The sequence below is a fragment of the Manacus vitellinus genome, unplaced genomic scaffold (genome assembly GCF_001715985.3).
Source record: "Manacus vitellinus isolate BGI_N305 unplaced genomic scaffold, ASM171598v3 scaffold_24_pilon, whole genome shotgun sequence".
In the NCBI taxonomy this organism is placed as follows: Eukaryota; Metazoa; Chordata; class Aves; order Passeriformes; family Pipridae; genus Manacus; species Manacus vitellinus.
Window position 1 is genome coordinate 10,121,404 of NW_021939798.1, and position 68,337 is coordinate 10,189,740.

The 68,337-nt window shown below is 53.6% G+C and overlaps 3 protein-coding genes across 4 annotated transcripts; 1 reads left to right on the forward strand and 2 right to left on the reverse strand.

The window, feature by feature from the left end:
* Positions 1-7,927: 7,927 nt before the first annotated feature.
* Positions 7,928-16,170, reverse strand: SLC16A6 (solute carrier family 16 member 6). Its single transcript, XM_029960060.1, has 6 exons — positions 16,039-16,170; positions 13,759-14,000; positions 13,030-13,173; positions 12,178-12,306; positions 10,388-11,209; positions 7,928-9,772 (listed from the first exon to the last, which is right to left on the reverse strand). The coding sequence occupies exons 2-6, from the start codon at positions 13,991-13,993 to the stop codon at positions 9,513-9,515; spliced, it is 1,590 nt and encodes a 529-aa protein (XP_029815920.1). The 5' UTR covers positions 13,994-14,000; positions 16,039-16,170; the 3' UTR covers positions 7,928-9,512.
* Positions 16,171-20,413: 4,243 nt separating this feature from the next.
* ARSG (arylsulfatase G) lies at positions 20,414-40,116 on the forward strand. The gene is made up of 12 exons (XM_008921875.4): positions 20,414-20,633; positions 22,956-23,703; positions 24,004-24,191; positions 25,042-25,089; positions 25,169-25,280; positions 25,525-25,662; positions 27,883-28,076; positions 28,704-28,784; positions 31,871-31,979; positions 36,253-36,373; positions 38,887-38,977; positions 39,233-40,116. The coding sequence occupies exons 2-12, from the start codon at positions 23,507-23,509 to the stop codon at positions 39,559-39,561; spliced, it is 1,608 nt and encodes a 535-aa protein (XP_008920123.4). The 5' UTR covers positions 20,414-20,633; positions 22,956-23,506; the 3' UTR covers positions 39,562-40,116.
* Positions 40,117-40,626: 510 nt separating this feature from the next.
* WIPI1 (WD repeat domain, phosphoinositide interacting 1) lies at positions 40,627-58,349 on the reverse strand. 2 transcript variants are annotated; one of them, XR_003915828.1, is made up of 13 exons: positions 58,268-58,349; positions 56,800-56,969; positions 53,927-54,023; positions 50,580-50,677; positions 49,476-49,568; positions 49,135-49,205; positions 48,364-48,471; positions 47,835-47,999; positions 47,563-47,670; positions 46,114-46,235; positions 45,349-45,449; positions 43,241-43,626; positions 40,627-41,177 (listed from the first exon to the last, which is right to left on the reverse strand). XR_003915828.1 is itself a non-coding variant. In XM_029959993.1 (12 exons), the coding sequence occupies exons 2-12, from the start codon at positions 56,884-56,886 to the stop codon at positions 41,130-41,132; spliced, it is 1,098 nt and encodes a 365-aa protein (XP_029815853.1). In that variant the 5' UTR covers positions 56,887-56,969; positions 58,268-58,349; the 3' UTR covers positions 40,627-41,129. The 2 variants fall into 2 exon arrangements, 1 of the variants encoding a protein (XP_029815853.1); XM_029959993.1 differs by lacking the exon at positions 43,241-43,626.
* Positions 58,350-68,337: the final 9,988 nt, after the last annotated feature.

Sequence of the window (68,337 nt, forward strand, 5' to 3'; positions counted from 1 at the left end):
GTGCCCACTGCCCTGGGGAGCCTGGTCAGTGCCAGCCACCCTCTGGGGGAAGAACCTTTCCCTGAGCTCCAACCTAAACCTCTCCTGACACAGCAGGCTGCAAGCTGCCACAGGCTCTGTGTGACAGCAAATACAGGGCACAGAGCAGGGCAGTCCCACAAGCTGCTCCCAGCTGTTTCCTTCCTCCCCTTCTGCAGGGCCGAAGGTCACCCCCTGCCCTGCAGAAACCAGGGGCACAGCTGTGAGAAGCACATCTCCAATCCAACAGCATCGCCATTCCCAAGGCCTCCTGGAGCCAAGGGTGTCCAGCAGCAGGGTGGTATCAGCAGGATGCTCTGGGCAGGTTTCTGGCCACTCTGCTCCTTTGGATGCCCAGCTGGATGTGTGGATGTAGGTGCCTGGTCCCTGCTGGTGTCACCTCTGCCTGGGAGCCTGAGCTTGGATTTCACCACCGTGCAGTGCACCAGCCAGCCCCAGTTTCTGACTTCCTTGTAGGATGCATTTCACAACCCCTGTGTTGGTTTGTGTCTCAGCTGTTGCTGTAGGATACCACAGCTTCTGCCTGTGAGCCTTTGCTTGTTTTTCTCATCTTTCTACGGCCTTACAGACGTAAAAAACTGTAGGAGCACATAAGTTCAGGGTTTCTAAAGGAAACTGTGGTCTGAGACATGCAAAGAAATGTCAGTGGTAGAGAGTTACACTCGTGGTTAGTGACTGTTTATTTGTTTTGCTAAGTAGAAGCAGGTGTTACAGAGTCAGGATATTCGGGGTTGTGTTGCTCAGAGGGTTGGGGGTTGAAAACCTTCTCGCCAGTGTTAATCATATTGTTTTTAGACACAAGAAGCAGAACACAGGGGACAGAGAAGAAGGATTTTGCTTTGGTCTTTCAACATTAAAATCTTTCAAGCTTCTTTCATTTTTGTTTTGTGTGTTGCGTCTTGAAAACCTTATTATCAAGGAATGCACGAAGATGATAGAGGAACAGTGGCAGGAACCCAAATGTGTTCACCAAAACCCTACAAGTGTTCGAGGAGAACCACAAATGGTTATTAAAATGCCTCAAGGTGCTGCTGGACTGAAGTATATAAGCAGAGTGTATAATACATGCAGAAAAGCTCATGTATTTAAAGGGTTACTTTCTGCCATTTACTATGGACTATTTTAAAATTTACTGTCTGACAGGGAACTACCAGCACACTAAAAATTCTTCACTGAAAAGCTAATGTTTGTATCTCTTGGCTGACACCGGTTGCTAACATGATGCTCAGTATTTGGTCTGTGCTGGTGCCGCCTGTATCCAGGAATGTTTGTCTTCATCACTCTTGAATGCTCCTAAATCGAGTCTGGGGTGTTCTGTGTCCCACGCAGCTGCAGGAGACCGGTGCAGTTTAATTCTTTGTGTTTTATAAGACTAATAATAAAATTGCAGGGGCGAGAGTCCCTGTGTAGGAGTAAAAGGGTGTCTGCAGGTGCCAGGATCTGCCCACAGTGTGGGCTCCAGGGAGAGGAGACAAGTCTGGTTGCATCTAAGGCATTTCATGATGTTTAAGAGAAGATGCCTTGAGTTTAATCCAGGTTATTTACATGGTTTCTCTCTCCTTTTTTTTTTTTTTTTAATCGGGTTCACAGATTTAATTGGTGCTTTGTGTGAGAGGTTTAATTTCCTGTGTCAGGATGTTATTTGTAATTGCTGTAAGCAGGGCTTGGGTAGATTTCCGTTCTTTACCTCATCCAGGTAGGACACTTCCTGCTCTGTGCTGGCAAATGGGCTCCCCTGTACCTGGGCCCCAAATCGGGCTGACAGGGGAAAGTTTCCCACTGTGCACAATTTTCAGGACTAATTTTTCCTCTCTGCTTCACAGATCTGCTTTTGTTCCCCCTTCCTGCCCTTACACACTGTGAGCAATTAAATTTTCTAAAGCCTGTGAATTATCTGCTGTTAAAAGCCCACGCCAGAGTGCATCTGTATACATTAAAAAAATTACTCTTTTGAAATGGAATCGCTTCTGTGTTTTAATATTTATTTCTATTGTTTCCTTGCTCGATAAAATTGAATTTGACATAGTTCTAAAGTTTATGTCCTGTTTCCACTTCCCACCCTGACCAGTTTGGCCTCTCTGCTGCGCTGAGAGTGCTTTTAACCAAGGAGAACTCCACAGGTGGGTCGGGCTGCAGGGTCAGTGCCTTGTCCTTGAAGGTTGAAATTCTTGACTCACTGAAAGCTGCACGAAGGAGGCTGAATAAAAACCTTTGAGATGTGACACTGCCAGTGCACTGACCCGGGGTTGTCTCAATGAAAACACTCGATGAACTGAAGCTCCAAGGTGGTTTTGTGTTTAACAGTTTGGGTGATTGTTTGCACCAGGGTTTGCTGTGAGTGCTGATGGGGCAGTGGGTTCACCTGCTGGTTCCTTTGTGATTGTGATATTGGCCACAGCTGTGAAGGGCTCTGACCCCTCACCAACGAGGCAGGAGGAGAAGAAGCAGAGAAGTTCCTGTGCCTGCAGACTCCTTCCAAGGTACAGCTTGTTTAATGTGTATTTTTTCTGGATGGGGGAGCTGTGCAGGGCCAGCAGTTCTCTGAGGACACGAGATTTTCTGAAAGTGTGGTTGGGGGATTCTGGGAGGGGTTTCTGTGTGGGCAAAGCAAAGCCCCTCGCTGGGTTATGAGCAGGTGGTATTGAGCAGAAAAGGGTTGTGTTTGTGAGCAGCAGGGAAGGGCTGCCTGAGTGCTGTGCCAGGGCTCACTGGAGGCTGGGATCAGACCCCTCCGGTGGCACTGAGCGGGCAGGGTGGGACATTCTCTGTGTCCCCACTCTCACCCACGGGGGATGACAGTGGGACCAGTTGGCAGGAGCCCAGTCCAGCAGGGCCCCCAATATCCCCTGGGTGCCCCGTGGTGGGGCAGGAGGTCTGTGGCCACCGATAGCCCTGGGGTGCCCTGGCACAGGGCAGGGCTGTGCCTGGCCGGGGCTGATAAGTGTTGTGGCTGCAGCCCGGGGATGTGTGTGAGGGAGATACTGCCACGGGGTGTTTGGGGCCGGTTTTGGGTACAGTGAACTTGGGGCTCACACCAGGGCCCTGGGGCTGCAGCAGGAGGAGGGGAAGGGAGTGATTTCAGGGCAGGCAGGGAGCCCGGCAGTGTGTGGGAAGGAGCTGGCTTTTCTGGGGTTCAGCTCCAAGCTGTTGCTCCACGTTTCCAGTTTTCATTTTCCTGGTGTGCACGTTGCGGTGTTTGGCAAAGGCTGAGCTGTGCCAAAAGTGCTGCTTTCAGAGGAGCAGCAGAGGAACATCCTGTCCTGCATCCACAGGGACTCATCCCATCCCGCAGCGAGCCTGGCTTCTGGTGCCAGGATGTGGAGGGCACCTTGCTCTGCTCCTCCCTCCTCTCTGTGCAAACCAGAACCTGCTTTCACTCCTGGTTCTCCAGGAGGATGCAGTGTGAGAATGTGGAAGGATAGTAGTTGCTGTGCCAGCTCCTGCCTGTGGATACAGCACCTGGAGCAGGAATGGCCTCGTGTGTCGTGGTGTCCCCAAGTCACTGCTGTGCTCTGGCTGGGACACACGGCCATGGGGTGGTCACTGCTGGCAAAGGAAGGGAGATTGAGGACCTGTGAGGGGAAGGGTTTGGGTGGCTCTGGCCAAGGGCTTTGCCTGGAGCAGATAAAAGTCTCCAGTGGCACATTTGTGTGAGTGGTGATGTCAGAATTGGACCTTTTCACATATCTTCATCTATCACTGCATTACTTAGTCATTAATTTACAGTTTATACCCACTGAGGGAAACCTTCCTTCTCATCATGGCAGGGAGGTGGAGTGAGGGGCTTAGGAAAGGGTGAGGGGAGTTGACCCTGTTCCCTCAATCCCAGGGTGGTGGTTGGGAGGGTGCTCAGCAGGATTTTAGGAGGGTGCTCAGTGTAGGCAGGTTCATCCCCCTGTTACTGTGCATGGGCAGCAGTGGGAAAGGAAAGCCCCCTCTGGCAGTGCTGGTGCTGCCCTGTGCCCCCCGTGCCTGTCTCCTGACATCCTCCAACCCCAGGTATAATCACAAAAATGGCCTTTGCTCTTCACTGGTGATTTTGGGTCTTTGTCTCATTTTGCAACATGTGAAAAAAAAAAAAACAACTATCAGCCACATCACAGCAAAAGGCAAAAGCCTTGAAGTGCTAAAAATGCCTAATTTTCATAACTTCCCGTAGCACATGGGCAAACTGGTGGAGATTGAAGGAAATCAGGGGAGCAGAGGGGCAGGACTGGGGGTACCAGCCCTGCTGGGAGAGCAGGAACACAGGGTGATGCTCAGCACCCTGGTTTGCCATCTCTCAGGCTCCTTGGGGCTGGTTTGGGCTGCTCCTGTGCCAGGCTGAGTGTGGCAAGCACCCAGCAGTGCACAAAGCAGAAAAAAGACGTTCACGACATTAATGAAAGCTCTGACAAAAGGAAGCAAAGGGAACTATTGTCTCCTTGGCCTTCTCCTCCGAGTGTCTGCGTGTAATAAGTCTTTTGGTTATGCTTGTGGCTTCTGTGACAAAGCTGTGATTTAGGGGCTGTCTGTACCGAGGCAGAGCTGCCTCGCACGGGCCAAAGTGCTGGTGAGTAATATTTTACCACAAATTGTTGTAACTGGAGCTCGTCGACTGCAGTAGGGAGGGAGGGAGGGGGGGGATTGCATTTGATTTATTAGATGACTTACTGCAATTTGCAGAGTGAGCTTTATGCTGGTGCGGCCGCAGATTTGCAGATCCTGCAAGTAGAAGTCCATGGGAATGAAACTGGGGAGGGGGAAACTGTGTGGTTTGCTGCCAGGATGCCCAGAGGAGGCCTGGATTGGTGGGAAGCACAAGGGCATCACGGCTGCAAACTGGCTTTGGGAACCAACAGCAGCTTGGAATGCCCAGGAGCCTTTCCTGTGTGTGTCTGGTGCAGGGTCCCAGTGGGAACCAGGGGTCATGGAATCACAGAATACAGTCACCAGGGTTGGAAAAGACCTGCCAGATCATCAAGTCTTTGACCAAACACCAGCATGTCAGTTAAACCAGAGCACTGAGTGCCATGCCCAGTCAGTCATTCCTTGGACACCTCCAGGGATGGTGACTCCCCCACCTCCCTGGGCAGCCCCTTCCAAGGCCTGACCACCCTTTCCATGAAGAAATTCCTCCTGAATTTCTTCCTGAAGTGTCCTGTCTTTTGATGTGGGCATCACGTATAACACAATCCCTCTGGGCAGCAGCGCTTGCTCCCCCAGCCCTCAAACCAAGCCAGAAGTTAAAGGGGTGTTTCCCTAAACCCAACCTGTGAAGCATCTTTAGGATGAGCTTTGAAGAGGAAGGAAGGACGGGGTGGCTGCTGCTGGGCTTGCATCACTGTGAGAATTCAGGTCATGTTTACTACAGGCAGCTGGAACACGATGATCTCAGATGGTAACAAGTAACATCTGAAGGGACGCGTTATAACATTCAGGCTGTTTTGTAAGCACCTACTTTGCTTTCTTTCCAGAACCAGCTGAGCTATTTTTAAAGATTCATTTGTCCCCTTAAGAACCTGGTGTCAACTTAGCCAAAATAAATGCAAAAAGAACAAGAGGCTCCCCTTCCTTTTAATTTCAAATGGAAAAAGTGGGTTTGTCTTTTGTTTGTTTTTTGGTGTTGTTTTTTTTTTTTTTAAAGACCCCAAACCAACAAACAACCCCCCACTTTCCAGCTTCCTTTCTGCTTTAGAAAGGACAGATACCTACGGTCTGAGGGCTTCTGGCCTCCCCCAAGCTGACCTTGTGTAATTTCCTCTATTTACATTTGGCTGTCACTGGCCTCATTGACTGCAAGAGTTTATACAAGCCTTTTGGAGAGGAATAGCAAGGACTGCTAAAGCAAGTCCTGCCTCACATTCTCCTCTTATTTACCCTGGTACAAAGTAGACATGCAGTGCTACTTGAATAAATATGTTCTTATCCTATTTTGTTCTGGCCTTAATGCCTTTGTACCAGGATAACAGAGAAGGTCACGGGCAATTAATGTAAACCAGGTGGGAAAAACGACTCTAAAGTCTTTCTGTGCAGGCAGAGACATCTGATAGTGCTACAGTTAAATGTTGCTTTTATTTATGTGAACTGTGCGCAGCCTTTGTAACGCCTTTTTTTTTGAGGGGGTTGTTTTAGAGGAAACTGTTGCAAATAATGTTTGTTCACTGCTGCAGTTGAGTCAGAGTCAAATTTGGACAGATTAGCTTCCCGAGACTTTGGTATTTGTGCTGGAGTCTGCCCTGCTTGCATGCACGGATCACCTCTGTTCTAGGACTTTTGCAACCAGAACGAAAACAGATCGTTCTTAACACACATCAGCGGCTGTGATGATTCCTTCAGCAAGTAGTTCATTTGCAAATCTAATGCATGCAGTGATATTTGGGCTGTGGCAGTCACTCCTTGGAGGGTTTGGTGACGTTGGGAGTCGCGGGGTAAGCGGGGAAGGGCGTCTCTCTCTGGCGTAAAAAGAAATTAGGTTTGAGGGAGAGAAAATTGCTCCTTAGTGTGACTGTTCTGCTATTTAGTGGCTTTTTTTTTTTTTTTTAAGTAGATTTTCTGATACACAAGTTGCTTAGCCCGGCATGGGGAAAGTATTCAGCAATTCAGAGATGATAAAATAATTACATGATTGCGTGCTTCTTGAAGGCACGAGGGTAATGTTCCTAAGTGCCACCAATTCAGGCACCACTCAGGAGAAGAAAAGGCTCCCTCTAATCAGGGCTCCCCGGGTAAGAGTTTACAAGAGCACCCTTGAGGTCAGCGCTAATCCACAGCTTCCAGGCAGCTCATTTAAAGAACTCGGATTGCCCAATGTGCAGGGAAAGCACAGCCACTTCAGGCTGGAGAAGTGGCATTGTGACAGCCACGCTGGGAGAGCACTTTGGGAGGGGATGCAACGGGCTTGATCCCGCAACAAACCCGCAGGGAGAAGGCTTTGGGACACCCCAGGGATGGAGAAGAGGGAGAGGAGGAAAGTTTCTTCACCGTGTTTATTATTTAAAAAAAAAAAAGAAGGGGGAAAATAAAAACCCAAGAAAAAAAAGAAAGAGTTTATTGCAAGTCTCAGTGTTTAGAGTATTTCCAGAGTCCACTGGGTACGTTACAAACAAATCAGTAAATCCTGCTTGTGGGTCTGCTGCGCCCGCACACACACATACTCATCACTCGCTCCCCTGCTCGTGCTGCTACACAGACAGGAACAGAAATGGACTGTGAGGTCAGTGACATACATATTATTTGATCTGTATTGGAAAATGTTGTAAAAAAAAAAAACCAAAACAACCAAACCTAAGTTACAGTAGAACCTCGCAAATCTGCAGAACAGGGAGCTTCCACACACACGCAAAACCTGGAGGCCTTATTTCCACTTCCAAGCAGTTGGAATAGCAAAGTGCTGTAGTGAGGTCTCGTGTCACAAAGACTTCAATAACCTTACAATTACAGGCTACAGAACGTTTACCAAAACGCTTGAAGTATCATAAATTAAAACAATAAATAAAAAAAAAAAAAAAAAGCACATCTTTTTTTAACGCGACGTGGTTACTTGTTCGTTAATCGCTGATTTTCACACAACTCTTAGTTCTCTGTAAGGGGGGGTCTTCCAGTCCTGGGTGCAACGCAGCGAGGTTCTGCTGGCCGTGATAAAGTGCTGAGGCAGAGGAAGGACGCGAGACCGCGGGTCTCGGGCAGTGAGGATGAATTGCTCCAGCCACTTGCAAGAGTGCCTGTTTCTCTTCTTTTTTTTTTTTTGCTTTTTCCTCTTTTTTTTCCTTTTTTTTTTTTTTTTTTTTTTTTTTTTTCTTTCCCGGACATCTAAGACAGAAAAAAAAAACAAATCAAGCACCTTCCCAAAAAGAGGTTGTTCTCTTTTTTTTTTGTTGTTGTTTTTTTTTTGTTTGTTTTTTTTCTTTTTTTTACACAGATTGTCCCACATTTCTTATGGCTGGTAAAACACAGACAGGTCAGCGTAGCAGTTAATGGATGATGCCACTTCCACTTGAAATACACAGAAATGGTGGTTTGGCTTTCCTTCCAAACCGAAACAGACTTGTTTTGATTTGTCCCCCTGAGTTGCCTAGAGGCGAGAAGATGCATATAGGTGGGGTAAGCAAGCTCGTGTCACCGTGAGCAGGAATCTCTCCTGTTAAGACTAAATGAACAGCTCCTCCGTTGTCTTTTGTTGTTCCCTTCGTGCCATCGAGGTGCACAGGCTCCACTTCGCTTCTCACTGATGTCAGCAGCAAAAAAAAAAAACCAAAACAAAGCCTCTTGCTGCCTTTTTTGGGGGAGCAGGGAGAGCTGGGGAAGGGGGTGCAGCTCGGCCCGGCCGCCCCGTGACCCCACAGATGTGGGGAGTGAGGGGGTGACGTGGGGGTCCACATTCCATCGGGGGTGAGGCAGAGGTTTCCTGGTGCACCTGTGAGCGAGGGTTTTGGGTACATTAAGACACACTGGGCCAAATCCTCCTTGCGGGGTGGGCTGGTTCTGCAGTGGTGCCACGTCCACTGGCACCTGCTGAGCCTTTTTCCGTGGAAAGAGATGCTGGATCTGTAGTTTATTATTTTTTTTTCCTTTTTAAATAACTGGGTTACTTAAGACTTACCTATTGAAAACAGCTACACTTTATGCTGTAAAAGTAATTTCCCCAACAATTTCACAAGCAATACAAGATAGGCATTGAAGAGAATGATGTAAAGACAGCTTTCCGTTATGCAGAAGATCATTTTTCCTCTCCAGTTATTTAAGCTAACCTCCTTTAACAATCTCAGAATAAATTAATAAATACTAGTTAAATTAGAAACAGTACATCAGATCTGACTATCAATAGAAAACAGTTCTAGGGATCCCAATCAGGAGAAGAAAAATGATCTCAGGAAAATACGTGCAGTAAAAACTGGCCATAAAGAGACACGGAGCCTTTGATTTCCCAGCATTTGTGACATTCAAGTTAAGATCATTAGCAATGGTTTCTAAGTGTCAGCTATCTAGCCTAGCCTCCTCCTCAAAGCTAAAACATGAGTCTGTATCCCTCCAGAAGATTCAGTTGGCTACTGGTGGTGTATGAAATGCTTGTCTCCAGTTCGTATCATCGGTTTCTGGTCTGTGTGGAATTTGTGGTAGGGGATGGGTGACAGTCAGAGGCTGAGCTGCTTCTGCTGTTGCTGTTGTCAGTATTTATGGGATCAGTTGAACCTTTACCTATGCTTGTTATCAGGAAAGCAAGAGTGTGCATCACATCTTCATGCTAGACAGGAGTTATTTTTACGTGGCTATCCGTATTTTCTATGGAGCTTTCCATTGTTGGTTAAAAAAGTTCTGTCTAATATTTAACAAAAAAAAAAAAAAAAGTTGTCGGTAGCAACTGTTCACATTTAAAATTTCACATTCCCTTTAGAATGTAGTTTTAAAACGTGGAGCAGAGCTGACATTTTCCCCAGCCTTACGCCGAGTACATTAGATGGAGAAAGGAACAGAGTTTGTTTTTGTTTTTTTTTTTATACCACGCTGTCAGAGCCTTTTCCTGAATTTTCTGCTTTTCCAATATCCATGTCTATAAAGTCATCTGGTAATTCTGGTGGGGGCCCTGGTGGGCTCTCCTCCACCTGCTGCTGCTGCTGCTGGTGGTGGCGGTGGCGGCGGCACAGCCCAGTCTTGCACGGCCTCACCAGGGCCAGAAACACAGCCCCCAGGACCATGCCAGCAGCACAGGAGTAGAAGGCTGAGCTGTAGTTCTTTGTCGTATCCACTAAGACACCTACAAAAAACAATCACAGCAGTTAGACCCAGCCAACTCCCCCTCTCCCCTGCCCAGCCGTCCTTCCTGCAGATTTTTTATCCTGGTGCCTCTGCATCGCTTCATCTGCAGGCAGAACTCAGTGATAAACAGATGCCACTTTAAAAAAGTAAACCCACTGTGTTCAGGGGTACGTGGTGTCATCTTCAGGCAAGTCAGAAGCCTCTGGGCACCGCAGGGACTCTAAGCCCGAAATGCATCAAGCATCTGTTTGTTCTGATAGAGACTTCCCCTCTCTGCAGTGTGTGGCACAGACACAGGCACAGCAAGAGGGATTCGCCTCTGCTGGTCGCTAGAGCCTGAAGTGATGCCAGGTTTGGGTTTCTAACAGGATCAGGGTAGCACTGCAGTATTTCCCTTCCCTCTGAGGTTCCTCAGTGGAGACTGCCTCATCCGTGGGACTCTGCAGAGCTGCATTGCAGCAGTCTTCTGGCTCCCAGAGTCTCTAATAGTAGTTGCAGGGCTCTTAGGATAGTGCTGTGATTAGCGCTGCCAGAACCCTTTCTAGGCAGAGATCAGCACCAACAGCTGTCAAACATTTCAAAAAACAAATTAAGATCAAAGTTTGAGAGTTACCTGCAATGGGTGGTCCAGCCAACCCAGCTAAGCTTTGAATGAAGACGTAGACTCCAGCTGCAGAAGACATCTTTTCAATGCCAACCACATCGTCTTCTGCCAGGAGGGGAATATGTGTGCCCGCCACCGTGCCGAGCATGAACCCAAAATAAATGCTACATGTCATCAAGCCCCAGAACTCGGAGGCAAAGGGGAAGGCAAACAATGCTACAGACAGCAGGATGACACAGATGAGTTCGATGTAGATCTTGCGGATGGGCTTCTTGTTGAGAACCCAGCCAGCAAAAATCCTCCCGAAGACCTCGGCGATGGCCATGGCCGACAGGATGTACGCCGAGTGGTCCTTGCCGATGCCCAGGCTGAGACTCAGGGGGATGATGTAGAGGGAGGGAGCGAAGAAGCCCAGGGTTGCAAACAGGCCAAAGAATGCATAACAGATAAAGCTATAGTCTCTCATCACAGAGAAGTCCAGTAGTTTGGTTTTTGGTTCTGGAGGGGTGCTGTTATTTTCAACGGGAATCTGTCCGTGTTGCTTTGGTTCTTCACTTTTCGGCTCTGCTTTGGTTTTTCCAGGCACATTGCTGGGTGAGGTAGTTATATCGACTCCTGAGTCTATGGACTCTATTGAGGTGCATGTTTGCTCATTTTCAAGCATGTACTTTGTCTCGGTGGACTCTTCTGGAGGCTGTGCTTTCACTTCTTCTTGCTCTTTGATGATGATGGGTCGCAGCAGCGACCCGCAGACGGTGATGCCAAGCTGCAGCACCCCGACAGAAAGCAGGCTGTATCTCCAGCCAATCTGCTCCTTCAGAGCTGTGATTGCTGAGGGAAGAGGGCAAGAGGAAGAAGAAAGTGTAACTAGGAAAGCCTGCAGTTACATCAAGGAGTTGAATTTACAGCCGGGGAAGTCACTTGAGTTTTACCACTGGAGGGTTCCGGGCACCTTGGCTCTGCAAAGGCTGAGCAGGGGGTCCCTCCTGCTCAGGGGTCTGGCACCCACCTTCCTCCCCTCAGCTGCGGCAGACAAAAGCTAGAAGCTGTGTTTACCACCTGGCTAGCAGAAGCCACCCTCTAGGCAGCCCCTTCTGAATTTGGGGATAAAGGGGGTGTTATTTTTAGTGAAGGAGTGCAAACTCAACACTCAAGTTTCCTCTCTCAGCTGACCCCACCCTGAAACCAGCTACCAGAGGAAGTCCCTGAGCCCTACTCAGAGGTGCATGTCACTGCTGAATTACCAGCCTTCACGTGCAACCAAAGCAGCTTTGCACTGGGGATTAGCTGAAAGCACACATGCACAGCAGGACCACCTGAGCAGCCAAGGACAGGCGGGGACAGGGACATGCTGCCTGGGGACAGGTCCCCAAAAGGCTGGAGCAGCTCGGCAGCCCGTGCTAAGCACAAGCCCACTAACCTTTAGGGGCAGTTATGTGTGCACTGTGTGTGTTTTAAATAGCTGAAGTTTCTCTGTCTTATTTTTAGCCTGCCAGATCTATATAGGGAGCCCATCGGGCTGTGTATCAGCCAGGCATGTCCTGCGCTGGCAGATCCCGCTGGGGACGGCTCGGGCAGTGTTAGAGGCAGTGTTAGACCCGGCTTAGGATCATTTGTCACCCTGCCTGCAGGGCACGAGTGCCATGGGCACGTGAGCAACAACCTGTGGGCTTTAGCAGGTCCCCGGGCACCCATTCCCTCGGTCCCCTCTGGCTCCCATTTGCTTGGGAGAAGGAGACGGGAGCAGTGCTGAGCTTTAGGCGTGCACATGTGAACTCCCAGCACGTGGGCAACTGTACCTGGTGCGAAGGAGAAGACGGCGAAACACTCCCCTGTAGATGCCACTGCTGTGACCAGCGAGCGCCTTTTGTCAAAATACTGTGATAAAATGGTGACAGTCGGGAGGAAGGAGAGGCAGTATCCAAGGCCTGTGAATAAATGCCAAAAATTGCCATAACAACAAGTAAAGGAGGGGGAAACACCGATGCAAGAACACCTTAAGTCGGCTTTCCCGGTGGTGATTACACAGTATCATTTCGGCCAACTCAGCAAGTCACCCTGGAAGAAAATCATTGGGGAAACCAGAATGTTATTTTTTTTTGTAAATTGGAGGGGGGAGGAAAGAAAAAGAAGAGGAAAGTAAAACCCCAAGAGACCCAGCCTCCCAAACCTGCCAGATAATGCCTTCTGCTACAGAGCAGCCAGGGGGGGTCCACTTTCAGGACCTCATCTGCCTAAAGAGTTTGAGGCTGTAGCAACTGTTCCCCTAAGCAAGGCAAGCTCCTGGACACAGATGGGAGCAGGACACCCAGACCAGGCTGGAGAGGGGGAAAAGTATCAGGAAAAGAAAAAAAAAGAGGCAGAGGTTAAGAGGATCTGACCCCACAAGCAGTTTGGTCTCCCCAGCGATCCCAGTCCGTGAGAAGCGTCCAGTACAGCTGCATGAGCACAGGACCACGTCCCAGGGTGAGAGGGTACAAAGCCAAGCCCAGAGCCCAGCTTAACCCCCCTCCCAGGAGGGCGAGGTCAGCTCCGGAGGGGCAGCAGCGTTAAGCACTCCCCCTGTCACGGGGGGTAAAACCCCTGTGGTTTGCGGGAAGCTGCAGGAGAGCACGGGGAGCGTTGGCCAGGTAGAGCAGAGGATGACTCACCGGAGATGATGCCGATGGTGACATACATGTCCACGACAGAGCGGGCGAAGGCGGCGATGACCATCCCGGTGCTGATGAGCAGCCCCCCGGCCATCACCACCAAGCGGTGACCGAAGCGGTTGCTGAGCACCGTCGACAGAGGAGCTGGGGAGGGAGAGAGCCCTGGTCAACACCCAACGCAGCAGCTTCACCAGCCACGTCTCCTCCAGAGGCTCTTCTCACACTCCTGCCCAGGTCCCCCTGTTGTGCCCCCTCCCCGCACAGCACCGTGTCACCCCGGGGCCATCCTTGGGGCGCTGCACAGCTCTCGTGGCACTTAGGACGTGCTAAAAGAATCGTCACAAGAGACTTAAAGACGAGTGCGTGGGACCCTGGGACAAACCTGCAGCCACATCCCCAGACACCAGCGGATTTCAGCAAGGCTCCAGCTGCTTCTAATCCTTTTCACTGCAGAGTTTGGTTTCAAAACTCCGGTTTTTGCCCCTTGCTGGTGAGACCTGAACAGCCGGGCCGAGGTCAGTGACATGGACCATGTCCCTGCACCATGCAAGGACATGAGTCAGGGCTCAAAGGGTGAGACAGACATTTCTTAGCATTTCGTGCAGCCTCTGAGCTTTATGGCTGTTATTTAATTTATAGTGGAGCCATTAGAGGCACGAAAGTCACAGGTGCTGGGTCCTTGTTTGCTGAGTCAGCAGTACAGCTGCCCCTTGCACCTGCTCCTCTTACCTGTGAAGGTCTGCACAAACACACATATGGATATTATCCATGATATCCTGCTGTTGGTTTCGTCAAAGCTTTCCATCAGATCATTGAAGAAGACTCCAAATGATTTTATGATGCCGTATGTCAGGGCTTCCACAACAAAGAATGCAAAAGCAACTGTCCAGCCCCATCCTCCGTCAGGCACTTTAGTATAAACGTTTGCAGAGGTGCACGGCATTTTTACAGCTTTGACCGTCATTTTGGACCTGGAAAAGAGGGGACAGGGAGCCAGGCATGAGTTTAAGCTGAATTTTGCTGAAAGAGGCACAGTCTGGGAGCTGCAGCATTCCCGAAGGCACCACGAGCCAGTCCCTGTGCTGCTGAGGGATTAAACAGAGGAGCTGGGCTGATATTTCTGCCTCTGTCACCCCACGGGCTCCTCCTTGATGGTGCCCTGCGAGCCCAGGACCAGAAAGTCTCAGCTCAGCACCCGGGCAGGCTGTTCCCAGCAGCCAAGCCCGGGAGCTGTCATCTGTCTGTCGGTGTGAGGGGGTGGGTGGGTGCAGTTCGTGAAAGATCCACCGCAGAACCCAGTGTGGGCTGGTGGAGCTGCAGGAACTCCCCGAGGCACCCGTCCTCCCCCCTGCACCCCCTGCCTGCCCGGTGACACCTCGGTGACACTCATTTGCCGCAGGATCAGTCAGTGACAGAACCCACTGTCACATGTTGTGGTGTCCAGAATCCCGCAGCCGCTGGCTCTGGGATGACAGGAACTCCTGGGGAGCTTGTCTGCCCCCAAAGTGGCAGCTCAGAGCTGCCCACACCTCAAAACAGGGGATGGGGACAACCCCCTGCTGCCACCAGCTCCCCTGCAGCCCTTGGGGCCACTTACACCCCCCAGGGAATGGGGGCTGGAGGGGATCACCCCATATGCCAGGGGGGTCTCTTCAGCCCTTCTCCGTGTCACCAGGGGCTGTGGGTGTGCAGGGGCAGCTTCTGTCCCACACGGAGCTCCTTGTGGAACTCCAGCGCTGCCACAAGTCTGCAGGGGGACAGTGCCAGGGTCAGTGCCATGCCTGCATGGGGGGGAGGACAGCGCCAGGGTCACAGTCCTGGGGTCACTGCTACACCTGCCCAGGGAGGGGGACAGTGCCACGATCACCGTGCCGGGGTCACCGTGCCGGGGTCATTGCCACACCCGTGTGCCAGTGTCACCGTGTCACCTGCGTGGGGGGGACACGGCAGTGCCGGGGTCACGGCCCAGCGCTGGCTCCCAGCAGCCACCCCAGGGCAGGGACCGAGGGGGTCCCTCCCGGGGGCTGCCCCGGGCACCGCGCGGACCCGGCGGCTCTTTGCGCGTTCTCACCCCGCGCGCCGGCCCCGGCAGCGACACAGGATTTCTCCTCCATTTTCTGCTTCAGCGATTCCTCGCTGCCGCGTTCTGGCGCAGCGGAGCCCGAGCGGCTCGGCACGCCGCCAGAGCCGCCGGGCACTCTTCTCGGCGGACCCGGCGAGTGCAGACTACCGTGCGCCCACCGGGAGCGGGCGGGGTGGGAGCCACGAGGGTCCCTGAGCGGGGCAGGGGGTCCCGCAGCCCGCGGACCCCCCGTGCGGTGCTGCATGGCGGGTGCGCGGCTCCCTTGGGATCCTTTCTGCCAGGGATGCAGCGAGGCGTGGGCTCCTGCATCCCTGCGGTGCTGCTCTGCTGCAGCCCCGCGCCGGGGCGAGGGGCACGGGCGGGACCCCCGGGGGCGGCCCGAAGTTTTGTGGGAAGTGCCTGGAGACCCCCGAGAAGGGGGACGGGGCTGCCGTGAATTTCTGTGTCACCTCACGAGGAACTGGGGGGAGAGTAGGTTTAGTAGGAAGTCACGCTTGAGGAACAGAAAGGAGGGGAAAAAAAAAAAAAAAAAAAAACAGGAAGAAGAAAAAACAGCCCCGAACGCAAACCTTGGGGCGCTGTGTTTTGGTGACGTTTAAAGATTAAAAGAAATGGCGATGGAGGGGGGAAAATAGCTGAAAATTAAGAAGCCGGAGCGCGCAGGGGCCTAAGAAGCCGGAGCGCGCAGGGGCCCTGCGTGGCCCCCCCTTCCCTGCATCACTTTCCCAACATTTCAGCCCTGATTCCTGCATCGCCGGGGCCGCGGGCTAAAAATACAGGGATGCGGACGAGGGGAGAGGGGAATAATGTTTAAAAGAGGAAAAAATGAGAAAGGGGGGGGGGGAAAAAAAAAAAAAAGAGAGAGAGAGAGAGAAACAAAGCCCTCCCCCACCCCGCTCCCCCGGGAGGGAGGGAGCCCCACTCACCCGGTGCTGCGGCGGGGTCAGGGGCTGCCCATGGCCCGGGGAGGGCGAGCGGGCGGGCGACCCTCGGCGAGGAGGCGGCCCCGCTGCCCGCCGGCCGCTGCTGCTCCGCTGCCCGCGGCGGCGGCTGCTGCTGCTGCTCGGTGCTCGCTCCCAGCCCTTATATCCGGCTGGAGCGGTCTCCGCCGGCGGCTCCGCAGCGCCCATGTGGCGGCGCCGGCCGGCTCGCCCAGCGCGGCACCGGTGTGCGGGGAGGGGCGGTGCAGGCGGCGGGAGAGACAGAGAGAGAGAGAGAGAGACAGGGAGAGATCCCCCAGCCAGCCCCGCACCTGCCGCAGGGACCCGCGCCCCGCGGGGAGCAGGTGCCCGAGCGGGTCCCCGGGATGCGCCGCTGGAGCATCCCCGCGGATGGGGATGCGGGTGGGGGTGAGCGCCTATGGAAGTACCCCCGCCCTGAGGGTGCCAGAGTGTCCTTGTCCCCTTTGAGTGCAGCGCATGATGCGTTTTTAGGGGAAACATGTCCTTCAGTTTGTGTTTTTAGGGAAAACGTCTCCCTTCATTGCGTTTGTAGAGGGAACGTGTTTCTTAGCTGTGTTTTTAGGGAAAACGTTTCCCTTCGTTGCGTTTTTAGGTGAAAACGTCTCCCTGCCTTGAATTTTTTAGGGGAAACCGTCTCCCTTAGTTGTACTTTTAGGGGAAAGCAGCTCCCTTGGTTGAACTTTTAGGGGAAACCAGTCGCCTTCAGTTGTATTTTTAGGGAAAAACGTGTTCTTTAGTTGCATTTTTGAGGGAGAACATCTCCCTTGGTTGAATTTTTTAGGGGAAACCATCTCCCTTAGCTGCACTTTTAGGAGAAAACATCACCCTTGGCTGAATTTTTAGGGGAAAAGGACTCCCTGGGTTGAATGTTTAGGGAAAAGCATCTCCCTTGGTTGAATTTTTAGAGAAAAAGGACTCCCTGAGTTGAGTTTTTAGGGAAAAAGGTCTACTTTGGTTGGATTTTTAGGGAAAAACATCTCCCTGTGTTGAATTTTTAGGGGGAAACCATCTCCATTAGTTGCATTTTTTTCAAGGAGAAAACATGTCCTTTAATTGCATTTTTTTAGAGGAAACCATCTCCTTTAGTTGCATTTTTAGGGAAAAACATGTTCTTTAGTTGCATTTTTTAAAGGAAAACATCTCCCTTAGTTGTACTTTTAGGGAAAGACATTTCCCTGGGTTGAATTTTTAGGGGAAACCGTCTCTGTTAGTTGCACATTTAGGAGAAAACATGTCCTTTAATTGCATTTTTTTAGAGGAAACCATCTCCTTTAGTTGTATTTTTAGGGACAAACATGTTCTTTAGCTGCATTTTTAAGGGAAAACACCTCCTTTTGTTGCGTTTTTAGGAGAAAACATCTCCCTTGGCTGTACTTTTAGGGGAAAGCATCTCCCTTGCTCGAATTTTTAGGGGAAAGCATCTCCCTTAGTTGCATTTTTTTAGGGAAAAACATCTCCCTTGGTTGACTTTTTAGGGGAAACCATCTCCTTTAGTTGTATTTTTCTTCCCATGCCCAGCAGTGCTTGGCAAAGAGGGATGGAACTAAAGCAACTAACTTAAGTCCTCTAAATTTCCTTGAAATCAGTAAAAAGGAGGAAAAAACCTGACAGCACTGGGGCTCGCTGTGCCACAGCCACTGCTGCTGCTGCATCCCAGTGCAGCAGATGGATGCTGCCAAGGGGTTTTGGAGCCTTGCACCATTCCTTGTGGCTTGTGGGCCAGTGACTTTTGCCTGCAGGGAATAGCAGAGGGCTCAGATTGGGACAGTGGGCAGACCCCTCCTCACCTGCCCTCCTGGGGTCTGCCCACTGTGCTGGCCCGGGACCCCACCACAGATTGCTGTGGGTTAATGTGGAACCCGGGGATCCTGGTTCACACCCCTGGAAACAGTATAAATGTTAAACAGGTTAAAATGTTCCTTCAGTGCAAGGGCTGCTGTGTTTGGTTTGGCTGGAGTCCCTTCTCCTGCTTTTCCCTTCTTTTGTCACAATGGGATGGCTAGTGGGGTGGCACAGCGAAGGGCAGTAGGGGCAAAATTCTGCAAATCTCCCAAAATGAGGCAAACTAGCTACTGCTTTCGTTTGGGAACTTTGGAAAAGCTGCTGCTGGTTTCTCACAGCAATGCTGGTCCAAGAGCCACTGCCTCCAGCAAGTGCTGGAGGGATATTCCAGCAGCTTCACTCCTCACAGTCCCTAAACAGTCCTAAACAGGCTGAAATCCATCTGAAATCCAAATACTCGACCATGAGACTGTGTCCTGTGTGTCCTTGGGAACCTTGTGTCACCCTGTCCCACAGGAAAACCCCTTCTTCCAAGGAAACCCGAGGTTCCTCTGAGGTGGTTGCACTTTATCCATATCTTGCCTTTCAGGGGCACAGATAAAGGGTGACCACCCCTCTGGTCTTGCAGAGCTGATATCCCCGTTACACAGGCTTTTCCTTGGAAATGGGTCACCCTCCCCATGCTGAAATTCTTCCTGGCATCGACAGTGCAAGTGGTTATGGGACAACAAAAGAGGTTTGTGCCTCCAGGGGAGAAATAAGAATGCAAATATCTCTGGCATGAAAAACCCAAAGCGATTTACTCCTTGGTATTTCTTGTCAGTCCTTTGCATCTGTCTCTGCCTCACCTTCTAATTCCTTTCCTCTTGGCCTTCCAAGAGCAACAAGGCTTCGGGGAGCGATGGGGACTGGAGGGGCCCTGTGGGGGGAAGGGGGATGGTGGCTGCAGGCTCTCCAGTTCAGGGCTTCCCAGCCCTGCTGTAAAATCCTTTTCCTCCTGAGTTGCTCGCCCACTTTGGAGGGATTTCCCTGCTGCTTGGCTTGGCTGTGTCTTGCCAGCGTTCTTTGCCCCGGCACATCCCTTGTGGGTCCGTCCCATCCCTGGCAGCGCTGGCACCGGGACGTGCTTCTCCATCATCCCGGGGACTTTTGCAGCCCGGGAGCGTGGCTGGTGTTGGAGAGCTCTGTAATCCCCAGGGAAGCAGAGCGAGCCTCCTGTCGGTGGGCATAAATCAGGCGGGAGCTGGGAAGTAGGGCGGGCTGCGGAGGGAAGGGGAGCGCGGGCCCCTGAGCTGCGCCGCCGGATGGCTCCGGGACTTCCAGTTCATTTATTCTGCCGGGGTTTGCCCGGCCCTGCTCGGCATGTGAAATGTTTTCTCTGAAAGACCCAGCAGCGAGATGGGTGAAAAACATTCTCCTGTCCCAGGAGCTGGCAGAAATCCTGGTAAATCTGCAGAAGTATGTTTTTGTCGGTGCTGCTTTATTCTGTTAGGGGAACTAGTATAAACTATTCCAGCAGAAAACCTCTTCCTGGAATAAAGTCCTGACTCTGTTCAGAGCATTGTCAGGACAGTTGTACCAGGAATGGAGCTTAGCTGGTAAACATGTTAGGACTGAGGAGGCCCAATGGGGCAGGCACAGAGCTCCTGTACCCTCTGCCCCATGGATAAACCCCTCACGAGGCACCTGCTGCCCTTCTCTGTGCTTGAATCAAGCATAAAATCTGTGCAAGTTTAATTTGCAAAGAAAACATAGATTTTTTATTTTGTTTGTTTATTTTCTCCCCCTTGAAAGCCTGTCTGTCTCAATATCCATCCCCTCCAGGCTGTGGTTGGGCATTGTCAGCGGGGTCAGGGTCAGTGTCAGGAGCCACACCATGGGGATGTGTCCCCATCCTGCATCACTTTGCAGCCATGGGGTCAGTGCACAACCTGAGCCATCACTTCTGCTCTCCTGCCTCAGTTTCCCTGACCCTGGCTGGCTCAAGGGGCAATGCTGGGAGCCCCTGGAGTGGTCCTTGATAACAGTGGGTGCCTGCTCCAGTTTGAATTTCTCATCCCCTGATGTGTCCTTATCTCCCTACTCCTTGCAGCCAGGATGGGGATGCCTGCTGCGACTTCCAGCAGGAGAACGGGGCCATCAGTGTGGGTTTGGGCAGGAGATCAGAGCTGTGACACCCCGGGTGGGGTGTGAGCCCCGGGTGCCAGCGGGGGACGGCACAGCTGGACGTGCTTCAAAGGGCGTCAGGTTTTTCTGGGCTCCGGCCACTGCTTTGCTCTCCAGGCAGGCGTGAAAATGTGAAAGAATGTGAAAAATGTGAAAATGATCTTGCTGGCCCCAAGATTTGTAAACTTTCTGGTTAATGTGTAATAAATACATGACAGATACTGCCAGTGCCGGGTGGGTGACCGCGGTGGCACCACCAGCAGTGACATCCCGGAGAGGCATCTCCCCTCCTCTGCCCCCGGGGCCAACCCCAGGGTGTCCTGATTGGAGAGGGTTTGGGGCTTTTCTAAACTGGTTTGTCTGGTTTGGACTTATCCCGAGTTTCTGTGAACCGCCTTGTGTGGCTTGCAAAATGCTCTTTACTTATTTGTTTAATTCTGCCCTGGGACAAGGTGCGTGCTGTGACGCCCAGGTGTGCCCTGTGCACTCAGAGCGATGCCCAGCACGGTGCTTATGCCATTTATCCCGAGGCCTTGGATCCTTGGAGTGATTCCTCCCAGGTGGCTCATCCAGCTGTAACCACCTGTGCAGTATTTCCTGCTTGGCATGAGGTGAGGTGCCTCCACAGCCGCGTTCACGCCATAGTCAGCCCGGGGGAATCTCTTCTGAGTCATTGGGTTTTTTGCAAAAATAGCTAAAAGTTGGTCCTTCAGCTCTGGGTGTGTCTGGCTGTAGCAAAGCTGGAGGGGGACAGAGATGCTGCAGGTCCTGGTGTGGCAGTGAATGGGCACCAGGGCTTATCCCAGGGAAGTTCCTGCATCCACCTGGGCACTGCCGGGGAACTGCACAGCGCAGGGGCAGAGCTGGCACAGCCCAGACTCAGCTGGGAATTCCAACCAAAAAGGGTCAGAGAGGAGACCCTGCCAAAGGGCTTGGAGGAGAGGGCAATGGATTTGATGCCTCCTGCATCAAAGGGGTGGCCTCCTGCCCTGCCAGGGTTGGGATGTGGTCTGGATGTGGACGGTTCCACCTCTCCTTCAAACAGCCTCTGAGCGTCAGGGATCAAGATGTTTTGTCTGATGCTAATGCATAAATTTCAGCCCTGGATGACTTTCCCTGTAATTTAGGGAGAAGAGACTGTCCTTTGAAAATTGTTAGCCCTGGCATCCCTCCCCAAAGTAAAGGGAAGGGACGGAGGTTTGTGGGTGGACATGGGTTTGGCTCCCTTGGGGTTTGCTCAGCTTTTCCAGTGGCTGCAGGTGCACATTGTGGGATGCAGGGCCACCCCTCATGAATTGGATGGGGTCCAGGATGGTGCTGCATGGAGGATGCTTTGAGGGGTTTGGTGCAGAAATGGGACTGGGCTCACCCTGGCCATGCCCAGGTTAGTCCGTGATGTTCCTATGAAGTTGGTGGCTCAATTCTGTGCTGTCCTTGGCCCAGCTGGGCTCAGGCTCTGGGCAGGGGGTGTTGGACCAAAGCAGGGCTGCTCCCTTCAGATGCCCATCTATGAAGAAATCCCAGTGACTTTCCACAGAAATTGTAAAGGGAAGTTTTTTTGGAAAACAAAAGCGATTTAGTACCATCAAACATGTCCAGATACCTAATCTTGATTCTTGGAGCAGGAGGGACAAGCTGTGGGGTTGCAGGAGGGTGCAGAACAGGAGCTGGGCTCATAGGCTTTGTTGGAGCAGGTCTGGGCAGCCTCTCCCATGGCTCAGCCCCACAACCCACCACATCCCACCTCCATTAGCTGATGTACCAAGAGCCTCCAGGCTTCATAAATTAACACTGTGAGCTATGAATTATGAATGGAGTCACATCCCTGATCACTTCAGTGCTACACTGACAGCCCTGGAGCTGCTGATCCGAGAGACAGCCCAAAGCTTTTAAGGATGTGAACAGCAAAACCTGGGAATGATTTGCTTTGCAAGCCACAAACCTCTCGGCCTACAGATGGGGCTCATCCTGTTCCTTCTCCTGCCTCTTGTCGCCTTCTCTTTTGTTTCCCAGTATTGCCTTCTCTACTCACCCTCATGGTTTGTCTTAATGGATGTTGTCTTGCTTGGCTGTGTTGACCATCCCATGGGAACTGCATCCTTCATGGCATGTTCCTTTCCCAAGCTTGTTGGTACCAACTGGGGACAGCTGCTGCAGTGCTGGCCTAAGCTGGGTCCTGGTTGTCCCCAACCCAGGCACAGGTCCCCACACCATCCCCATGGGCTGGTGCAGAGCTCCTGGCACAGGACTCAGTGGGGTTTTGGCAGATCTCTGCCACTTCATCTCCCTTTGGCCATAACTTTGTGCTCAAGAGTTAGTGTTGCACAGCTCCAGCTCTACCATTGGTCTTTGGGGGGTTTATCCTTGAACCTCTCCACCACTGGAGGCCAAATCCTGCCCTAAGCAGCCAGATTCACTTAATCCTGTAAGCCTGGGTATTCCTGGGGTTTGTTGCCTCTGGGTTTGTCTGGATTCCTGCATCCCTGTCTCTGGGAGCAGCTCCCTCTGGCAGCTGGGCTGCACTGCCTATTCCAGTGCACTGGCAGCAGTGGGGCAGCAGGAGCAGAACTAAATTTGGAAAATGAGCTTCAGACACTTGTCAGTTATCACAAATGAAGGCAGTGCCCTGCATGTCCCCCACTGTAGTGCTGTGCACCCTGCAATGCTCGGGAGACAGCCCTTGGCAGGGCGGGAGGGAGCAGCGCTGCTCCCGGGGACGGCAGGCGCACGGGAAACCATCCCCGCCCCAGCCATGGATGTGGGAAAGGGGCCCTGGTTATTCCCAGCCCTTTCCAGCTGAGCCATCGTGAGCCAGGCAGCAAAAAATACAACTTCAAAGGCAAAGCCTCGGCGTGTGGAGAAGGCGTCCTGCCCCGGGCCGGGGTGCAGGAGCACTGGGCACGTCCTGACTGCGGCTGGTTTCTCTTGCACAGGGGATGCTGTAGCCGTGCGAGGAGAAGGATGGACTGACACAGCCCCAGCAGTTGTTTCTCCACCTGAAGGCCAGGCTGAGGGGCTCAGTCTTCAGGGAAGGAGCCGTTTGTTGGACATAAACACCCCCCTGGGCCGTGGTGAGGGGAGAGGAGCCGCCGCCGCAGATCAAACCGCTCCTGGAGGGGAAAATACCGCTTTGGTTTGGTGTCTAATTAGATATTTACCAGGAAGGAAGGAAAGATATAAATAGGGTGACAGTGACTTCAAAGGGTGTTTTTGACTTCTAAGAATAACACCTTTGCTGGCGCCGATTTCGGGAATATCAGCTGTGCTTGGGTGTGAAAGACGGAGGAGGTGTCGCAGCTCGGTCGGCAGCCAAGGGAGCAAACCCAGACCCCCGGCCCCACGGGACCAACTGAGGAGGGGACATTGGCATCGCTGCAAGGGCCTGTGGAGAGCTCAGCTGGATCCACAGGGACTCAGGGGAGGGAGTCTGGGGAAGAGGAAGCCGCCAGTGCCGCAGTGTGGGTGGGAGGGGACGTGTGGCACCATGGGGACCCCGTCCCCACGGGCAGTGCTGGTGCTCGCCGTGGTGCTGGTGGGACTCTGGGCTCCCCGTGGGGTGTATGGGCAGCCCAACTTCATCGTCATCCTGGCAGATGATGTGGGCTGGGGGGACCTCGGGGCCAACTGGGCAGAGACCAAGGAGACCCCGCACTTGGATCAATTGGCTGCCGAAGGGACAAGGTAATGTCTGTCCCCCTTCCTTGCCCTCTCCTAGCATCCCTGGTTACTCTGTCCTGCAACAAAGGGGAATTCACTCCCATGGGACTGGCAGGGATTTAATGGATGTGGGTTTGGGTGCACGGGGAGGGCTACCAGAGACCAGTGCAGGTCCATCCATCCCTGTGAGACCTGCGAGCTTCATCCCCCACTCCCAACCCTCATCCCTGGGGCAGAAGGGGATGCATGCAGGGGAGCAGGGAGGGATGGGGCAGCGTTAGAGCTCGCAGGACCTTGTGAGCAAAGGGTCCTTTAACCTTCCAGGTTCGTGGATTTCCACTCAGCCGCATCCACTTGCTCCCCGTCCCGCGCCTCGCTGCTCACGGGGCGCCTCGGGGTGCGCAACGGGGTCACCCACAACTTCGCCATCACGTCGGTCGGCGGCCTCCCCCTGAACGAGAGCACCCTGGCTGAGGTCCTGCGGGAGGCTGGGTACAGCACAGGGGCTATAGGTAATGCCCAAAATGCCAAGGGGGCAGCCGGGGCTGGGGGGGGGCTGACAAGGGGTGGCAAAGACACCCGTGTCCATCCCTTGCAGGGGGGTGGCTGCAGGTACTTAAGTGGAGCGCTGGCAGTGAAAGGAGAGTCTAAAGGATCACATGAGAGGGATTTCACACATCTCCCTTGGATTACGTAATCCCAAGATTAAAATCTTCCTTTTCAAACACATGATGCTGCCTGAAAATCCAGACTTCTCCATTTAAGCTCTAATTGCTTCACCTCACAAGGAATGTGCTGGGTTTTCCTGAGCAAACACGACTGTGCTCGGCAGCTCTGCCATCCTGCATCCCACACCACGGTCGGTGCCACTGCCCCTGTGATTTAGGGCACCTTTCTGTCACCGTGGGTCCCCCCAACCAGCACAAGCCCTTTGCACCTGCAGCTCCTGCTGGTGCACAGGTCGTGCTGGCAGAAAATCCCTCGGTTTCACCATTGCCCCACAGTTTTTGGAGTTCTCCCTCTTGGATCGGTGCATTCGGTGGGAGCAAGCGTGTGCCGGAGGTCAGAGGGTGAAGCTGGCTGTTTAGGGGGGGTTAGAAAGCCGTCTGCTCAGAACACAGACACATGAAAGAGCCTTTTAAGGCTGGAAACACTCGCTTTGCACAGGCATGGGATACCTTATGCATTTTTTCTGGGTTTCTGCAAAAATAGACGGCATTCTGGAAACGCAGCCAGCACAAACAAGGAGCCTTTCTTGTAGCAAGATTAAAGCCCCCAGCGCTGTGGGCACCTCGTGGGTGATGGCTGGTGGTGGCTGTGGCTGTGTAACCTCTGAAATGATGTTCTGTGGCTTCCACACAGGCAAGTGGCACCTGGGACACCACGGCCGCCATCACCCCAACTCCCGCGGTAAGGGCTGTGCCAGCGGGGGCGAGCTGAGGGCCCTGCGGTCACCTTGACCCCGCTGACACCCTCGCTCGCCTCTCAGGCTTCGACTACTACTTTGGGATCCCCTACAGCCACGACATGGGCTGCACGGACACCCCTGGGTACAACCTGCCGCCCTGCCCGCCCTGCCCGCGGCACGGCGCGGCTGCCAGGTACGGGGCCATGAGGGATTCGGGTGCTGGCACAGGGGGGTGGGGATTTGCATCAGTGTCCCCAGCCCCGAGAGCTGCCCTGTGCTGTGGTCACCTCCCCTCATACTCCATGTTCCCAGTTTGACCCCTGTGCACCCCACAGCAGGGTGCAGGTTGGGAAGGCCAGGAAAACCTCCAGGCTCCGTGCCTGCTCCCACACCGGTCCCTGCTCCGTTTACAAGTGTTTGGTGACTCTTCCCAGCAGGGTGGCGAGGAAGGACTGTTACACCGAGGTCGCTCTTCCTCTCTTTGAGAACGTCACCATCGTCCAGCAGCCCGTGGCCCTCGGCAGCCTGGCCACGCGCTACGCGGAGGAGGCGGCGCGGTTCATCCGGCGGGCCAGGTGAGGGGACACGGTGTTTGTAAAACCACCATTTATGAGGCAGGTCAGAGCATTTGGGCTGGGCTGTGCCTCCTTCCTGGGGCGAATGTATAGCAGGGTCCTGGCTAGTGGGCATCGGAGGGAGGGAAATGTTGTCATCCCTCTCCTCCATCTGTCTGTCCTCCTTCCATCCGTCCTCCATCCCTCCATCTCTGCAGTGGCAGCGGGGCAGTGGAGGTGCCTCCCTGGGTATGAAGTGCTGGCAGGGGTGTGGGAGAGATGCTGAAATGGGTGCCCATGGCAGCTCTGGCAGTGGGACCAGAACAGCACCCAGAGGGGTTTGAACCTGCCCTGTGCGAGGAGTTCAATCTATTTTGAGGATAAAGCACTCCAAGATCCCTGGGCTTCAAGCTCTGCCTCCCCCGGGCTCACAGGACACGAGGTGCCCGGGTGTGCTCGTTCCTCAGGAGCAAAGTGGCTCCTCCAAATGACGGCCGAGCCCTGGGGATGGGTTGTGTAACTTTAATCCCCATTATTGGCGGATTACGAGCTGTGACTTTGCAAAATGCCTCCCTGCAGTGCGAAGAGAGGAAGCGCTGCCGGGCAGTCCCAGCCCATCCCATGTCTGCATCCAGGGATAGCACAGACCCACAGAAGGGCCACAGTAGTGGGGTCCTGGGGGTTAGGTTTGTGTGATGGGGATGAACAAAAGGCTGGGCAGGGAGCAGCCTGTGGGAAATGGCTCCTTATAAATCTGGGTGTGGTTTTGTTGCACAATATCTATAGTGGTCAGGATGCTGAGGGTACTCAGGCTCTGGGCTGTGGGACAGCAGCAATCCCCCCTCCTGTCCAAACCCTCTGGGCTTCCAGGATGCTGTTTGGCTGTGAAACCAAGTGTGTGAGCTCCAGTTTAATAGGAAAAACCTTTAAACTCCCAGAAGTGTTCTGGGGTTATCTGCGTTCACTGAGAACAGGATTAAGCAGGTGCCTGCCTTTTCTCTCCTTCCCTTTGATGGCTTATTCCAGTTTTCCCCTGCCTGACTCACTCATTACAGGGCAACAAAAGAACACCGGATTTGCCATCTCGGTGTTTTTTTAACCAGTCGTGTCAAGGTTGAGCAATTTGTGACGGTGAGAGGTGGCACTGCTCGAGCACAGCGAGCGTGGGAGCAAAAGTCAGGGACTCCTGTCCTCAGCTATCTCCATCTGGGACAATTCTGAGGTGTCCTTGTGATAAGCAAGTGGGATGTTCAGCTGAACACCGCAGCCATGAGTTCATCTGGATGCTGGAGTGGTGGGATGCAAGCTGGGGAAAGCGGCTTTCCCTGCTCCAGAGTCTCTGGCATCCCGTGGGAAAAGGTCTCTCACGGCTTTTGCAAGGGGCTGGGCACAGCCCTTTGCAGGGCTCCAGTGCCGTGGGGGAGGACGGGGCAGCTCCAGGTGGGATGGGTTTTACTCATTTTCCATCCCAGGTGACGGGTAAAGGAAGGAAATGCCGAAACACACGTCAGAGGGGCCCCGAAAGCTTTCTGGAGGCAGTGATGGGGCGGCCAGAGCCGGGCGCGTGCGCGGGCTGGGACACGTCCCCGGGATCCGGCCCCTCCCCGCCGCTGGCCATCCCACCCTTCCCCTCGGAGGTCCCTGAGGAAGAGCAGGACTCACTGGAGGAGATAAATATAGCTGTAAACAAGCAAACAGGACATGTCCTCTGGTGATTTAGGAGTGAGCAGGCAGTGGGGCAGCGCACGGCGGGCGAACGTGCCGCGCTCCCTGTCCTGGGCTGCTTGGCAGTGCCAAGGCCGTGCCTGGGGTTGGTGTGGGTGTCCTGCTGTGTCTCATCCTCTGCCCATCACTGTCAGATCTCCAGGCACTTGCTGGAGAGGGGAACAAAGGGCCGAAATGGGCCCCTGAAGGAGGGGAGGAGAGTGGGTGGGTGCCTGGGATGCACCAGCGCGGGGTGTTTGACCAGTGGAGATGGAGGAAGGGGCAAGTCTGTCCCAAAGAGGAGGACAGTTGACAATGAGGGGGGCCACAGGGAGAGGTTTAAGTGGGAGCAGAGGCCAAGCATCCCCCCCTCCAAGGGTTTGCAGCCAGCTGAATGCACATAGGGTGTTTTTCTCCCAGGAGCTGTGGAAGGGCCACCGGTCTGTGTCCCCAGGCTTGGCAGTGCCACCACCCCAATGACCTCCTGCCACTAGCTTGCCCTGAAGGCTGAACACTCTCCCTCTCTCTCCTGTGCAGCGAGAGTGGACGCCCCTTCTTCCTCTACCTGGCTCTGGCCCACATGCACGTCCCGCTGTGGGACCCCCAGCCAGGCCCCCCCTCGGGCAGGGGCATCTACGGAGCCTCCCTGAGCGAGATGGATGCCCTGGTGGGACAGATAAAGGAGGTGGCCGACAGCCACGGGAAGGGCAACACGCTGCTGTGGTTCACAGGTACGGCAGGAAAAGCGGCTGCGGGGCTGGGGGTGACACTGGTGACTGCCCCACACCAACCCCGGCGTGGAGGTGGGTCTGGGGGCAGGACCTGTGTTTGTGCCCTGCCCTCGATGCTCCCGCTGCTCCGCGGACAGGGAGCAGTCCCCTCGCAGGGATGGGGAGCAGTACCCTCGCAGAGATGGGGGTCCCAGGGTACCGTGGCCACTCTGTGAGGTGCCCGCCCTGCTACCCCCCTTCGGCCGTGGGGCTGAACCGGCGGGGCCGTGCCTAATTAAGCCATAAATCCTCGCTCATTAAGAAGCCCAAATCCGCTCTCTCTGAGCAGCCTCCCTAATGAGGATGTCTTGCTCCTGACGACAGGAACCGCTCTGCCGCTCATTAGCGCCCAAAGCTGGTGGCAGCCGCTCCCCTTCACCCCCCCCCCAGGACTCATCCCTTGGAAACAAACTGTTAGAAATCAAAATCAATCATCCTGCTGCTCTTGCCCGTGTGGGGAGGCATCACAGGGATGGGAAGGAGGGATGGAAGGGTGACTTGTCCTTGCCCACCGCCCCACTGTGGAGGTGTCCCCTCCCACCCTCTGGGTCCTGGTGTCACTCATGGAGACATTTCTTTCTCTTGCAGGTGACAATGGCCCCTGGGCACAGAAGTGTGAGCTGGCAGGACGCCTGGGGCCGTTCGTGGGGGCCTGGCAGAGGCAGCGAGGTAACCTGGCAGAGTTGGGAGGGGGAGGTCTGCCAGTCTCCAGGGGTGCAGGGGGGGTGCTGCACACATCCCTTCATTGCCCATTGAGGGGGATGTGGGGAGCATTCCACCCCCAGCCTTTCCCTGGCTGCTGCCCTAGACTTGAACACAACCCAGAACAGTCAAGTTTTCCCCTAAAACCGCTCCTGGGAGGGTGGAGGGATGGGGTCCCTGTTACCCCAGAACTTGAGGTGACTGGTGCTGGTTCGGGGACTGGATGTTGCCATCAGCTCCAGCAGGGTCTTGTAGCCCCAAGCCCCATCCTGCCCAGCACCCTCCCCGCGCCCCGGGGACTTTGCTTTTCTTTCTCTCCGCCGTTTTCTTGGGGTGTGTGTTTTTAATTTTTTTTTTTTTTTTTCCATCTTTCCTCCTTTTCCGGCCAAGCCATCTGCTCGGTGGGTTTATTTCGGCCAGAAAACATTCATGAGTCAGGCGTTTCCCACTTCTGCTTGTGTTACGCAGCGTAACGTGCCAGGCTCGGTTCCCCCCATGCCCCGGGGTCAGCGGGGCGGGAGCGCCTCATCCCTCCTCCGCTTCCTGACACCCAGACCATGCGACCGTGGCCACTTCCCTGGGCAAGCGCTGCCGGCGGGCTGGCTCGCCTGTTCCCGTTCCCATTCCCGTTCCCAGAGCCCTTCCTCCTCCGGCTGGCTGGCCGGGCTGGCCCCGGGAATGAAATCCGTAACCTTAATTTTCTAGTAAACAAACCCGGGTTGCTCTTGAGCAACCGCCGGTCACAGGCCGGAGCAGATGGTACAGGCAGTGCGGGCGTTCGGGAACAGGGCGAGGAAAACACGGCCCCTTTTCCAGCCCCTCGCCGCCCTGGGAAAACACCCGGATCCTGCCCGTGGCCGAGGCTGGGGAGGAGGTCGGGCTGGCAGGGCACTCGGAGCTGGCTGTAAACACCGGCTGGAAGGATGACTTCGGAAATCCCTGGGCTGGCTGTTGCACGGATGTTTGGAAAGCCAGCCCGGCGTTACGGGGCTGCTGCTGGCAGGGCTGGCACCACAAACACCTGCCCCTGGGTGCTGCTGGGGTGGGATGCTCGGCCGTCCCATCCCAAGGGAATCATCCCCCAACACAGAAAAGCCCCTGAGGAGTGGGGAGGGCAAGGGAGGACAGGCTGCTCCGAGCTTTCCGTGTTTCACGTAGCTTGGTGTTTCCTTTTAGGCTCCAACCCAAATTCCAGGGGTGTTTTCCATTGATATCAGGTGGTAACTGGAGTTGGTCCTCACTGAGAGAAAGCAACATATCCATATGTGCTGCCCCTTTCTCTGGCTGGGGAGCTTCCCACAGCCCTCAGCCCACCCCAAAAACTTGTTTCCCACCTTGTGGCCAAGAGCCCAGCGAGGGGGGATACTGGGATAGAGATACACATTTTGGGGACGTGATGCTGGGCATGTTTTGAGACAGGTTTGGGAGCCTCTAGACCTGGTGTCCCTGTGCTGAGGACCTGCTGTGTGTGGTGGGACCAAGGTTTTCATCCCACCACGGGAATGCACAGTTCAGCTTTCCTGGAAAGCCTGGAAAGTCCCCACAGTAACAGGGCTGCATCATCCCCACCCTGGAGAAAATTCCCTGGTTGGGTTTGGGTGTTTCAGCCCCATTTACTGCCCAAAAGTGTTAACGTGAGCTCATTTGTGGGCTGCTCCAATGTCCTGACCAGCCAGAGGCACTGGGGTGGCTGGAGGGGGTTCCCCCACTCTGCTGTCCTGCCAGAGCCCCCTGACCATGCATGGAAAAGCTGTGGAAATGCATCCAGGAGGACGAGTTATTTAATATGTGTGCAGAGATGGGGATTGATATTAACTGCTGTAATTGCTGTGGTTTCCTGGGGTGTCTGAGGGCAGGGGAGGCACCTCACTTTAGCCATACATGATGTGTGTTAGAAGCACTGTTACGTTTCCAATAGCCACAAGAGATCCCAGTGCTGGCTGTGTCCCACTGTGGAGGCCCCAAGGAGATGTCCTCTGGGGGGAAACACCAAAAGTTTAGGTGGGGAAGGGGAGAGATTGAGGATGTGCCAGCAGAACGGGCAGCAGGGTCAGAAACTAGGACTAGCCCCTGTGGCACCAGCACTGCAGCATCCATGCCCTGTGTGTCCCTGTGGGTGCATCAGCCTGTCGGATCAGGGAGTGACTCCTGGAGAGGCTGGGCTGGGCTGGGGACCGGCACAGGGGCTCAGAGGAGTGCGGGGTGGCCGTGCCTCTCTTGGCTGTGCCCGGAGGAAATGGCTTTGGGCGAGCGCCGTTGCCATGTGCACGCTGAAAGGCGCAGGACAAAGGCTGCTCCTGGGAAGTTTGCTCGGTGAATCGCGTTGGGATTTTCTGTTTGCCCCATTCCCAGCCCCTTCCCCCGCCTCAGCTGCCTGGGGCACTTTGGGCTGCTGCCAAGGCAGAGGGAGGCTCTCCAACACACTTCCACCCGTTTAGATGCTCAGTCCTTGCGTTCTGGTGCTCAGCACCCCCATCCCTGTGTGCAGCACTCCAGGTGGAGGAAGGGACTGGGCAGCTTCCCCGTGCCATGCAGAGCATCTCAAACCCAAGGGCAGAGCAAGGGTGCTTTGGGTGCTGTCAGGGAAACGATGGATCAGGTTCATTAGCTGACAGGAGGGTTATTAGCAGGATGGTATTTTTAATGAGGCAGGTTTCCAGCAGGCGGGGGGAAGGGGGGGCTGTCAGTGCTGTACCTCGCTGAGGGCAGCAGTCCCTGGAACAAATTCCTACATTTCCTGCCTCCTCCATTTTCTCACCTGACATCAAAAGTGGATGGAAACACGACGGCTCCGGCAGCAGCTGCATTTCTCATCACTTGCTGGAGAAACACAAAGCAGTGCCAAACTGAGCCCCTTTCCCCCCCCCTTTCCCTGTTTCTTTGAAAAACTCCTGTAACTCTTCTCCCTCCCCTGACCCAGATTCTCTCCAGCAAAATCACCCTCCTTTTGGGGCAATTTACACCCCTGAACGGTTCCTTTGCCAGGGAAACTCCAGGGGTCAGGAGGTTTCCCATCTCAGCAGGGTGCTGAGCGCTGCCCTGTTCTCTTGCAGGCGGGAGCTCAGCAAAGCAAACGACCTGGGAAGGAGGGCACCGTGTGCCAGCAGTGGTGTACTGGCCTGGCCACGTCCCTGCCAAGCGTACGAGCTGTGCTCTGCTCAGGTAAGAGCCCGTCGGGGAGCGGGGCAGCCCCTCCACCCCCTTTGGGAGGATCCACCATCCCCAGGTCACCACCTGGGTTTTGGCAGCAGCAGCTGCCTGCACTAGTTATTCCGTGCCTCGTGCCAGACTGTACTTTTGTCCTCTCCCAAGACTTAATGCTTCAGCAAAGAGGAGTTTGAAAGGGCTTTTTGTGAGGCTGGTGGGTTGGTGTGAGCAGCCACCGGGCTCCGTGTGCCTCCTGGCCGCGGTGGCCGAGGGCCTCCCGATAATTAAAAGATGACGATGTTCTCTCTCCCCACCAAGGAGCAGGCTCAGGCTTTGTGGTTTGTGAATGGCTTTATGTGGAGGAGGGTGCGGTTGTGGGAAAGGCTGGCCGGGGAGATGGCGCTGGCAATCCCTGCAGGATGCGGCCGGGCCGGGATCCGGCGGGAGCAGAGGGGAAGGGCTGCTGCCCCCAGGCCTCGGCTCCCCGGGGAGGGTGGCATGGGGGGGGTCCTTATTGCAGCAATACTACACCTCTGCAGGCAGCAACTGCACCCCTCCATGTGGGACTTGTGCCTCTCCTTGCATCCCTCCTTTTCCAGCAGTTGTGGTGGGATGCCCCATCTCCTTTCATCCCTGGAGCACAGCATGGTGGAGGTCGGGGCGGTGGGGCCAGGGCGTGGCTGGGCATTGGGAAAGAACACCCCAGCTGCTGGAAGCAGGTCCTGGCTGGTGGGCCCTGGGGAGGTGTTGGGTGTTTCTAAGGTCCTTGAGATAAGCTGGAGCCACTCACTCCTTACGTGGCCCGAGGGCAGCTCTGGGAGCTGGATTTTTGCAGACACGGGAAGGTTTGAGCCATAAGCTGAGTCATGGGTGTCTGGCAGAGGGGATGGGGTGCACGTAGCACCCCATGGATTCACCTCCAAACCCTTCCCTTCCACAGAACATGAGGCAGAGCTGCCAACTCCTGCCTGCTCAGGCAGCCAGGGCAGCACCTGCAGGGTCAGTGCCTGTCCCCATCCCCCTGTCCCATCAGCCTCCCTTCCAGCCCTGCCTCCAAGCCCTGGAATTCTCAAGCCCAGGTTATATCCTCATAGACCTTATCTCCTGCATTTCCCAGCTCTGGTCTGGCAGGTGGGACAGCTGGAAATCCAGCAGAGGCAGGGGCTGTGCTGCACTGCTTGGAAAGTGACTGCAGCTCCCCAGGAGTCAGAGCACAGCCAGGATCCCCCCAACACAGCCTGGCATTGCCAAGGGGCTGTGCCCAACTGTGTGGGATGAGGCACTCCCTCTTCAGGAGGCAGCACAGAGCCACCATGGGGGACACGAGCAATGGGTCAAGCTCAGGAAGGTTTCACCACTGGTCCCAGCCATGGCCTGAGCTCATGGACAGGGAAGGTGGAGGGACATGGAGGGATGTGGAGGGCAGGAGTTTCTTGGTGCTCACAGTGTGTCAGGACAGGTGGCTTTTCTCTGCTCTGAGTCACCCTTGGGGACATCCCCCAAAGATCAGCATGTGCAATAGGGAAGCTGAAATTCCCCCAGTTGATGGGGAAGACCAAAAAGCTGTGGAGGGTATGAAACCTGTGTGCAGGCGTGGCTGGAAGCCCTCTGCACACCCAGAGGGACCTCTGCCTGGTGGGATCCCCAGGAAGAGCCGGGGCTGGGCAGGGGCAGGCGTTATCCATCCACATGAGCCTCCTCTGCCCCTGGGGTTATGGAAACACTGACAGCCTTTGCCACCTGGGCAAAGAGGCTGCCAGGACTGGGCAGGACCTCTTGGCTCCACGTCCTCCCCGGAGCAGGGAGCAGGGAGGTGAGCGAGGTGAGTGTGCCCAGGGGCAGGGGAAGCTGGAGCCAGCAGGGCAGTGCTGATGCACCGCCACAGACCTGCACCTGCACGCTGGTTTCTGCAGAAAAACTGCTTTGTCGGCTTTTCTTAATTACGTTTAATTGTCAGAGCCACCCGCTGTGCCTCTGCCCTTCCCTGCCCCAGCCCAAAGTAGGGCATGGAAGAAGTAGGTCAGGAGGGTGGTGAAGAAGCAGATTGCACCATCCTGGCTGTGCCAGCGGCGTGGGGCTGGGCGGGCTGGGCGAGCTGGCAGAGTGCAAGGAGAGCTGGTTCAGCTGCCTGCAGCTGCCTGCACCCCCTCATCTCTGGGCAGGGCAGCCTTCCCTGCCACATTGTGCCCAGGATGCCAGGGATGCTCATCACCGTGGCAGGGCAGTGCTCCCAGCACGTCCTGCCCAGGGTGTTGGGATGTCCATCACCCCGCACAGCTCTGCCCTGTGGGGCACAGGCAGGGAGCTGCTGATGCCTGGGCCCTTTTCCCCGGTGTTCAGGCAGCAGCAGGGTGCTGGGGTAACTCTATTTGTTAAATCTCTCTTGGCCAGGACAGGGGTTGGCAGTGTGGCTTTCACTTTTCCTTAAGCACAGCTTCCCCAGCTTGGCTTCTGGGATGTGCCTGCTAGTGGGGCCTTTGCTTTGATGCCAAGTTTGACCAAAATCCTACTTTTTCGTGCCTTTTTCTTTGGGTTACATTTACCTATGACTGGGGGGATCTTCAACTGCTTCTGTCCTCAGTCACATTGTCCTTTGACCTCATGAGGTGACGATTTCCAGAGGTCCCATCAGCTGTGCTGGGGCTGCTTGGTCCAGCCCTGGAAGCATCCACATGCACCGTGCTGGGGGCCAGATCCTGAGGGTGCTGAGCACCCACGGGACCCGGGGCACGCTGCCCAGGTGAGCTGCCATTCTGGGGGGACCTGGTGTGACCCCGGCGAGGTGCTGCAGGGATGCAGAGGGGAGCCAGGATTTCTTTGGGCGCCTCCCGGCTCCGTGAGCAGCAGTGTTTGTTCTTATTTGTTCTCTCCGTCTCTTAGCAGCTAAATTAAAACTTGTTGAATGGGAGAACCGGGGGCTGTTAAGCCCAGGGCTCTTTTCTCTCCACTTGGCTGCCATCAGCTCTGGGCAGGAGACACACGGTGACAGGATTGTAGTGGGGGCAGGACTGCCATGGCAGGACCGTGGTGCTCTCCTGGTGCCCCCAGGTTGGGGACCTGGTGCTTTCTCCTCCTCCAGGAATTTCCTTGCCCAAACTGACCCCCCTGGAGCTGCCAGCACAGGGGTTTTGTAGCCAGAGGGGTGTGAGTTGAGTCCCCATCGCCACTCAGCACTGCCAGCTCCTCAGCTCCTGTGTCACAGCCCTGTCCCCAGGAAGGGCAGGGCTGAGATGTGTCACTTGGCCACTCTGATGTCCTGCTGTCCCCTGGGGCCATGGGACACCCTGCTTCGGCTGGTTCCCTTTAGAGGTGTGGGATCACCCCGTGACTGTGTCTGTGAGAGGGAGGGGTGTGCTCCTGGTGATGGGGGGGACGGACACTCGTGTCCTGTAGGATGAGGGACGTGAGGGTCGGACGTGGGAGCTGCAAGCAGGATGTCCCCATCCCACTGGAGTCGAGTCCGGTCCCCAGTGGGAGGAGGGGGACCGAGGAGGGGGAGTCTGTGCCCAGGCTGTGAAGGGCTGGCAGCAGGGCCAGGTGATCCCTTCCCACTCCAGCAACGATGGTGCTCGACCTCCACACGGCAGGGATGTGCTGGAAGGTGGGGAATTGCCACGGCCAGGCTCTGCTTTGAGCCACAGGCAGCAGGGGGGGAGGCAGCGACTGTCCCTCTGTGCATCCCCACGGAGCCAGGGGGACTGTGGGTCACCTTCCCCGTGTCCCCCCACACCGGGGGAGCCCCGAGTGGGTTGTGTCTGAGGCCCCCTGCAGGCGCCGGGGGCTGTCGTGGGAGCGCCGTCGGGTCGGGTGGGATTTGCGCTCCTGTTCCATCCCGGCGCTCCCGCTCGCGCTGCTCCGCGCAAAAGCCAAGACCGCGTTTTCCTGGGGCGGCGGGATGTGCTGTCACTGGCGTGAAAACTCCCTGCGCTTGCACTTTCTCCGCAGGTGACCCGCTGCCTTGCCCCGTGCCCGGGGGGCTCAGGAGGGGCTGCCCCGCCGTGCCCCTGTCCCTGCCCCGCGGGCTCGGGGGGAGGCACATCCTGGCTGAACCCGCAGCGCCTGGCGAGCAGCCGGCTGGGGGTGGGAGACACGTGAAGCTGGGGCTTGCCAGGGCCTGAGCCGCCGCTGGAAGCCGGGTTTAACCTTTTCAGTTGTTGGGGTGGGTGCTGGGAAGCAGCTTCCCCCCTGCAAGGCATTTTCGAGGGGCAGTGGGGCACAGGTTGGGCTGGGAGGGACCCTCCAGGGATTCTTGCTCCTTGCACTGATGGCAGCCACCTCTTTTCCCCAGCACCCTGGACATCTTCCCCACACTGGTGGCCCTGGCTGGGGCGGCGCTGCCCCCGAACAGGCGCTTTGATGGCTTGGATGTGTCCCCAGTTCTCTTCGGGTGGTCGGATGAGGGGCACAAGGTAAGGCAGAGCCACCCCCCCAGTGACACTTTAATAGCAGTCTCATGGATAAATCCTGATTTTGCTTTTAAAGTCCACCCTCCTGCGAGCACCGTGAGCCAGCTCCCAGCGGGATCTTGGATTTGCTTTCTGTGTCCATCAGGGGTTTGGTATTTGCTTTGTATTTATGGAACCCTCTGCTGAACTGGGAGATGAAGCAGGGAAGCGGATGGGATGTGGCCAGTGTGCTCTGCTGTGTTCCTTGGGATTAACCCTCCTCTGCACGTGCAGTGCTGGGAGGGGGGGACCAGTGGTTTGCTGGGAGTGGTGGGTTTACTGGGAATGATGGTTTGCTGGGACTGGTGGGTTTACTGGGAATGATGGTTTGCTGGCAGCAATGGTTTGCTGGAAGTGATGGTTTACTGGGAGCAATAGTTTGCTGGGAGCGATGGCATGCTGAGAGTGATGGTTTACTGGGAATGATGGTTTGCTGGGAGCAGTGGTTTGCTGAGAGTGATGGTTTGTTGGGAATGATGGTTTGCTGGGAATGATGGTTTGCTGGGAGCAATGGTTTGCTGGGAGCAGTGGTTTGCTGGGTGTCAGGGCTGAATGGGAGAGGGATGCACAACTGCACCGGGTTCAGGCAGTGGGTTTTCTAGGGAGAAAAGGCTTCCCAACCCCCCTTTTCTAGTTTTTTATTTATTATAATAACAAAGTCACAGCTTAATGGAAGAGTTCCAGACCTGGGAATGTTTCTTGAAAGGGCTCAATCGAAACAAGCTCCTTAATTATGCAGCAAATTATAACAGATTTCCTTAGTGAGGGGTTTTAAGAGGTTTAGGAATGTGGTTGTTGGTAGGAAGGGAAGTTTGAGTGCCCCGACACAGGGCTGGCAGTATCCCAGCTGTGCTGCTAAAGGTGTAGGCAAAGCTTTAAAGCTGGAGGCAGATTAATTGGTTCAGTTCCCATTTTTGGCTTCACGGGGCCTTGAATATTTGCTGATTCCTGCTTTGGAGCTGTTTTATCCTGACCAGGGAGTGTCAGCAGAAGGGGACTCTGCTACAGAGCTTCTTCCTTGCAGCAGCTCACACTGCACCACCTCTTCCACTTTACACCCTTCTATTTTTTCCCCTAAAACATAAATATTAAACCAAGTTCCAAAAGGTGATTTTTTTTTTTAAATTTGCCTTGCAATGGAGGGCAATAAAGGAAACTGAGAGCATTTGGAAATCACCCCCTACCCTGAATCCTGGCATTTCTTGGATGAGGTACCAGCTGGGCCCTGAAGACAGTGGCCACATCCAGACTGGGCAGCACAGGATGGACATCTCTGGGTGCCCAGGGGGGCTGGAATGCTCCGTGCTGGGCACTGTGGGATGGACATCTGGGTGCTCTGTGCCGGGCACCTGCTAAGGCATTGCCACGCTCATCAGCTGTGAGTGCTGTTACTAAACTTGGCACCACAGCTGCCTACAACTCCAGCAGATGTTTCTAATTTTTTAGCACAGTGGAAATTTCTTGAATCACTTTTAAACTCGAATCCCAGGGAGGAAACCTCAAGTGACTCATCCCTCAGTGAAGCCGTTGGCTCCGCGGCAGATCTGATCTGAGCAGAGGAGCCGCTGGACCGTCCAGCTCACTTGTCTCCTCGCTCCCGTGTGCCAGAGCAGCTGTCCTGTGTGGATCAAGTGTTCTAAATACTGGGGGGGGGAGAGATTCGACCCACCCTTCCCTCCTTCCCTTCTTTCTCAGCCCATTCCCTGTGCTGTTGTCAGGGAAGGGAGCCCTCGCACAGCGGGGTGAGTCAGCGGCGGAGACGGACACGGGATGATGTTCCAGCACCTCACCTTCCCGTGTGGCCTCTGCATGAGCTCACCCTCAGCTCGGGGCTGGCTCCTGGCTCCAGGCAGGGATTTGGCTCCCTTGGAGCACCCATGGAGTGGGTGACACACAGCACCCAGCTCCCAAATATTACACAGGCATTCAGTGGTAGGACAAGGGGGAATGGTTTTACGTGAAAAGAGGGGAGATTTAGGTTACATGTTAGGGAGGAATTCTTCCCTGGGAGGGTGGGGAGGCCCTGGCACAGGTTGCCCAGAGAAGCTGTGGCTGCCCCTGGATCCCTGGAAATGTCCAAGACCAGGCTGGATGGGGCTTGGGGCAATCTGGGCTAGTGGAAGGTGTCCCTGCCCAAGGCAGGAGGTTGGAACTAGATGGTCTTTAAGGTCCCTTCCAACCCCAACTATGATCCTATGATATTCTGTCCTGCTCTGCTGAAAGCCTCTGCACCTTTGTGATCACTTTCTTGGCAGAACTGGTCTGGGGAGGTAAATTCAGAGGATCCTGAAGAACCAGGAAGGCAAAGGGAGATGTTGGGGTTTCCTTGGGTTCTTCTGCCACCATCCCACCCTTCAGCAATCAAAACTCTGTTGCTTGCTCAGTCCAGGGGCTGAATGGTGGCTGTAAATGGGTGCACAGGTGGAGCAGGTTTTCCCTGCCATGTTCTGACAGGTGCTTTTTTGTCCTTCCTTCAGGTTCTGCTCCACCCCAACAGTGGGGCAGCTGGGAAGGTCGGCGAGATCGAGGCGCTGAGGCTGGCTCAGTACAAGGCCTTTTACACCACAGGTACCGTGTCCCTTCCAGAGATCCTAAAGTCTGGGAAAAAACTTCTGGAATTCTTGGATCCCTACAGATACAGGTGGAAACCAACTCAGGTTAATTCAAGCAAGAGCCAACCCAGCTCTGCAGCCCCGGGGTTGTTGGCCCCAGAAACACTCTTGGACTAAGAGCTGGGACAGGGCGGGCCTGGGCTGTGAGGAACACAGAGGTGATCCCTGGGCAGCCCATAACCCCAGGGTTTTTCCCTCATTTCCTCCCTAGGAGGGGCGATGGCCTGTGATGGGAGCACAGGGCCGGCTGAGCATCACCAACCACCCCTCATCTTCAACCTGGACCGCGACATCCAGGAGCAGGAGCCTCTGGATGTGGCATCCAAGGAGTACCAGGCAGTGCTGCCCATGATCAGCAGGGCTTACACCCAAGCTCTGGAGGACATTGCAGCCGACAACGTCTCAGTTGCAGATTATTCCAAGGATCCAGCCGTGATTCCCTGCTGCGACGCGCAGCACGTGGCCTGCCGGTGCCACGGGGCTCACGCGGCCACGCCGGACCTTCCCACGGAGGGAAGAACAGCATGGCTTTGTCTCTAAAGCAAATAATTGCTCAGGCTGCTCCTTTCCCCAGTGTGGTGTCTGTGAATGGGATGTGCTGGCTCCAGGCTGGAGGTTGGCCATGGATGGAGGCTGGGTCACCTTTGCTCCGTGTAGGAAGCAGGGAGGTGAGTTGGTTGTGGCTCTGGGGCAGCACATAGAGGGACCCCTTTGCTGCAGAGCAGGGCACTGCAGTACCTTGCTGGCTCGGGGCATGTGGGAAGGCTTTTTGTAGGGCTCTTTAGCTGGGAAAGAGCCAGGTCTTGGATTAAAACTACCTTCTGTGAGAGCTGGCTTTGGGAGAGAATTCCTCTGGGAAATATGCTTGGCCTTCCCTCTAAAATGGGAGTTACAGGAGCTCCCTGTGGGAGTACAGGGCACGGGAGGACGGGGCCTCTGAGCAAACATCCCTTCTGGTGCTGAGAACCTGGAAGTCTGTGGCTGCAGAGAGAAAATTCCCGGCTGGCACTAGGTGAGTGCTCTGGGAAATGGAGCAGCTGCCCCCCCAGCTGCCTGGTGAGGTTTGTTAGTGGGGCCACAGTAAGACCCAACTTTCTGTGGGAGGAAAGGGGTCCTGGGCTGTCCCTGAGAGCTGCTCCCCGTGTGGGCAGGATGCTCAGCTTGTCCTGCACAGCAGAGCTCAGGGACTGTGCTGTGACACCCACCCGAGTCCCAGTGTTTGGGAAAGGCTTTTTCTGGGAAGGTGTGGGGGAAGAGGTGATGCCAGGGGCACAGGTGGGGTGAAACAGTTCTTATAGGGCCATTTCTGGGCAGGTGCAAAGGCCTGGGGAGATGCAAAGGCAGAAACGAGGGTGCAACTGAAACTTAAGAAACCACTGGGATTTCTCAGCAGCTGAGTGAGGGTTTTCTGAAACCATTTTGGATTCTGATTTACACACCCAGATCCTTTTTTGGCCAGGCCTAAGTGAACTTGTGTGGACTTGGCCAGGTGGGTCAGGTCCTGTGGGAGCAGCTGTCCTACCCCCAGCTCCCAAACCCACTCTCCCACTCCCAAAACTTAATGCAGACTGACATCTTTAGGGCCCCACAAAGAACAGCAGAAGCTGCCAGGGACAGACTGTGACTTTATTCTGTCTTTAAACATAGCAAATGGCATCTTCTCTAATATCACTCCAAAAATACTTTGCCTGGATTAAAATAGTATGTATATACTGTACAAATACATAAGTTTAATATCTCTTCCTATAAGTACATTTATACACATAAAACAGCATAAATTAGAAAAGGGACAAATGGGTATATAAAATTCTGGTTACATACAAATCTGATTAAATTAGCATTTACACTGTGGTTCTAACATAGAGTCTGTTAAATAGAGTGATGTGCATACAGTACATTGACACCCCACCCAACACAAATTAAAACAGGGGCTATGACAGGGCCAGGTACTCACTCGCACAGACCGCAGGAGAAAGTGTGGCCCACCTCAGATTTATATATTTTTTTTTTGTTGTTCTCATCTTGGGGACTCTCAGATGTGTTCCTGGAAATTCCTGGCTTTTCCAGAGCGCTCCCAGCAGCTGTCCTCCGGGGATGTTTGCTCTTCATCACGACCTCTTCGCCTTGCCCGGCTGACCTCCACGGCACAAGATTATCTACCAAAATCAAAACAGAGCTGCCTTACTTTTCCCAGCAACAGGGAGTGTTTCCAGTCGGTTTTACGCACATGGGAGGAGAAGGGGGAGGGATGTCCCGCAGTGTTTTACTTTCCATTCAAAGGCAGATTTGCGAGAGGTTTATTTATTTACTCTTCCCTCTGCTTCCCCCCCCCCCCAAATTTACAGTCCTGGGAACGGGAACCATCTGGTTTGGTGATAAGTGTGTCTTGCCTCTGGCTGGCATTGGGCTGAGCACAGCCACGTTTGTGGGAGTGAAGCCCGTTTGCCTCGCTGAGTCCTCCCAAAAAGCTCGGCTCTGGCATGGCAGGAGGGGACAGGCGTGTGCTGGGCATCACTGTGTCTCTCTGGATGGATCTCAGAGTTAAACACCCATGTGTTAGACAGGATTAGGAGAGGGAAAGCCCAGCCTAAGGACCAGCAAAGCCTCTGAGTGAAAGAGTGAAGCAGGAGCAGAGAAGAACATGCAGCAGCAAGGACCCTGATCCAGTTGTGCCATGGAGACCCCAGGGTAAGATGTGCCCCTGCTCCTGGATGAGGCTTGGGCAGCACTGTGGGGCTGCTGCAGCACCTCAGGCAGGTGCTTGTGGGCACCAACCATGAGCCCAGGCACAGATCCCCCCTTTCCCAGCTCCAGCCTTGCCAGACATGACCATGAGGGATGTGAACCTGGAGCCCCAGCTGGGCTCTCCCAGCTCCTCCTCCCAGGATCTGTCTCTCCTGGAGTTTCAGGACCATCACTCGCTTGGTTTTGAGGCATTGACACAGGATTGCATGATTCCCCAGGGACCTCAGATAACGTATTGATAAGATGGGCTTAATCCTGCAAGCCCCTGCTGCCCAAAATGCCAGTCTGAGCTACCAGGGCAGGAGCAAGAGGCCATTCAGGCCCTGCCAAACTCACTCATCCCCCACGAAACATAATTACAAGTAGAGCTTCACTGGAAAAACCTATGGCCTTTCCTCTGCTAACAGCCAGCTGCTCGAAAAAAAATCACTTAAAGTAATTAGTGTCCATATCCCTGCAACAGGATGAATGAAACTCCATCCAGCAAACAGCAAGGAGGAATTTGGGCAACCACGGAGCCAAAGATGTATCTGCAACCTGGTTTCTTGTATTAAGCTCCGTGGTTTGGAGCAGCAGAGGGGTGGGTGGACCCCATGCTGGGGCACTGATTTGTCCCCCTTGCAGACTCCCCCCTGAATTTCTCCTTTGTACAGGCAGCAGAGTCCTTTGGCAGCACAGCAAACTGCCCACACCATTTTGGAGTAGCCAAAAATCGATGTGAAAGAGATGGTTTTTAAGAGTGACAGAGTATCAGTGAGGGGAAGCTGCCTTTGAAGAGGTGACCACTGCATGTAATGTCACCTGACTTAATGAAATGGCTCTTTGATAAAGCCTTCTCATCACCTCTGGCCCCTGCAGCCAAATGCAGGATGGATCATGTTGGCCTGGAAAAGCACCGAGCAACCTGCTGGAAGAAACTGCCTTTCCTACTGAATCCCAGGATATTTAAGAAGATTCCCTGGCTGCACTCCTCAGCTGCACACAGGCCATGCTGCTTGCAGAATCCTGCAGGATCTCATCTGCCAAAGCTCACAGCACTATCCCAAAACTGTTCTGACCATGCCTCGGTGGGAGCAGCCACTACACTGGGTCCCAAAAACGGAGCCGGCCAAGTGATGCCCTGCCTGGCCCAACACACACACACCAACAGCTCCCAACGCCACTGGAAACCTCCCTCATTGATACATCCACAGAACAGGGGCAGCTGACCAGAAAAACAGCTGTAATTGCCACAACCATTTGCAGCCAGAGCTGAGTTTGACTCTTCCCACCCCGTGAAACCTTCTGGCCCTGCAGGGCGAGGGCTCCGCAGCCTCCTCCCCGCACATCCTGTGTGGCACCTGCTCCTCACCCCGGGCTCCAGCCCATTGTCCACCTCCATAACACCTCAGTCCTTCCTGCCTCACAGCAACAGTGACTTGGGAGTGTTTGATCCACCCCATCAATGCAGGAGATGTCATTGAACTGGTTTAACCTCTTGCCGCGGGATCCTTCCACAGTCCTGGCACAATCGGCAGCAACATCCACGTTCCCTCCTGTGAGGCCACTTTTTATGAGTCCTCCTTGGGCTTCTTATCTCTTCTCTGATCTGTCCCTCCTTCCATTTAATGAAGAGGCAGTTTTTGACAGACCTCATGTCAGGCTGAAGCTGTTTTTCCTCACTCTTTAAGAGCTGAGCCTCTGAAGTCTCGCTTGAGGTCAAGGGAAGACAAGACGTTTCAAAATGGAGAGGAACTGTGGGGTTTGAGCACTGCTGTTTCTCCAGAACCATGTCTGAGTTCAAAGCCATACCGTGGGCTGCGGGTGAATATTCCATTTTGTCACAAGTTTTGAGGTTTTTAAATGTCTTTTTGTTGCACGCTGGAAAACAAACAAAACCCTTCCCATGTTTCCGCAAAGCAGAACGCTGTCAAAACATTTTTGTTGGATAAGGTCAGGTTTTCTGTCCCTCCTTCTCCACACAGGAGTGGTGACCGATGCCTGAAACCCCCCTTGGACGCGTCATCGAGACCGAATGTCTCAGTGCTGAGAAAACAGCCAAGTTCAGTGAAATTCAGAGCATCAAAACATCCTGCCCAGCTCTCCTTGTGCACTCACCCTGCGAGGGGCAAACCCAAAACCCGAGTGCAGGGCCTTTATCTGGAAGGTCCACTCGCTAAGCCACCGTATCAGGGAGTATTTCTGGAAAGCGCCTTCCCTCCCACGCCTCCTCCTCCCCAGCGTTACACACGTTCACTTGCTCTGTCAGGTCAATGACAGGGGTTTGGGGAGATCAAAGTTCATTTACTGAAGCACCTGCTGTGGTGCAGCAGGGGTTTGGGGCTGCTTTTGTACGGCCCAGCCCCGGCAGGGAGGCTCATTCAGGAGCAGCGTGATTCCTGCTCGCTGGCAATCGCTCGTCCCTGAACCACAGGTTCAAGAGCAGGAGGAAACAAAGGGTTTCTCTCTGGCCCTGCTGCTCCTTCCAGCTTCTCCGTGGCCACACGATTTGACCAGAGGGAGACATTTTAAATTTCCTTCTTGGCTAATGGTGTGGGACAACTAGGAAACTCCTGCTCCCAGTTTGCAGCAGATTAAGTTAGAGGTAATGAAAGAGAAGGAATCTGAAGGTTGTGTGACTGGAGCTGGCTTTAGGTGGTGTTGGTTCAAAGGGAGTTATGAGCCAGTCACCTTTTATCTAAATAACACTTTGCATCAGTTCACAGGAACGTGCCTCGCAGAGGTCAGCTCAGCACATGGAACAAATCCTGGGATAAAATTTTTACTTCCTCCTTTTCAGGCAAAACTCCAACAGCAGGATATTTAAAAACCAAGTACAGGATTCCAGAGCCTGCCAAGGCTGCAACCTGAAATCCATTACAATATTCTGCTGTATTAATGCATTACTGTTATGAAGACACCACTGATTACAACCAGATCACAGCACAGGCCAACATCTGTCCAGTTAGGGGTTAGACACTTAACACAATAAATGAGTGTGGAATAGGAAAAAGAAGCCAGAAAGACACTGCCAGGCTTGAGTTAGATTTAAAAATCCAGATTCTCCTTCCAATGGTAACTGAGAAAGTGCCATATAAAAATCATAAAATGGTTTCAAACTCTGTTATTCCTTTCATCTTTGTACTTGGAAAAGGAGTTTCCTTCTCAGTTAGCTTGGAAATGAAGAGACTGGTGAGGTTCAGGTATGTTCCAGTTGCATTCCATAAACTAATACAACTGACTGTAAATGCAACAGGGAGTATTAAGTTTTTATTTCTAAATGATGGTATTGTTCCAGTTAAAACTAGTCCTGGGAATACTAGAAATCTGCTTAAGGCACAAAGGCTAGCTCTGGATCTGGACACAGCTAGTTTGTTCAGATCCATCTCTAATTAGTAGGTTTGATCATCTTTGCCCCATCCCCAGATGCCACTTGGTGGGGGTGTCACTTTCCTGGCACTGTCCCTGCAACTAATTTAGTTATTTTAGGCTTCACAGCGAGCTGGGACAAGGAGGGGGCAATGGGATCTCTTCTGTAAGAGGTTACTACTTCCTTCTTAGCATGAGGGCTGAGCTGCAGTTCTAGGGGTCCCGAATGCTCACAGGAGGGAACTCATTCTCATCGTCCAGGCAGACCGGTCCCGTCGCAAACTCGTGCTCTGGGATCACCTCTCCTCGCAGGGCCCCGCCGTCCTCCGAGTAGCCTGGCCAAGGAAAACCACAGAATGTTGTGGATGAATGGATGGAAACAAAAAGCAGACACCGTGTCATCACCTCTTTAGCACAGAGCTCTGGGGGACCAAGGGAGAGGAAGGTATCTCCGTCGACACTATGGATTAGGGATGGACTAATGGCAGCTTTCCTCCTCCTGCCACGAATGTGAGCACCAATTTCAGAGTAAGATCTACCTCTGTTAAGTGGACCTTAGACTAGAGAATATAATAAGACAGTCACCCAGTGTTTCCCTGCAGCAGTTTAGCGCTGGCTTTGTGGGTAAGGTATAACAGATTTGGAGAATCTGTAGCGACGTCGCCACAAAAACAGCGAGACCTGACTTCTACACCCAGGGGTTCAACTCCTGGAAACCACCTGGCAGCAGCTGCTGTCTCATAAACTGGAGCTCAGGTGTGGTTCCTACTTTGCCTTGGGCCCATCTGTGGCATAGCTCTGCACCAGGAGAAGCAGTGCTGGCACAGGCTCCCAGGAAGCAGAGCAGAAAACGCCCAGCCTGTTTTTGTCACAGGGGATGAACCAGGTGAGCTCCAAAGTCCTGCTGCCCAAAAGGTTGAACCCCTGGAATCTTGCACACTTTCCACTTTGCCCCAGGTGGCCTTGTGGCTTCTGCCCAAGGCAGGCAGATGTGCTTACCTGGCATGGTCGAAGTTGAAGGCACTGTACTTGGCCTGGCTACAGTTGCTGCATAAGATTGAGGTACTGGAGGCTGAAGGTCATTTTCTTTGTTCTCTTCCATCTTTCCTGAGCCAAGCAGACTAATTGTACAGGAGCAAGAGAGGGAAGAAGAGTTAGTTCTGATCCCAGCTGTTCCTCCCCAGCTCCAGATAAGACAAGCCCATGCATCCACATCTCCTTGAAGAGCATCACCCATCCACACCACCACATCCATGCTCTGCCTGCAGCCCCAGCAGTGCTGCAGAAGGGGAGCATTGTGCTCCACAAGGAAAGCAGAGGGGAAGCAGGAGATAGGGAAAGCACCACTTCGGCTGGAGGACAATGCTGGCACAGGAACAGAAGGGAACAGGCTGACCACAAGAGCTTTAGGTTACAAAGGCAAACAGTGTTTCTAATCACAGGGGGGGCTCCAAAGGGCTTCCAACAGGAGAGGACTAGATGGGAAAAGCAGCCCTGGCTAGTTTAGGACGGAGTTTGAGCAGAGATATCGTATGATGTAATGTAACTCATGACCCAAGGGCCCTTTTCAGTCCTCTGATGCTCAGAGGAGCCCACAAGACAAAGCTGGGGGCAGGCGGGCGGCCGGCGTGCGCTGGACAGCGCAGCTTTGAAGTGCTTTTGTTTTGTGGCTTTTCAAAAAGCTGCTGGCATTTCCCTGGCTGGCAGCCACCTCCCGGCTCAGAGCACATGTTGCATCGCACCCCACCCCACAGGCCTCACATCTGGAGCCAAGGAGCCCAGATGTGTGCAGGGGAGGGGTTACGTGCTCCATGGAATTTGCATACGAACAGAACAGGCTCTGCTTTCACAGAATCACTGAATCACTGGGGTTGGAAAAGACCTCCAAGTTCACTGAGTCCTGATCTCCACCTTGTCAATTAAACCAGAACACTGAGACGTTCCTTGAACACCTCCAGGGATGGAGACTCCACCACTTCCCTGGGCAGCCCTTTCCAATGCCTGACCACCCTTTCTGTGAAGAAACTCCTTCTGCTTTGGCACTGGAGAAGTTCCCAGTGTCACTCCAGATCATCCTACCCCCAAAATCAGCCTTCCAGCTCCCACTCACACCTGGAGAAGATACTCTGCTCTCCTGCCACCATGACGGTCGGTGCTCTCTGCCAGAGGCATCTCCTAAGGCACAGCCTGCCCACTTCTGTTGTCTGGGCTGAGATATCCCACAGCTGCCATGGAATCTGAGATGTCTCTGGTTTCTTCTGCAAGAAGCCCCTTGTCCTTGCCTGCTGATGTGGTTCCCACCCACATCCGTCAGGTCAAGCACTCAAATCACAAAGTCAGTTCTAACGTTCTTGCTCCTACAGCTCCATTTTGTGCTGTCAGGTGAGATTTCCCCTCAGTATGTAAAAGATCAGCCTCTGCATGAGGTGTGACTGGAGGAACAGTTACCTGTGGTTCTTAATTAAGACACACTCCCCTCCATCCTGCGGGTCCAGGTTGTAGATATAGAGATGTCCATCTGACGTAGTCACCAACAGCCGAGGCAGCTTCTGAATCCTGGTGAGAAAAGCATCATGAGACCCCCAAAAAACCCTCACACACAGACACAGCAGCACCCACACCGTGTGCCCTGCAGGCACAGGGGTGAGATAAGGGGCCAGTGTGGTGGTGTTTGGCAGAGATGGCTGTGCCTGGCACGGGGGTGCAGTGTCAGTACGTACGTGGAGAGGGCACAGATGTTCCTCTGCCCGGAGATGTTCAGGCGGACAGTGGCAAAGGCTCTGTCCTGGCTCATCATGCCCGACACCTGAGCAGGGAGGTAGTTGGTGGCAGCCTGGAACATCTTCCCCATGTAACCACTCCAGGTTGGAGGCTCCTCTGGCCGGCTGAGGGGGTCACAGAGCAGCATCAGTGGGGTCACCACAGTCAGCGTGACAAAGCATCAGGAACAGAGCACATCATCCTGATCTCACACTGGTGGAGGGTTTATTTGGGGCACCTGCACGTTGTGCACCAGACTGGCTGGATACACAGGAAGGAGGGACAGTGGAAGCTAATAAAGCCAGAGCAGGCCCAGAGAGCCTGACAGCAGGGATGCAGGTTGTGGCTTTTCAAGGATTGAGTCCCCGAGGACACAAAGCCAAAGAGTTTGCAGCTGGTATTGCTCATGGAAAGGACATGGAGGCCAGCTGTGGAGAAGCAGACCTCTGAAGCAGGGCCAGGCAGGTTAAGCCAGGCTAATCTCCTCACCTGTCTGTGAGATGCTCCAGTTTAAAGATGTGCACGGTCTCTGTGTTGCTGGAAGCACAGAGGAACTGGGAATCCATGCTGAACACCAGGGAGCTGATGTTCACATACCTGCAGCCAAGCAAGGACAGGGCTGGTCACTCCGTGGCACATTGCTCAAGGGAACTGTTGGGTTTGGCTCACAGGGAAGAGGATGGGGAGGAAGGAGACCCATCCACCCTGCCCAGCTGCTGCAGAGCCTGTGAGCTCAGGGACCAGCAGTTCCCTAATCCCTTTGCTCAGCAGAGTTGGGGGTTGCCTCGAGCGAGTGACAAACAGCCAGAGAGGTGGAAATGTCCTTGCTCACAGAGCTGCCTGTGGAGGGAACATCTGTGCTGGCCTCATTAAACCTTCTGGTCCTGCAAAGGCCAGGGAGGACATCCAAAGTGCTGGATAGTGAGATACATACAGCATCCCCTGCACAGGTTGAGCAGGGACGGGGGGTCTGATAATTTTGGGGATTTCATTATTTCGAGTGAGAAACAAAAAGCCAGAGTAAATGGATTGACTCCATCTCTGTTCCCTGCCATGCCCTGCTCTGTGACACACAGGGAATCACTGAGCTGGCCTGAGGCTGCCTGGCACAGTGACATTTTGAGCTGATATGTTTGCTCTTGTTTTCCTTCTGCAAAAGATGCCAAAGGCACCAGGATCTGACGTTGCCCTGCCCCTCTGTTTACGTTTGGGCTCCGGGAGCCCTCTGTGTGCTCGTCACCCACAGAAGAATGAACTGACCTTTTCATCCCCCGCCGGAATTCATAGAGCTTTTGCCCCCCAGGAATGGAAAATACACGAATGACTGTGCCCTGCAAAAAATGCAAAGGGAAATATCACGCAGGAGCAGGCCAAGGAGTGAGAGCCCATTCCCTGACACACCCAGGAAACTCAGGACGTGCAAAGGCTCCTCCTGTTTGCCAGCTGGGCTCAATCTGATCCCGACACGCTGGCAGTGCATCCCTCATTGCCCATTCTCTCTTGGCTGTGTTTAAGCTCAAAGGTCCTGATACAGCAGAGCTGGCTGGGACCCCCTGCCAGCCCTGGGCAGAGGGAGGGTGCTTGCAGCCACACTCACTCACTTTTTCAGAAGCACTTGCCAACTTGGAGCCGGTGGAGTTGAAGGCGAGAGCAGCCAGAGGCCCGTCGTGGGCAGGGATGGTGCAGGCTGTTTTCTGTAGGGCAGAAGGTAAAGTGAGTGCAAAGGGACACGTTGCTCCTTGGACTGTGTGTGAGGGCAGGGCGTTCCCTGCCTCGCACCCTATCCAGGCCTGCTGATACGGATTCATGGGATAGTATTGTGCTGATGGTATCTCTTCCACATCCTCAGCAGTTTATCTCTGCCCTGCCTTGTGCTCACTCCCCACCTACTGTGGCCACTGTGATTACAGACAGCTCACCTCAGGGGCAGAGAACCTCAGCTCCCCGCCTCTCCAGGTTTCGGGATCACAACTGCGCCCTCCTGGAAGCCTGGCATGTGTATGTGAGGATCAGAGCTGGCCTCCCTGCATCTCGCCGTGCTGCACAGCGAATCCTGCTGCAGCAACACCTCCCTGGTGCCTGCAGGGAGCCCCGGCCCTCCCTGCACCTCTCACAGCAGCAGAGACAGTGTTTTCCCCCTGTGCTCTGCTCCTCCCCTGCTGCAGATCCTCGGCTCCCGTTGCATGTATGGAGCCACAGCCTTATGTAACCCAAAGCCCTGGCATAAACAGCAGATAATCATGACCCTGCATCCAGCCAGGGACAGATTTCCTGAGGGGACTTTGGACACTTTGCCCTCTCCATGACTTTGGGTCCAGCATCCCTTCCAGCCTGTGGCAGAGCCACTGCTCCAGGTTCTGTGCTGTGCCTGGAGCAGCTCCAACGCTTCCTGAGCCACACTAGTAACATCACTCCCATGGGATACGCTGCTGACGCTCCTGCAGGAACCCCAGTGCCAGCCTGGCAGCGGCCCTGGGGCTGCAGGGCAGTGGGTCATGTTTTCCCGAATATCTGTACTGGGAGATGCCCTGATCTCAGATGCTGTCAGCTCCGAGCACGGGGGACGGGGAATGTGCCTCCCAGGCAATTCCCTCGCAGCCTAGCTCGGTGGAGCGTATTTATTCATCCTTCCCAAGGGCCCCGTTGGCTTTGCTGTGGCTCTGTTTGTTTTCAGTCGGTATCCAAAGGCCGGGCTTCGCACTTACCAAAGTATTTCCGTCGTAAAGCGCGATCTCTCCGCTGGTCGCGCTGCCGGGATAAGCCAAGTAGGAGTTGGCGTGGTTGATCGAGAGAGCGCACAGACCTGGCAGGGACAGAGGGACACGGCTCAGGCTGCGCGCTGGGGGAGGAGGAACGCACATCCCCGGCCATGGGCACGGCAGGGGGCTCAGGCTCTGTCTCGTTTGGGACCGTCCAGCACCGGGTGTGGAGCGCTGGAAATGCCTCGGCCGTGGGGACACCTGGTGGCACGGGACAGAACGGCTGCCTGGGCCCTGCCACCCTCCTGCCAGACACGCACAGGAGCCCAGGTCCTGTCCATCATCACCTTGGAGAAGGCAGGAAGATGTGCACAGGGCGTGGGTGCCGGGTTGGAAGCTCAGAGGAGCAGCACGGCGCGGATGCAGCCCCGACACGCAGCCTGGCATGTGAAGGCTGGCAGGGCAAGGCAGTGCCGCTTCCTTCTGCTCTGAATGGAAAAGGGAAGCAGAGGAAGACAAAGGAAGTGCCCCAGCTGTGCAGGGAGTTTCCGGCTGACAAGGAACTCGAACGTAGCTAAATTTCAAGCACGGGGAGAATTCTTCCCCATAAGAGCCATCTGGTTTTGTGCCAACACGAGCATAAAGGTTCCCAAACGCCCCTTTGAAAGGGAGCAGGAACTACAGGATGAGACAGGGATGGATGGATACGTGTGTGGGTACATCCACCCGCTTGTCCCCCAGGTGACCTCGGAAAAGAGCATCCCTTCCTGCCTCTCATTTCTGCTGCTGGCCCAGGATCCATCCCGGTGAATCCTGTCACATACAGAACGTGTCTCACTCGCTTCCTGCGCCACATCTGCGTGCTCACTGTCCTCCCAAACCCGACTCAAGGCTTCGGCACGACCTGAGCTTCCTGACCCGCGCCGGGGGTCCCCCCTCGTCCCACGTGCGGAGGAAGCCGCGGGGTTAAAGGCACCGGGGGTGCTGCCACGGCCCCAAACAGGACACCCACACGCTGCACGTACACGGACTGTCCTGCCGTGCAACCCCCCGGGTCAGGACACGGCCCTGGCCCCGGCCCAGCCTCGGGGAAGGATCTCTCGCTTTAGGTCATTGTTTATAACTAAACAAAGAGACCGCGGCGCAGCCAGGAGCTGCAGGATCAGCCAGGGGCCCCAGGGATCCACTCGCCGTCGATCCAGAGGCGTGTGCACCGTGCCAGGGATGGCGCACCGGGGAGAGGCACGAGGAGCGCGGCGGCGGCAAAGTGCAGGCAATTAAAAGGCAATTAAAGAGGGAGGGATGGGAGGAAGGCAAAGACAGCCCAGAGACTTTGCTCGTGAGGAGCATCCTGTCTTTTCCGGATGGTGTTCCCCCAGCTCAGGCAGCACGGGGGGGATCAGCACAGCCCTTTCTCTCAGAGGAGGGTTTAGGGAAGGCTGGAGCGGAACAAAGCGAGCTCTGAGCGGCTGGTGTGAGTCACCCGCTCCCTCTGCTCCCGCCTGGCCGGGAGAGGCAGGCGGGAAACCAGGCCAGGGGAAAACACAGATGTGAGTGTACTGGGCTGACCTCAGGGACACACAAAGAACAAGGATCACCAGGGCCACGGGCAGCCTTTGAAGGTGCTCCTCTCCTCTCCTCTGGCAGCCACACAGCCATGATGAAAGTTGGTGCCTGCAGCACCAGGAGGGAGGAGGCAGGCAGGCACTGCTCAGGATGGCACCTCTGGGAGTGCCACATCACAGGTGCCTTCCTCAAGCAGCATGGAAAAACAATACTGTGTCTGGGAAGCCAGGCCTTGCCCCCAGGCCAGCAGGTCCAGGCACATCTGGGGCTTGGGGGGAGCCACATGAGGTGGTTTCCAAATCTGCAGTCATTCCCAAGATGGCACAGGTCACCACGAGCACTGTGACCTCCTCAGTGCAAATCCTGCTCCTGAGATGAACCACATGAAAAACAACAGACTTGGCCAGCGTGGGTGTTTTCCTCTCCTGCATGGAGAAGGCTGAACTGGGAGCCAGGTGCTGGCCAGGAACAGCCAGAGATCTCACAGGGACTGGCTGGTGTGCTGCAGCAAACCCTGGTCCTCCCTGTGCTGGTGTTACTGTGCTCAGGGCACACACTTTAGGAGTGGTGGCTTTTTTGTGCTCCTACATCCCTTTGGCACAGACCCCCACTCCAAAAAGGGTTGTACAGAGCAGTGGACTGCCCTGACCTCCTGGACACACCATCCCTGGGGTCAGAGTTGGGACCAAAGCAGATGGCCCCGGGACAACAGGAGCAGGCGTGGCACCACGCTGGTCACTCAGCTCATTTCAGTGACAGCTGCTGCAGTAAAAGGGCTTTAAAGCACTAAGCCCATATGAAGCTTATGATCCTCAGCAGCCCAGTCCTGCCCCAGCTGATTGCTGCTGCTCTAAAACCATGACCTAGTCCTCCAGCCCCACTGCAGAGCAGCTCCAGGCCTGGGTATCCCTGCCCACCCTGCCGCTGCCGGGCCTTCTCGGGAAGGTTTTAAACTTTAATTATATTTGTAGCGTTTAGTATGTTTAATCCTCAGGGAGAGGCCATCTGTTGAGACCTGAAGTAGGTCAGGGGAGCTGCTGGGAGAGCATCCCTTGAAAGCCCAGAAGCCAAGCGTGAGCACATCAGCAACTTCCCGACCAACAGCCCATGAAATGATGCTGCAGCTGCGACGGGCCGGGATGTCACAGCCACGCACGGCAGCGCTGCCGTGGGCACCCGGCCAAGGCTCCCTCTGCACAGCTAAAAATAGCTCCTCTCCCAGCGGCAGGAAAGCCAGATTCACCCTGGGCTGCACAGAGAGGATCTGTCCTGAGGCCACCTGCCCTGTCCCTCGGGTTTGCTGCATCCCTGGAATAATATCAGGTGGCAGCCCAGGGCTCCCGGGAACTCCCCGGCTGGGAATTAGTGCTGTGGGTTCTGGCTGTGGGTTCTGCCCCGGGTGATCTTCCAGCACTGATGGCTCTGGGAGCTGACCTCAAGGGGAAGTCAAACCCTGCTGCCCACCCCTGCTCCCCTTTGATGCTTCTGCTCAGGACAGAGCCGGGTTTTGCTCCAAACAGAGCCGGGTTTTGCTCAGGACAGAGCTGGGTTTTGCTCAGGACAGAGCTGGGTTTTGCTCCAAACAGAGCCGGGTTTTGCTCAGGACAGAGCTGGGTTTTGCTCAGGACAGAGCCAGGTTTCTGCTCTCCCAAGCCCATGGACTGCCTCCCTCCATTTCTGGCTCCCCAGTACTGAATTAGGATACACAAGCCACAGCCTGGTTTAAATTCTAACCTGAGTGTTGTGGCTCTACAAAGCTCCCTTTCACACAGTTCTTCCACACTTACCTGTTGTGTTTGGAGGTGTATCCAGAATAGTCTTCAAAAGCTTCATGTCCTTAATGTTATGGATGTAAATTGACTCTTCCAGGCAAACAACCAGCCTCTGCAAGGACACAAGGGACATGCACAGAACCTCACCAACATGGTCATGGTGCCTCTGTCTGCTGCTCCCACAGTGCACCAACCCAAGTCTTTGGTGTCAGAAAAACTCAACAGGAATTTCTCACACACCAAAATGTAACAAAAACGGGATCTCTGCTTCTCCATCCCCTCTCACTGGGGATGTTCCTTTCCCATTTGGAATCAGCCAAGGGGAGGAGAGGCAGAAAGGAGGAGGGAAGCCTGATGCAGTGACCTCAGCACTGGGCCACCATCTCCACGGCCACTCAGCTTTGTGTCTCGGTCTCAGATCTTGGTCCAGATCTCTCCGTTTTACCACGGAGAGGTTTTGCACAGAGGCTTTTTTTGGGACCAAGGCTTTGGGTCTGGCTGAAGGGTTGTGCCTCCCAAGTCCAGCAAGTGCACAGCTTCACCTCTGTTAGTGCCAAGTGTCCAGAAACACTGAAAACCTCCCAATAAACACCAAAGGCCAGACTCCATCCAGGCTCCTCAAGCTGGAGCACCCAAATCCATGTACAGGAAGCCTCCACCTCTTTAGAAATGAGGCCACTTATTTAGTATCTAAATGTGGAGCTTAGTCACTAACTTGAAACACCCACATTAGAAAATCTTTGCCTTGCTCCACCATTACTCTCAGATCAAACTCTTTCCCACTTCTATTCCTGCTAACCACAGCATCTGGGGCTGTGTCAGAGCCATTTTGCATTTCCAGGAAGACTTTGCCTTTTCTCCAGTAACAGCCATCAACTTGCAAGAAGTGTAATATTTATATAGCTGATTTCAGCAAAGCCACCATGTGCTTTCCCAGAATGGGCTGCTATTGATGTCCAGGTGAAGGGAGGTTTCCAGATGATGGCAAAGCAGCAGCCAGAGATGTTGGCACCCACAGGGACAAAATCCAGGAAAGTGATGGGTTTGGGAGGTGAAGAGGCAAAGGAGGTCTGGACAAGCTCACCAGGAGCTGGAGGGGGCTGCTGCTCTCCTGCCCTCCATGCTAAGGTCAGTGGGATGGGATTTATCCTCTCTGTGGACACAGATGGAGCCTCAGAGGAGGTGTTGGTGCTGTGATTGCTCCCCAGGGTTGAGGCACCGCTAATTGTACAGAAATCTCACCAGATTTTTCTTAGATTGACACAGATCAGGTTGGATAACTGAGCTGTGTTTTCAGGGCTGCAATGGGTCTGGACACAGACAGAAAAACACCTCAAACCTCTCCAAAGAGCTCAGCAGGGTTTCAGCAGTGAATGAAACCCTGGGGAGGTTCCAGCAGCTTCTCACTGGTTGCACAGCACAGATTGCTCCCCACCTTGAGACAAATCACACCTTAACACACTTCAGTTATCGTGGAGCTTGGAACAAAGAATTCCCGTGGATCAACAACAACGGAGGGACTTGTTTGCACAACAAGGACTTTTTCACAGAGAGATCAAATTGAAATATGCACTGTTTGTTTGAGACCTGTTCCTGGTTTATTTGTTTATTTTCCTGTGTTAATGCTTTGTATGGGATCTGTCCTTCTGTGGACTTCCAATGGAGCACAGGTTTCCTACAGAAGCCCAGGCAAGGGTTGGACTCCATGTCTTTACTGGTCTTTTCCAACCCAAATGACTCTCATATTCCATGTTTCTAAGCATCTGTAGCATCTTCAGATCTCTCCAGGTGTGCCTGTGTTACAGCCAGAGGATGAGCTCAGCCCAGGATTTGAACCCAAGCTCATCATGCAGCCAAAGAACATGAATGCAAGGCTGGGACTGTGCATCACCTTCAGGCAAACTCCAGAGCAGCACATGGGGAATAGCCTGAACTTATTTTATTCACACTAATCTCCTAGAACTGCTAAGCAGAACCTCCCAGTTTATTTTTATACACATACAGCTATCTGCAATTCAAAGGAAGTCCTTCTTTTGCCAGTTCCATTGTAAGTTTAAGTGAAAAAAATCAATTTAGGACAGATTTAATTGTAGTACAGGAACTCTTGGTCAAAGGCAGCTTTACTGGAAGCTCAACCCAGAGAGTCTTACTGCAGGTCTCACTGTTGCTAACTGAGGAGAGCTGATTATATACAATTACCCAGACTGCTTATTTCTTCATTGTAAAATGTCCTCTGCCACTTAGGGCATATACTTGGAAAATAATTATGGACAAAAAGAAAAGATGACTTAAAAACCTCCAAAAGGGCTCAGGGCTGCATGAGGCTGTGTCAATTCACAGAATAACACCCTAAAAGCCTTCTTCTAAGTGGCCTGGATGGTTTTTATACCCTTAAAAACAAAACAAGGCTGCTTGCAGTACTTGAGAAGCAGCCTTTTGCCTCATCCACAGAGTTCAAGTTACTCCTGGGTTTTGTCACCAACTTTGAAGGTCTTATTTGCAACCAAGAGGGCAGAGGTGGGCCTGGAGTCAGGATGTGGAATCTATGGGAGGGAAGGGAGATGAAAAGGTGTTTTTTTGGCAGAGCTGCATCCTGAATAGGCAAGAAGGCAGATGACAAAAAGCCTTTGTGTCACTGTTACGAAAACAAGGACTTGGCTTCATTTGACTGAAGGGAAGAGTTGTGGCAGATGATATGCACAGCTCCTGCTCCTGTCACTGAGTCTGGAGTGGAGCTGGTGGGAGAGGACAGGCACCCACCCCTCCAGTGCCACTTACAGTGTCCCTGCAAACCTCCCCAGGCTGGTCCCAGCTGGAAAGGCAGCGCCAGCAAAGAGCCAGAGCGGGATAACTCTGGATAACCCCCTTCCCTCCCAAGTGCCTCTCACCTGCCGGTTCAGCCGGATGGACAGGATGTTACTGGAATAGCTGTAGTTGCAGATCTCTGTCCCTTTCTTGAAGTGGTAGACATTCATTTGCTGTGGCTTGGCATGACTGACCACAACCACAAGGCTGCTGGAGAACAGACGCTCCACGATGTAAACATCTGGGATTTCATCTGGGCACACAAGGAAAGCACAGCAGGGCCTTTAGCCTGGCTGGTGGTTGGTTTGAGGGCAGCAACAAGAGGGAGTGGGGTTGGAAGGCTCAGTGCTAAGGTGTTCAACACCTGCCTTTGTGATAAGTGTCTCATACCTGGCACAAAGGAATTAGGTCAGAGCAGGAGGGGGTTAATGAACATTCCCCTGAAGGTTAAAATTAAGACAGTGCTGTTGTGCCTCTCCAGCTGAAGGTACCTTGGGCCCTCCAGCTGCAGTTAATCCTTGGGAATGGGATATAAAAAGAGGAGCTCACTCAGTCTGGTTAGGGGTTTTCCTGGAGGGAGTGTGCAGGCCATGGCTGCTGAGGTAAGGAATGAGCTGTGTGTGGCTCCCTGTTTATTCTGGGTGGTGTCTGGTTTCTCTCAGCCTCCTTAGGGGAGCAAACAGTGGCTTGGTGAGTCTTGCAGAGGTTGTTTGGGATAACTCCTGTTGTGTTGAGAAGGCACCATTGCAGTGGTCCTGGTGGACCTGCACCCAAATCCTCAGGGACTGTGATGTCCAGTGCAGGGGCCCTGAATGATGCTCAGTTTGGGCTGTGTTGAGGTCCAAAGGCTGCCCCACAGCTGTGATGTGGGGCTGCTTGTGCCTCAGCCCATCACCCTGAGTGTGACACCAGCAGGGATGTTTCTCTTTGGCCTGACTGGGGACAATCCAAACTTCTAAATAGTTTTTGACATAAATCTACAGTTTGCTGCTGTACAGCAGCTTAGTCAGCCTGTGAGGCAAAGACCTGGACTCTGCTGAGATGATGCAGCTCTGTCTGGTTGCTGAGGCTCCTTCTATAGCCACTGGAGAGAGATGAGCCTATCCCAGCTGGGGAATGTTATCTTTAGAGCATCTCAGCTGAAACACTTCTGGCCTGAACCAGACTGGAGTCCGTGCTCCACGAGGCCAGACTCGTTTGGGGCTGTTAAGTGCATTGCATGCTGCTCTGAGCACAGCTAATAACTGCAGGCCTGCTGTGAGTGACCTTCTTACACGGGAAACCTGTTAAAAACATCTTGCTTGTAAATACCACACTGGATTAAAAGCCTGTGAGTTGTCCAGCAGCTGTGCTGGGAGCCTGTGGTCTCCTGTCCCTGTATCTCAAACATGCTAGTGGGAAGCTACCTCTGCATGCTGGTTTTCAGGACAAAGTGCTGCTGCCAGACTGACAGCAGTGGAAAAGAAGCTGAATTCTAACAATGGTGAAGGACTCCCACAAGTTTAAAGTGCTGCTGGTCAATACTCCTCCACAGTGAAACAGGACACTTACTGCTTTCATGGACCTGGTCCAGTTGTTCCACAGAGCTTAAGGAGAAAAGTCTGTATCCAGTTGTGGTTCCAATTGCCAGGGAGCTGCAAAGACAAAGCAAAAACCTGCTAGTTCAGATCTTAAGGTGACAGGAGGAGTCCCTGCAGGGATGATGTGCTGGTTTTGACTGGAAAACAGTCTTTTTTTCCATATTAGTTTGTGTGGGGCTGTGTTTTTGGTTTGTGCTGAGCACAGTGTTGATAACAGCGGGATGTTTTCATTGTTGCTGAGCTGTGCTTGCACAGAGTCAAGGCCTTTTCTGCTCCTCACCCCACCGGTGAGGAGGCTGAGGGGGCACAAGGAGCTGGGAGAGGGGACACAGCCAGGACAGCTGACCCCAACTGACCCCAGGGATATCCCAGATCATATGGAGTCATGCTCAGTGTATAAAGGTGGGGTGAAAAGGGAGGAAAGGAGGAAGTTTGGAGTGATGGCATTTGTTTTCCCTGTTATCCATGATGGAGCCCTGCTGACCTGGGGATGGCTGAGAACCTGCCTGGCATGGGAAGTGGGAATGAATTCCTTGGTTTGCTTTGCTTTGCTTGTGTGTGGGTTTTGCTTTAAACTAGCTTTATCTCAGCCCATAAGTTTTCTCACTTTTACCCTTTTGTGTCTCTCTCCACCTCACTGGGAGTGAGGAGCTGGCTGGGGTTAGACCCTGACACAGGGGAATTGGGTCATTCCTGGCACAGTGATTGGTCCGTGAAGGCACAACTTCAGTTCCCCCTCTCAATTTAAATCACACAAATTAACAAACCCAAGAACCCAGTTTTCCATCTGAGGCTGTTGTAGCCTACAGAAGGCAGGTATCCCTGTGAGACAGCAAACTCCTCCATTGCCATGGTCCTGTGGCTGCTGGAGGAACAAACAGTTTGACATCTACCTGGGAGGCTGCAGACAGGACCACTGGGACACAAAAAGGGCTGATCCACCTATACTGACACAGCGACTTGCCAGGGCTGTGGAAGCTTTGCTCTCACTGTTAAGGGTGTTAGAGGTGCTGTCTCTGCTCAGATCCAGATGCAGAAAGCAGCAACATCCAGGTCTCAAAACAGCCAGCCCATAATACTAATGCACAGCATTTGTGCTGGTGGCAGTGACCAGCAGCTTCATGTCAGCAGCACCTCGACATCCCTCAAAGCACCCTTTGTTTGCACACACCAATGCAAAGCAGGGCTGCGAAGGAAACAATATTTCCAGGTGCCGGGTCGGTTATCTCTGATCCTTATCTCGCTGCCCAGGACCTGGGCTGGGACTGCCAGGGCCGTGTGTGGCTGCACTGCCACGGGAGCTTCGTTGTCCCTGTGGGAAAGGGTTCTTAAGCTTGGGGCAGGTGGACCACAGGTTAGCGACGGTTTGGGGATGGGAGGCTCCCGGGAAACCCGCCGCGCCCTGGCGCGGGATGCTCGCCAAGAGCCGGCTTTTGGTGGCCCTGGGCAACCGAAGTGGCCACGCAGCGGTGCGCGGACACAGCCCCGGGACAACGTCACTGCTCTGCCCATCCCAAAACGCTTCCCGAACTGCGGGGGGAGAGGGAGAGAGGCAAAATCCGGCGATCCCTCTGGTTTGCGCCTCCCTGGGGACCCGGGCCGGGGGCGCCGGGGGGTGTTCACCGAGAGCCGGTGGGGCCGGGGGGGGATGAAGGCGCCTCGCATCGGTGGGGGCCATCCCTCCGGGAATGCCATCAGGGGGGCGCCGGCACCCGCCGCGGCTCCGGGACCGCGGGGCCGCCCCGCCGGCCCGGCCGCCATCTCCCGCCCAGCCCCGCGGCTCCCCCCCGCTAACGTGGCAGTCCTGGTTGTTAGAGAAGCAACTGAGCGTCCGGCGGGGCCCGGCCGCGGCCTCCATGGAGCGGGCGCGGCGCCTCGGCGCTCCGGCCCCACCGGCCGCCGCGCCTGCCCCCCCCGCGCCGCGCCGCCCATTGGCCCGCCCGCGCCGAGGAACGCGCGCCGAAGCGACCAATGGGATGATGGCGGCGGGCGGGAGGTCCCGCCCCCGGCACTGACGCAGATCGGCGCCGCGAATGGCTGGCGGCCGCTGGGGAGCGGGCCGCGCGGGGCCACGTGGTGATGTTGTGGTTGCATCAGACGCGCGCGGGCAGGTTTTGGGGAGGGGGGAACATCTGGGCGGCACATCTGGGGCAAGGGCGGGACAAGGGGGGTCCTGCCCTGGGGAGGGGAGGGCCGGGACTGCCGTTAGGGGAGTGGTGGGCGAGGAGAACTGGTGGTTACGCCCCTGTGACGCCGCTGCCCGGAAAAGAAACAGTCTCCGCTTCCTTGGATAAACAGCGCTTTGGAGAGTTTAGTTTTTTCCCCCCTTTCTGCGGCGTTGACATCATAACCCTAATGGCTTTTGTGCATCGTCCCTGTGCTTAACGCCGCCGCTGCCTTGTGGGGTCGAATCTTCCAGGGGAAACACCAAGGAAAACAAACCCCGGGGCCGGTCGCTGAATGACAAATATTCCACAAGCCAGGGCGGTGACTTTAACAGCGCACGGAAACGCAGGGGCAGAGCCTGCAAACCCCCTCATTAGATGAGTAACGCTCATGTGAGCGCTGAAGTCATTGGCCCCACATCACTTGATGTGCACCGCAGGGCTCTTGGAAAAAGAGCCACAGGCAATACCATCTCCATGAGGCAGATTCCATGTGGACACATCTATCTGCCCGGATTAATCCCCCTTTGCAGCATGTGGGCCTTCAAGTGTGCATAATGTTCCCCTGTTATAGCGTTTGAAACCTGCAACTCAGAATATGATTGATTTTTGGGAAGGAAGTATGAAAACACACAGCTTCAAAACACCACTTTGGAGGGAGGTGGATGGTGGATCATCCCTAGGACACAAAGCACAGGAGTGACACTGCAGGGGCATAGTTTTAAATACATCATGTTTGGGAGGGAAAACATCTTCTATTCAAAGGGGCCCAGTGGGAAGTTCTAATAAAACCCAAATATGAAACAGAAAAGCTGGTTTTGAATGTGCTGAAACTGTCCCTGTGGAACATCATAGTTTGATTTTTGAAACAGGGATGTCAGACAGAAAACAGGGTTGTGGAGCAGGAAGAAGTTTAAAAACAAACTGAAGCCCCCTCCAACAAACAAAAGCAGGGAGACAGTGCCTTGTGTTTCAAAAAGCAGTTTCTGAGCAATGGCTACAGTTGGATTTTGCTGCTTGGGCAATGACCATGGTTTTAAAATGAAACCTTGATAAGGCATCTGAGACTTGGGCAACACAGTTTTTGTAGCTTTACTGATGCAACCATGTTGGTCAATCTTCTTTGGAACCACTGCAGTGGCTGTTTAAGCAGCAGAGGTGGGAGAAACAGAGAGTTCTTTGTCCTCTGCTACAGCATGAAAACCTTTGGTGGGTTTTGGAGCAGGAGCTGCTGTTGGGTGGAGCTGTGTCACCTCCATGGATGGGGCTGTAAGAGCAGGGCCACCATCAGGACAAGCTGCTGGTTTGGCTGGAATAGCTTCTGTGTGCTGGTGAAGCCTCACAGAGCCCTTGGAAGTCTCAGGATCTGTGCTTTGGAAGTTTGGAGCACTTGAGTGTTGGGTGTGAAACAGGAGCTGAGGTTCTCTGTGTGGAAACTGTGAATGTTTCTGGTAAAGAAATGAGGTGTCTCTGCCTCAATCACAAAGAAACAGCTAAAGTGATTCTTCAGGAATCCAGCTTTGGAGGGAGGTGGTAATTAGGGTAGCAGCTAAATCCCAGGATCTTTCTTGGGGTCTGGGTATATGTCACACCTTGGGAAAATGGTCTGGCAAAGGCAGCAGAGAGCCATGCCAGACACCAGAGGGACAGTCCTTGCTCTGGTGCGTGTGTTTGCTGGGAAGAACATACCAGGAGCTGGCCTCCCTTTCCTGACAATCCTGTGACTGCAGCAACTATTGACAGTAACAACCTCAACTCAGTCATTAACTCTAAACCCAGTCCAGAGTGTGACCTGACTGTGAATATTTCTCAGTGCTGACAACACGGTGTGACAGATGCTGGTTTGTGATCCCCACCCTGGGTGATTGCACTGAAGCCTTAAAGAGGAAACAGAGGTGAAGGAGCTGGGAAACCAGTGCTGTGCCCAGAAGGGCCTCTCCCAGCCACAGTATCCTGTGTGCTGCCATTCCACGTGGGAAGGCTTTGGTACCTTTCCATGGCTTTTAGGCTTTTCCCTGGCTCACTGTTCAAATTCCAGCTAAGTTCTTCCCTCTCGGGTAGAAAAGTCTGCTCCTACTGATGTCTTTGGTATTTTAAATCTGCCATAAAATAATAGTTAAAAAAAGGGTCTTGTCAGAGCTAAATCTGTTAAATATTCACTGATACTCCTGATAACTGGGAGCCCATTGAGGAACTTGAGACTTCCAGGGGAAAAACAGGCAGGAGGGAACAGGCAAAAGGTGAATGTCTAATAAGGAGAACAAGTGTTTCTCAGAGCAGGGAAACCACATTTTGCCTGTGGAAGGAGTGGGAAGAGGTGGCACAAAGGCGTTTTCTTTGCTCTTTTCTGTCCCACTTCCTGAGTGAATTGTGATGGGGGAGGTGGAGGAGGAAGAAGGGGCTGCAGCCCGACCTTTAGGGGCTTTGATAGCGCGAACTGTGGAGCACTAAACTGCCAGTCCCGGCTGTTTTAGGATCTCCAGACTGTCAATAAATGCTGCCATCTGGTGCCCCGAGCCCGGCTGCACAAGGGGTTCGTTCCGGGCCGGCATCGGGGCACGGTGATGCTTCCACACGGGGCTCGTTACATCCTGCTCTTGGGATTATCCCATGGATTACCTGCACCTCCACTAGCAGGAGAAAACACTGACATCAGAGAGAATCTAGCAGTTCTGCTAATAGAATGCTATAGAAAAGAAAGTGAAATTTATACCTTACACTCCCCTCTTGCTTTGATGAGTTACTTCTTGTTTATGTCAGGACAGATTAGGTTTGGGGTTTTTTTTTCCTCTTATACAGTGGAAATGGGAGAAGGAAACAGAGAGATGGATTGATATGTCAGAGGCCAATCTGAGTTTGGCAGAACAAGATCTAGACACTGAAGAAGTCATCACTTCAAAGACTTTTTTGGGGGATATCATGATTCCTGTATCAAATATAAAAATGTGGGAAAGAAAATAGCAATGGACAGAACATATTTGTGACAGTCACCAGCAGACTGGCTTGTCTTGCTAAATGGTCTGGACAGAAGGTTACTTGGTGTGGGGAGAGGAAGGGGTGCACAGGGGAGGTGTGTGTGCCATGTGCACACAAGAAGTCTGGTCACACTCTGTTTAAGGTACAGAAACTGGGGAAGATTCATGGAGACCTTGAGAGCCACGTGCTGGCACTGACACCAGCGGGGTCAGGGAAGGGCAGGAGCAGTCAGTCTGGATGTCACCAAGGTTCTGAGAGCTTTGCTTCTGGTAGTTTTTTCCTTTTGGTTTTAGATTCCAGCCCTGTCCCAGATCCTGCCATGGAGGGAGCTGTGTTTGAGCAGCCCTTTCAGACGTGCTTGACAAGGTCAAGGCAGAGCTTGCAACCTAATGCTGCGTTTCCTTGTGAGTTGGATTAATGCTCCTTATCTTGTCCTGGCTCTGGCAAATACTCCATTTCCCTAAGTAGCATTAGGACATCACACTTGCCCTGGTCATGGATTATCTCAGGGGCTTGACACACTGCTCACAGGAGGGGAACACACTGAGGGGGGCTTGTCTTCCTGTCTCTTTGGTCTGCAAACTGAGCTCTTCAAAGCCTTGGAGCATTTTCAGCTGAGAATCATAAGACCTGTACCACAGGGAGCAAAGGGGTTAAAACTGGAAAGGGGAGAGAGACATTTTTGCCTTCCTTTTAACTCTTGGATATAGTACTAAGTGTGATTCCTCTGTAATTATCTAAAGATCAAAAAATGTTCTGACGTGAGAGCTCAGAACGAGTAACATTGCAGGGGGGAGATGGGGAGCACCAGGAGGTCCTGACAGACAGAGGAACATCAGATTCCTGCACAGCCTGGTGTGACCAGACCAAGGAGCAGCTGTGGAGGGATAACTCACTGCCCAAGCTCCTCACACGAAAGATTCATGACCTGGGGGGACTTTCTCCTCTCTAGAGGATGCAAGGAGGGGTTTGGAGGAGAAATGTCACAAAACATTCTGTGGATTCGTAGCAGGAACAACTTGGTTCTTGTTCAGAGAGTGCAAGGAGTCATCTACATGTCCATGGGACTGTGGTGTCCACAGAGCCAAGGTATCCATAGCCAGGGCCAGCCATATCCTCCCAGTTCATGTGGATGCAGCTTCCTGACTTCTTTTGCAAACCACACTGGAATCAGTTCTCTTGTGAATGGCCCAAAGCCTGTTCAAGTAATTCAGTTACTGATCCCTGTTATTGGAGCAGGCAAACCTCTCATGAGCTTGTATTCATCCTCAGCCTAGAGGGTGTTTTTATCCTCGTTCTGCTGGAGATGGAGCAAGGCTCAGTGACTTCCATGGGAGAGGCTGGAAATCAGTAGCAGAGCAGGAAACTAGAGCTACATCTCTCAATCTTCTTGCTGCTTCAGATGTAAGTGTTACAGCTGGAGAATGAAGAAAGGCTCTATCATATTCCTGTGGGCACACAGTGCAGGCCAAGCAAGCCTGAGCTGACATTTCAAAGACCTTTTGTTTTTCAAGTGGGTTCCTTCCATCTGGGAAAATGTTCTATTATCTTGGGGGGAGGGAAGCAGCAACTTGCATCAGAAATGGCTTGATTCTGTAGCCAGTTTGTCAGATGTCGGTCCAGACATTGTTTGGATGTCAGTCCAGACCAAGGAGAGTGGATCTGACCCATGTGTTTACTTTGCCACCTGCTTTCAGGGAAAAGCACATAAGCAAATGAGCGTTTTGAATGCTTTTATGTGCCTTTATCTTGCAAGAGAACTGTGTCACAGATGATGCTCAGAGAGGGAGCTCTCCCCGGGCTGTGTTAAAAGCACGGGAACTGAGGGTTCTTTTCACTGGGGATATTTACATTCTGTTACAAAAGAAACACTGGTAGGATTTCACATGCATTCCCAGAAAAGAAGTCAACAGTAGCTGCACAGTATCTCATTGCTCTTTAACTTGGTTTGCGTCAGAGAGATCCCGAAGTCAAGAATCACATTTGCAGATGCTTGGGCAGTTCATGAACTGCTGAAGCTGCCCAGAGGTTGTGTAAAGTAAACGATGCAGAACAAAGACTGTTCACATCCAAACTGCAGGAGGCACAGACCTGATCTTCCCTCTCTCTGGAGACATCAGCCTCGCAGGGGCTTTTTCTGCCCCGCTTCAGATGCTGTTTTCTATCTCCCAGTTCTTGTGGAGCTGGAACTGCCTCCCACTGTGCTAATCCCTGTCCTCACTCGGAGCTGAGGAGAGGGAGAGCCCTTGAAGTCCTTCAGCTTGTGCACAGACATCTAAGCAAGGAGTTCCCAATGGATATTGCCAGGAGGGTGCTCAGAAACTTCCTACCCCTCTGTTGAGGTGCAGGTTAATCACTGGCTTAGACACAACTCTTGAGGTGAGAAGAGAGAACATTGAGTTCGAGTTCAGCACGGCTGGGTGGCAGGAAGAGCACCATTATCAGTGTTGGGATTTAATCAGTGGCTTTTTCCAAATGTCACTGAGCCCATTGTTAAGCAAACACAGGAGAACTGTGTGACATATTGCAGATAATGATGACACCCCTCCCTCACAATGAGCTCCTCAGCACTGACTCAGGAGGTAAAATGTTCCCAACGTTGCCCCCTGGGTGTTGGGATCCTTCCAGCTGGGAAGCACGCTGGGTGTCTGCCGGGCTGTGTTGCAGCAGGCACGTCTGGCACATGGAAATGGATTCCCCAGACTGGTCTATCTTTAAGATCTGGGCACTTCAGGGCATTTTTTTCCTTGGCTCTTGGTTCCTCTGTTTTGAGTCTTACCAGTCATTTTCTTCTTCAAAGTAACATATGGAAACGATTTGGGATCTGCTCACAGCAAATGTTCTGCACTGTGGGGACCATTTCACACAACTGGCTGCCCAGCTGATGCCACCAAAGCTTCCCCACACCATCTTTTGGGGCCCAGAGAGGTTTTCAGCCCACAGATCACGATGGGGTTAGGGCAGGAAGCTCAAGTACTGTATGTTTTTGGATCATATCAGTTCCTTGCTCTGTTGCTCTATCACCTTTCATGTGGCAAAATTACAGATATTGATACCAGATTATTTACACTGTAACTCATCCAGAGGCTTGGGCTCCCTGACAAAACACTGTGCATTGCTTGGTACAGGGTGGCAAGTGCCCTTCTTCTGTGCTTGCATGCAGGTACACTGAGGTGTCAAGTTCCTACAGCATCCAGAGTTTGGCCTGGAACCCAGAAGCCCTTGAACAGTCTATTGTTAAACAGGAATACATTTTTTTTGTCTTTTGGCTCCTAATCTATGGGTCTTCCTAAGAATCAGACTGTCATGTTGCAGTGAGACAAGGGGTGCAGCAGCAGTGGATGGTTACTTTCTATGCTAGTTAAGGCTTAAACAAAATACATGGAGACATGGCCAAAGGACAGAGCGTGAACTCTACCTCTGACATGTCACAGTCCACAGACAGCCCACAGGTTTTAATTCCACAGACTTTCTGATGTGGGCTTTAGGGCTGTTGGGGCTAAATGCAGCTTCTGTTGGCAGAAGAAACCTTTCTGTGCCACTAAAACTTCTTCATTCCCCATTCACCCCACCCCAAGACAGTGCACATGCAACAGTCACCCCGGCCAGGAATGTCCCACGTTGTGCTGTGCCTCTCTGGAGCCACAGTTGTACATCAAGGGTGGTAGATGGGCATGATTTAATGTGTAAAACTCTGTGTGGCACAAACACTGGCTGCTTCAAACTTGTCCAGTTCATCTCCTTTCAACCCCAGTGGTCTGAGATGATGATTCCTCCCAGAACATGGTACTAAGCTGGGGTGGTACCTTCAGCACAAGCCCCTGGTACTCCAACTCCCATCTAGCATTCCAGTTCCCCACAAACACTGTTAATTTTGCTGCCACTAACATACCTTTCAAGCAGTTTTTTCTGTTCCATGCACACGGTGGGGGTAGATGACGTCTGTCATCCTATTTCCCATCTTGACTCACACAGCTCTTTCCCCCTGAGCTCCCCAGTCACTGCCCTGCTGTTATTCCTGGCAGTGCTGTTGCTCATGGAGGTGTTTTTTCTGGCCCGGTGATCTATGATTTTTATTTTTTTTTTTAACTCATTTTCCTTTCAGATTCACTTCCTCTGTGGATGCTGCCATGTTTATGCTTGCAGGGTAACACTGAGTCAGGATCTCTGTGGGGTTTTACATCACTGCGTGGTGGGGAGCAGAATGTGAATCCTTTACTTTTAGGGAGGTGATTCTCCCCCTCTGCTCATGACATCCCACCTGGAATACTGTGTCCAGGTCTGGTGCCCCCAACATAAGGACATGGAACTGTTGGAGCAAGTCCAGAGGAGGCCATGAAGTTGATAATGGGACCAGAGCACCTCCCCTTGTGGAGACAGGCTGGGAGAGCTGGGGCTGCTCAGCCTGGAGAAGAGAAGGTTGTGTGGAGACCCCACAGCACCATTCTTAGCTTCTATTAATGTTGATCCCCAGGTTGATAAATAGCACTATAAAAATTAGAGTAATAAATCCAGTCTTTGTAAGAACTTCTGGGAAGCTTTGTTAAAAAGCAAACAAATTATCCTCCCGCTTGGGATATTTCAGATGCTTTGCACAGACAGATTTATGGCTCTTTTATATGAGACCAGGAATATGTATCCTACATGACTTAATGCAAAATGGAGAGGAGCCAAATGCCTAAGAATGATGAGGTGGCATTATCACTCAGCTGGTGAAGGAATTGTCATGATCTTGAAGAGGGCTGCTGGTTTTAATCATGAAAAAAGTGCTTTTGACTCCTTACAGGGCTGAAGCAGAGATGGCTAAATACATAAACTTGACAGGACTTAACAAAAATGAGAGGACATGCTGGTCCAGGATCAACAAGGCATTTTGGTAGCCAACTCCTCTTAACTTGCA

Bases quoted from the DNA above. Each gene is read 5' to 3' on its own strand.
- WIPI1 (XM_029959993.1), bottom strand. From the start codon at position 56,886: ATGAATGTCTACCACTTCAAGAAAGGGACAGAGATCTGCAACTACAGC. The intron at 54,024-56,799 runs GTGAGAGGCACT...GTGTCCTTGCAG, and splicing joins CCATCCGGCTGAACCGGCAG to AGGCTGGTTGTTTGCCTGGA. The intron at 48,472-49,134 runs GTCAGTTCATTC...GCTTGGCTGCAG, and splicing joins TTCCGGCGGGGGATGAAAAG to GTATGTGAACATCAGCTCCC.
- ARSG (XM_008921875.4), top strand. From the start codon at position 23,507: ATGGGGACCCCGTCCCCACGGGCAGTGCTGGTGCTCGCCGTGGTGCTG. The intron at 25,090-25,168 runs GTAAGGGCTGTG...CTCGCCTCTCAG, and splicing joins CCATCACCCCAACTCCCGCG to GCTTCGACTACTACTTTGGG. The intron at 28,785-31,870 runs GTAACCTGGCAG...GTTCTCTTGCAG, and splicing joins GGCCTGGCAGAGGCAGCGAG to GCGGGAGCTCAGCAAAGCAA.
- SLC16A6 (XM_029960060.1), bottom strand. From the start codon at position 13,993: ATGACGGTCAAAGCTGTAAAAATGCCGTGCACCTCTGCAAACGTTTAT. The intron at 13,174-13,758 runs GTAAGAGGAGCA...CTCCCTCCCCAG, and splicing joins GTTTGTGCAGACCTTCACAG to CTCCTCTGTCGACGGTGCTC. The intron at 12,307-13,029 runs GTGAGTCATCCT...ATTTATTCACAG, and splicing joins CACCATCGGCATCATCTCCG to GCCTTGGATACTGCCTCTCC.